The sequence below is a fragment of the Astatotilapia calliptera genome, chromosome 4, assembly GCF_964374335.1.
Source record: "Astatotilapia calliptera chromosome 4, fAstCal68.1, whole genome shotgun sequence".
NCBI classification, from domain to species: domain Eukaryota; kingdom Metazoa; phylum Chordata; class Actinopteri; order Cichliformes; family Cichlidae; genus Astatotilapia; species Astatotilapia calliptera.
The window spans coordinates 235,680-294,720 of NC_137425.1; the positions used below are offsets into that span (position 1 = coordinate 235,680).

At 43.5% G+C, this 59,041-nt stretch overlaps 3 protein-coding genes and 3 long non-coding RNA genes across 8 annotated transcripts; 3 read left to right on the forward strand and 3 right to left on the reverse strand.

Moving 5' to 3' along the window:
• Positions 1-4,221: 4,221 nt before the first annotated feature.
• Positions 4,222-17,884, forward strand: LOC145428197 (uncharacterized). Its single transcript, XR_013908423.1, has 4 exons — positions 4,222-4,636; positions 14,730-14,831; positions 14,916-15,038; positions 17,672-17,884. It is a non-coding gene; the product is annotated as an uncharacterized LOC145428197 (long non-coding RNA).
• On the forward strand, positions 6,688-8,551 carry LOC145428196 (uncharacterized). Its single transcript, XR_013908422.1, has 2 exons — positions 6,688-7,606; positions 7,870-8,551. It is a non-coding gene; the product is annotated as an uncharacterized LOC145428196 (long non-coding RNA).
• Positions 8,056-8,852, reverse strand: LOC145428200 (uncharacterized). The gene is made up of 2 exons (XR_013908426.1): positions 8,631-8,852; positions 8,056-8,550 (listed from the first exon to the last, which is right to left on the reverse strand). It is a non-coding gene; the product is annotated as an uncharacterized LOC145428200 (long non-coding RNA).
• Positions 17,885-18,855: 971 nt separating the features above from the next.
• syngr1a (synaptogyrin 1a) lies at positions 18,856-41,069 on the forward strand. 3 transcript variants are annotated; one of them, XM_026163784.2, is made up of 5 exons: positions 18,856-19,475; positions 22,546-22,783; positions 22,878-23,023; positions 34,608-34,749; positions 37,453-41,069. In XM_026163784.2, exons 1-4 carry the CDS (start codon positions 19,374-19,376, stop codon positions 34,728-34,730), a joined length of 609 nt encoding a protein of 202 aa, XP_026019569.2. In that variant the 5' UTR covers positions 18,856-19,373; the 3' UTR covers positions 34,731-34,749; positions 37,453-41,069. The 3 variants fall into 3 exon arrangements, with proteins under 3 accessions (XP_026019569.2, XP_026019570.2, XP_080156115.1); XM_026163785.2 differs by lacking the exons at positions 34,608-34,749; positions 37,453-41,069 and adding an exon at positions 23,249-23,580 and having other exon boundaries at positions 18,876-19,475; XM_080299989.1 differs by lacking the exons at positions 18,856-19,475; positions 22,546-22,783; positions 22,878-23,023 and having other exon boundaries at positions 34,741-34,948.
• LOC113020100 (E3 SUMO-protein ligase ZBED1-like) lies at positions 25,365-27,943 on the reverse strand. Its single transcript, XM_026163782.2, has 2 exons — positions 26,635-27,943; positions 25,365-26,471 (listed from the first exon to the last, which is right to left on the reverse strand). Exons 1-2 carry the CDS (start codon positions 27,699-27,701, stop codon positions 25,796-25,798), a joined length of 1,743 nt encoding a protein of 580 aa, XP_026019567.2. The 5' UTR covers positions 27,702-27,943; the 3' UTR covers positions 25,365-25,795.
• A 4,075-nt stretch (positions 41,070-45,144) lies between the features above and the next one.
• Positions 45,145-46,717, reverse strand: LOC145428194 (uncharacterized). Its single transcript, XM_080299996.1, has 5 exons — positions 46,325-46,717; positions 46,142-46,234; positions 45,894-46,055; positions 45,628-45,702; positions 45,145-45,428 (listed from the first exon to the last, which is right to left on the reverse strand). The coding sequence occupies exons 1-5, from the start codon at positions 46,460-46,462 to the stop codon at positions 45,321-45,323; spliced, it is 576 nt and encodes a 191-aa protein (XP_080156122.1). The 5' UTR covers positions 46,463-46,717; the 3' UTR covers positions 45,145-45,320.
• Positions 46,718-59,041: the final 12,324 nt, after the last annotated feature.

Consider the following 59,041-nt stretch of genomic DNA (forward strand, 5'->3'; position numbering starts at 1 on the left):
GACTGAGAACCTTCACAGACGTACTGTGCTTCAACATAATATTACTGTATTGTGTGTGTATAACCTCTTTTTAAGTTTTGTGGATATTATACATGGTTATGCTGAGGATATGTCGGCCAGTTTCTACTGGAAATGGCTTTTGGTTAAACTGTCAGCAAAGAATTTGCATTTGCACTGTTACATTTCTATATAACTTTAATGCACATAAAAAACAGCTGCTTGTTTAAGTGAAAATACAATGATGTTTTTGCACTAATAAAGTTGTGGAGTTGTAAAGTATTTTGTCTCGTGTCAGTTATATCGTCAGTTATATCGTTATTTCAAATTTTCAAATGCATATCGTGATAAATATTTTTGGTCATATCGCCCTGCTCCAATGTCTACAGAAGGAAGCTGGAGAACTGACCAATCAGCAGCTCATGTTGCTTCTAAATCTGCATGGGCTGCAGAGCTGCTGTGATGTTAGGGTTTTATTTTGTAGGTCCTCTGACTCTTCTTCCTGCTGCTGGTGAGTTCTGCTCTTTTTCTACTCAAGTGTCACCTCTGATTATGCTCACCTGCAGAAAATAACACCCACCCTCACTGTTTATTAATCTTAACGAGCAGCTCAGTCAGCTCAGAGATTAGCCTCGAGCTAACAAGCAGATCGGTTGTCAGAAGTCATTACAGCTGAAAGAGGTCGCTGCCGCACTTTCAGCTGAACATCCTGTCAGCAGGGCCTGCTGTAACTGTGAGGCGGAGGCTCACCTGTCATCTCCGTGAGTCTGCTGTGGCTCTCTGTGCAGCAAGAAAACACAGCCGGAGGCTCGGACAGAGCTGAGTCACTAAAGAAATACCTGTCAGAGTTAGGAAATAAACCCAGCCGGCGCACAGTAAATAGACTGAGCCGGTGAGTCACTGCTGATGAGTAAACGGAGCGCTGCTGGGACAGCAGGCAATGTGTTTGGATCGTCTCGGGAAACAAAACTTCATTGTTCATTTGGCCGACCAGGGACACATGAAACACCTGCTGAGCCACCACACCTGAGCTCAGGTAAGGTTGACCTCCAGCTGACCTGTGCAGAGGGCTGCTTCTCCCTGATCCTGGATCTGCTGGAGGCCTTTTCCTGCTGCCACCAAGCGCTGCTCAGTGGATTGTTGGGGTTTCCTTCCCCGTACTGCCCCCCCCCCCCCCCCCCCCTTAAAACCACACTCATGTTCCAGTGCATTCTGGGTAAACTGATCCAAAGCACACTGAGGCATCACCCACCCTCCTGTGTGAGTGTGTGTATCTGTGTGTGTGTGTGTGCTTTGAGAGGATGTGGGCTGATTTAATAAGCTTTAATAAGGATACAATACACACACACACAGTCGGGTTGTGCTGGTTCTGCAGTGATAAGTCTGCATTTCAGCTGCAGGGAACACACAGTCTCTCTGTCAGATTAATGTTAGCTTCATGAATCCGTCCCATTACTCTGACGTGCTTCTTCCTCCTCGTCTTCTCGCTGTCGGCACTGCTTACAGCGGGCTCGGCCAGCAGGACGTTCACACGTGTGTGACGTCATCACTGATGGATCTGATGAAGGACGCAGGAGGAGGCGAGGGATGAGGCGATGGACCACAGGCGTGAGCTCTTCGGCTCCATGTGGAGGCCACGCCTATTTCATGGACACATCCATGCAGATTGCATGCGTGTCACCTGTGCATGCGTCCCAGGTAGCAGAATGCAGAGCAGCATGACAGCAAAGATATGTTGACCTCAGACTTCCACCTGCTAAGACGTACGAGCTGGATTCAGCTGGGCTGCAGCTCGTCAGCAGCTAACAGCCCCGTGACTGAAGCTGCGATGACGAAGGTCCAAAAGTCTCTCACAGCACGGCGACGTTAACAGGAGACAAACTCAAAAATATAGATGATTGTGTCAGTGTTCATGGACGTTATTGGCTCATTCCTTCTTATTGGCTGAAATGTTTTATGGTCCATAAAAGTTTGACAGCTTAAGGCAGACTGACTCAGGTGATGGAAATACAAAGATGTGCTCATATTAACAAAATGATTTTGTCAGGAATAATTACAGCTCCACATTTCTGTTGGGTTACATTTGTGTTTTTGCCGCGTTTACTCGAACAAGTGTGAGAGTTAAAAGTTCCAGAGTGCTTTGGTCCGTCACTGTTACCACTTAGATATTGTCACTGCTCAGATTTAGGACATATTTGGATGTGTGTGTCCCAAATGATTCATTCTGAGGGTGAGAACGACCAGTGAAAGCTTCAGGCTTCTTTCTTTGATGGTTTCTGACACATTCATGGTTAAACATTGCCTCAGAGCGTGTTTCAAAAAAGGAATATTATTGAGTAATACTGAATTATGAATCTCCCAGCTCCCATCGTGTCACACTTCCTCTGTTTAGCAATCGAAGGTCGTCTCACTGCAACAGTTTAGCTCATGGCTAAAGCCAAAATCGATGTTAAGACTCATCATCTAAGATATGGAACTAACAAAGATCCCGTTTTTATCCTTCTGTAAACAGATCTCCTCTCTGTCGTTCTGGACTCCTTTTCCAGGTCTTGTTCTTATTATTATTGCTATTATTATTATTATTAGAGGCTTTCATCCTTATGTTTACTGTTAATTTGTGTTTTTTCTATTTAATGCGCAAATAAACAAAATCATTGTGACAACCAGTCAGACGGCATCTGTGGCAGGAAGGGCCTTCATGAGTACACACACACACACACACACACACACACACACACACACACACACACACACACACACACACACACACACACACACACACACACAGAGTGTGATTGATTATTGATCAGAAGAGCAGATGGTTTCTCTCCTGCTGCTTCAACACCAACTGAAGGCTGGCGAAGTGCCTCTGCTGCCCTCTGTTGGACGGATACTGAGCTACAGCAGGTAACCATCAGTGTGTCTCCATCAGCAGGGGTCTGTTCTTCGTACCTCGCTAAGTAAGTCGGCTGGATTTGATTGTTGACGTTTTCGCGTGATCTTGGATCGTTCGGTTCTCCGAAGCTCATCCGGGACTTGCTGTCATAGCAACAGAGCCGTAAGCGTAAACCTGCTCGGGAGCAGGCTTACTTTATGTAAACAGGATTAGATCGCGGCCACGCAGGTATGTCCGCTTCATGTATACGAAAGCAACAGCGATATTTTACCACTGTTTTACCATAAATACATATTGTCAATGTAACTGAAGATAATGCAGTATTTGATTCTTTTATTGATTTCACACAGATACATACAGGTCATTTCCTAAAAAAAGGGAAATGTACTATTAATCATTCTATTCCATGTATTTGATTATTTCAGATGTAATTCATATTTTAGAGTAGTAATAGTAAATTACTTCGTGTAATCAAGATGAGAGACCACGGCTATAAAAGCGAAGGTGGATTTGGGAAGCCTGTCGCAGCCATGTCCTGTCCGTATACGCGAGCCACCCATTGCAGAAGGTGCAAGATTGATAAGGAGAGTCCTCAGAATCCAGCGTATATTGCGGGATAGACAGGATCCTTTAGCTCAGCGCGACAGTGTGCTCATAGAGAGATATCGATATTCCCGTGAGGGTATTATTTACTTAACCAACTTGTTGACGAGGGGGTGCAGGACCACCACCTGTCTTTTTTTGCTCTGCCCTTTTCTTGGTTGCTGTTATGAACAAACAAACAGAGTATTTCAGGGTCTCTTTCCAAGAGACTAAAAGCAATATAAGTGATAAATATTACCATTCTGTAGAATATTCTTATATTTCACTTTTACTTGTTCCCATGTTCTAGTGGGTCCTGTTGTGGCTCTAATGTGAAAGGGGATATAATGTAATATAATATAATATGATATAATGTAATATAATATAATAGATTTACCCTACCGCCTACTGGTGTTGGCCAGAGGGGCCGATGGCAGCCTCGCTTCTGTCAGTCTGCCCCAGGGCAGCTGTGACTACAACCGTAGCTGCCTCCACCAGTGTGTGAATGTGGGAGTGAATGAATAGTGGCATTGTAAAGCGCTTTGGGTGCCTTGAAAAGCGCTATATAAATCCACTCCATTATTATTGTTATTATTAAATCACTTACGAGTTTAATTTGTCAGCAACTTCCTGCCAGCCCTCTCTCCTTGCTTTTGCAGCCTTTGCAGTGTTCCCTTGCGTTTTAATTAAACTCTGAAACTCCTGAAATCCCTCAATCAAGAGTTCTTGCTCTGCTGCCGAAAAATACCGAGCCGAGCGCGCTCCTTCGACATTTTCGCCAACCAATCAGAGGGTTGCCGATCAATGTTTCTACTATCGATGCGTAGCCCCTGTTAAGCCATCCAGTGATCTCACATTACTTCATCCAGCTGTACTAATCGTCAACAACAGGTATGTTCGAAGAACCGGAATAGCGAGCTCAAAGTTAGCGCGATGATTTGATCTTGGATGTAGTAAGCGAGGTACGAAGAACGGACCCCAGAGGAGATGGAAGCCTGAGACCTGGGACCGCTCGCAGTCAGCTGATTTGTTTGGTGGTTATGATCGGGATTCACTGTTAAACATTTCAGTCGGGAGCGGCTGGGACAGCTGCAAAAAAACTTCTTCCTCCTTATCTGAGTGCACAACCTTCGGGATTCCCACCCCCAAGAGACGGAAAAGGTGAGCGAGGGCCGGTGGTGTCCAGGTGAAACCAAGAAAGCTCCCCCGCTCTTTGTTTTTCTGGCGATGGCTATGTCTGTTCTTTGATCGGGGTTTCTCTGGCTGTGGAGTCCCTGCCCTGCCCGGCAGGTCCACAGGGCCCTATTTCAGGAAGCCGGTTTAGTGCAAACTCTGAGTAAGTATACCCTGAGTTAACGAAAACTCTGGGTTTTCGGTTTCACACAGCGATTAATTCTGAGTGAGTCACTATGACGACACACTCCGTGAAGCTAACCTGCCCCCTAGCAGGTTTACTTCAACTAACCCTGACCTTCTCCGCCTCTTTGTCAGAAACCTGACTGTAGGAAGTGTCAGACATGGCGTGCCCCTTCCTTGAAGAGCCAGTAGATGTTGAAGCCCAAATTCTCCGCAGAGCTCTCCACCGGGAGAGAGTGATTAGAGCGCGTTTGGACATTTTATCATTTCCTGATGATTTCCTGTGTGAACGTTACCGTTTCTCAGCACAATCTATAATTTATTTGAATAACATCCTCAGGCCTAATATTGCTCATGTGACACATCGCGGACATGCTCTCAGTTCTGTACATATTATTTGTATCGCACTTCGGTTTCTTGCAAACGGGAGCTTTCTGTACAATATTGGTGACGCTGAGCACGTTTCCAAGGCTACCGTCTGTCGGGCAGTCAGGAATGTTACAGTTGCACTGAAACGTCTCCTGTACTGGTTTGTGGTGTTCCCCGGTCATAGACCCACAAGATTTATCAAAGAGGGATGCCACAAAATTGCAGGTATCAGGATGAACGAAACTTAATTCATGATGTGGTGATACTTGGACTACTACTTAAATTTTACATTTATTCTCACGGTTCCCAGGCGTGATTGGCTGTATAGATGGCACTCACATTCCAATCATTGCTCCTTCAGTAAATGAAGGAGACTATGTGAACAGGAAGTCTTTCCACAGCATTAATGTACAGGTACATAGTTCCCTGTAGCATTTCAAACTAACAAATTATTTCATTATAGTAATGGATGCTAATTTGTGTTCTCTGCACTGTGAAGATCATATGTGATGCTGCCAACATTATCACAAATGTGGAAGCCAACTGCTCAGCCTCTGTGAGTGGTGGTGGTGGTGGAGGACCCCCACCTGTTTTTCGGGCCTCCGCTTTTTTTCTGTTGGCTATAACGGGCCACATTTGAGCATACAGAGTAAGCAAATATGTACTTGTAATGTGCTCAGATAATTTCAATAAGTGCTTACAGACAGAAAATTAATGTAGCCTCTAACTGCAATTGATTTACATGGGACAAACAGACCAAGCACTATGGCTCATACTACAATTACACCTTACCTGTTTGGACTATATTTTTATATTTCATTTTTACTTGCTGCCAGGAACGTTTGGGGCCTGTTGGGTTGCACCTGCGCTCACATCACAGCACAAAATAAAATGTATGAAATAAAAAATAACATATGATAAAATAACGTGTTAAATGGGTGGAAATCCCTCGATCAATGTTTAAATTAACACTCACGCATTGACTCTGTCGGCTATGTTTTGCCATGCATGCTCCCTTTCTTTTGCAGCTGAGCCTGTGTTACTTTTTCCCCGCGGAATTTGCATGTTATCGGCATATGCTGCCATCAGAATTTCGGCCTCAAGCGCTGTGAAATACATTGACCGCGCCTTCTTTCCCTCCGTCTCCATGGTGACTCGCTTAATCTGTGCTCCACTAATCAGGGCTTTATGTATCCTCGTGCGCGCGCTTAACTTGGGGTTAATAATAATAATAATAATAATAATAATAATAATAATGGATTGCATTTATATAGCGCTTTTCGAGAACCTCAAAGCACTTTACAATTCCACTATTCATTCACTCTCACATTCACACACTGGTGGAGGCAGCTACAGTTGTAGCCACAGCTGCCCTGGGGCAGACTGACAGAAGCGAGGCTGCCATATCGCGCCATCGGCCCCTCTGGCCAACACCAGTAGGCAAGTAGGGTAAAGTGTCTTGCCCAAGGACACAACGACCCGGGCCCTATTTCAGGAAGCCGGTTTAGAAAACTCAGAGTTAAAAACGATACTCAGGGTTGAGTAACCCCGAACTGTCCAACTCGGAATATTCGGTTTCAGAAAGGCTGATAACAATTAGTTCAGTCAACGCGGAGTTGCTTTAACCCCAAGTGAAGCGCGCGGACGAGGATACATAAAGCCCTGATAAGCGGAGCACAGATTAAGCGAGTCACCATGGAGACGGAGGGAAAGAAGGCGCGGTCAATGTATTTCACAGCGCTTGAGGCCGAAATTCTGATGGCAGCATATGCCGATAACATGCAAATTCCGCGGAAAAAAGTAACACAGGCTCAGCTGCAAAAGAAAGGGAGCATGCATGGCAAAACATAGCCGACAGAGTCAATGCGTGAGTGTTAATATAAACATTGATCTAGGGATTTCCACCCATTTAACACGTTATTTTATCATATGTTATTTTATTTGTTATTTTATACATTTTATTTTGTGCTGTGATGTGAGCGCAGGTGCAACCCAACAGGCCCCAAACGTGCCTGGCAGCAAGTAAAAATGAAATATAAAAATATAGTCCAAACAGGTAAGGTGTAATTGTATTATGAGCCATAGTGCTTGGTCATGTTTGTCCCATGTAAATCAATTGCAGTTAGAGGCTACATTAATTTTCTTTCTGTAAGCACTTATTGAAATTATCTGAGCACATTACAAGTACATATTTGCTTACTCTGTATGCTCAAATGTGGCCCGTTATAGCCAACAGAAAAAAAGCGGAGGCCCGAAAAACAGGTGGGGGTCCTCCACCACCACCACTCACAGAGGCTGAGCAGTTGGCCCTCAGCCAAAACAGTGGGCGCCCTGTGGCCGAAGGCATCTCTGCGGGGACATCCTCTGAGTCAATAACCCCGCAAGACACAAGTGCCTACATAAGGGGTAAATTCAAAATAATACATGATGTGCATACATCCTTTCTTCACAGTCACCTTTGCAGTGCTACTCATTCATTTGATAAACTCTTTACCATAATGGATTATTTTGTAGTGAAGTTATTTTCCTACTGATTTTGCCTTCCCTCAGTCTTGGTTGTCTTTGAGAGCATAATGATAATGAAGTGTAAGGTGCTTGGTATGTTTGTTAATTGCCATTTGGTCCCTTGTAAGTTATAAGTGACCTGTATAAACCTCATATTCTATCAGTTGATGGTGGTGGTGTACTGCATCTGGTGCAGCCTCCTGTTGAGCCAGACCAACATGCAGTTGTGAGTAATACTCCACAGATTATATGAGTTTACAGTAGAACAGCAATGTTGTTTATTTCTTTACTACAGGAAAATAATGAAGAAACATTGACAGCTGTTACAGAGGAGGAAGCAACAGAGACACTTTATGAGGTTTACATCTTTTAATACTTTGTGTACAGGAAACACAGGCGACCAATAAAGCCAGTTGAACAAAAAATCAGTTTATTCTTCTTTCAACATGTTGAGGTGATGGGTCAAAGGAAATGATTGTGACATATGGTGTCTCTGACTGCTCTTCCATCTTGTATGTCCGTGGGAGGGTCAGGATGTTCATGGTTTGGATCACTGCTGATGTTTGGTTCAGAAGGACAGTGTTCTCCTCTAATTGTGGCAATGTTGTGAAGAATCACACATGCCACAATAATGTCACATGCCCTTTCTGGGGTGACCCTGAGTCTTTGCAGGCACTGGAACCGGGCCTTAAGCATTCCGATAGTCATTTCAATTCTGGCTCTTGTCCTGCAATTAGCCAGATTATATCGCTGCTGTGGGCCCGGTTCAGGGTCAGGGTAAGGGGTAAGCAAATAGGGTAAACATGGATACCCCCTATCACCAAGCAAGTAGCCAGTGAACTCTCCTAAGAAAGAAGGATACACTTCAGTTCAAATGTCCCTGAAGCAATTGGTCTTTATATATTTTAAAGTATTCTCAACTCACCATGTCCAAATTTTGTGCTCAGTGTACATTCACGGAATATTTGTGAGTCATGGACAGAGCCTGGCCACTTGGCTTCCACATTTGTGATAATGTTGGCAGCATCACATATGATCTTCACAGTGCAGAGAACACAAATTAGCATCCATTACTATAATGAAATAATTTGTTAGTTTGAAATGCTACAGGGAACTATGTACCTGTACATTAATGCTGTGGAAAGACTTCCTGTTCACATAGTCTCCTTCATTTACTGAAGGAGCAATGATTGGAATGTGAGTGCCATCTATACAGCCAATCACGCCTGGGAACCGTGAGAAGAAATGTAAAATTTAAGTAGTAGTCCAAGTATCACCACATCATGAATTAAGTTTTGTTCATCCTGATACCTGCAATTTTGTGGCATCCCTCTTTGATAAATCTTGTGGGTCTATGACCGGGGAACACCACAAACCAGTACAGGAGACGTTTCAGTGCAACTGTAACATTCCTGACTGCCCGACAGACGGTAGCCTTGGAAACGTGCTCAGCGTCACCAATATTGTACAGAAAGCTCCCGTTTGCAAAAAACCGAAGTGCAATACAAATAATATGCAATGAACTGAGAGCATGTCCGCGATGTGTCACATGCGTAATATATGGCCTGAGGATGTTATCCAAATAACTTAGAGATTGTGCTGAGAAACGGTAACGTTCACACAGAAAATCATCAGGAAACCGAATATTCCGAGTTGGACAGTTCGGGGTTACTCAACCCTGAGTATCGTTTTTCACTCTGAGTTTTCTAAACCGGCTTCCTGAAATAGGGCCCAGATCGGCGGCAAAAAAAACAGGGTTTGTCATGTGAATACGTTGAAACTAGTGATGTGTGGTTCACGAACGAAATGGCTCTTAGAGCCGGCTCTTTGGCGTGAATGACGCGAGCCGGCTCCTTATCGCGAGCCGTGGGGGTTTTTTTTTTTTCTTTCTCGCTCTCTCTCGCACTTTTTTCACACTTCACTCCGCACACGAGCCTTGTGCTTTATGCTGGGCAGAGGGGGGGTAGCACAGGAACAGACCAGGAGGGAGAGAGAGAGCCGGGACAACAATGTCACATTAGAAAGGTATAGTAATCATACACAACTATTTTCAGTTGCAGGTGATAAAGGATTCAGAAAGTTTATTCATGCAGGTCCATATGACAGAGAATATGCATCTTCGTTTTGTTTTCATATTTTAATTTGTATTTAATTGTGTTGTGGTTTGCAGAGTTTTGTGTTGTTTCACTTTAAATTTGTGTAACCGAGGACAAGGGATGAGTAAACGGGGCAAAGAAATAATTAATCATTTATTTATTACATGAGTTAAACATACAAATTCCCAGTCGTTTCCAGACAGGACTTACAACACATCCTGCTGATATCCCAGCTGCACATGAGACTTACCACACAAACTGTGCGAAATAACACTACAACCCGTCACACCCCGCTTAGCGACACTGCAATCGTGGCACACACTGCAAACAATTCGGGTCTCAGCGCAGCTGGGAATCAGTGCTATGTATGGCCTGTGATCTGAGAGATAAAGGGAAGTGGCACAAACAATTAAAATAAAAAAAAAACAAAAGAGAGGTTAGTCCGCCCTTACAAAACTTACTCTCAATCAATAACCGCCTCTACGGCTGGACGGACTAACCAAAACAAAATTACAAATCAATCAAAAGAAAAAAAAAAAAGGACAAAAAAAAAGGACAGCAGAGACAGCACAGAATATTGATCAGTTTCCCTGCGCGCAGTCGATCTAGGGCTTGATCAATTCTTCTATTAAAATTCGTGGTCACACGACAGTATACCCACTCGCACCTGAGTGAATTAATTGCCTCTGGTTTTTTCCACAGAAGAGCGCTAACTTCACCCCACACACCCACTACCTTTTCACAGCTCTTCAGCCAATCACCTGGCAGAGAGCAACAAACTGCCAGGTGACACTTGTTACATTTGTAAAAGGAAAAAGCTGAAAATGTAAATAGTTAAAAGTTGAAATGTGAATAGTTGATTTTTGTATTATATGATTTATTTATTACATTTTATGTGGAGTGAATAAATAAAAGTATATTTACGGTGGCTCCTAGAGACAAAGCACGTACAAACTTCAAATCACGTACGAACCCTGAAGCACATACAAACTCCAAAACACGTAAAAACACGTACAAACTCCAAAACACGTAAAAACTCAGAAGCACATATAAACTCAAAACACGTACAAAAGACAACAGAAGTGCGTGTTTGTGTTTTGGAGTTTGTACGTGCTTTGTCTCTGGGGGCCACCGCTTATATTTATATATAAATATATATATAAATAAAACCACTTTTTTTTTTTACATTAGTAATTTCTTTTTGCATAATTTTATATTATTGTTAATAATAAATTAATTAAAGCAACAAAACAACCTGAAGAGCCGGTTTGGAGCCGAAAGAGTCGCCTCTTTTTAGTGAGCTGAGCCGAAAGAGCCGGTTCTCTAAAAAGAGCCGGAAATCCCATCACTAGTTGAAACTGTTCTATCCCTGTAAACAAAATACAGCAGCGCCCCCGGTGTGCGCTGTTGCCATCCTCCCCGCTTACAAACTGTCGGATGACGGATTATCTGGGAGGGATGATGCATTAGGTAGTGGGCTGAAAAATTCAGTAATTTTAAATGATCTTGAATCATTGCCGATTTACCTGAAACTGCTCAAACTGACATCATTACTCTGATAAAAAATAATTTGTCACTTTTATCTGATCACCCGCGCCAAGCGACTGTCTTATGTCATGACATTGATGTGGAGGGGCATAAGCCAATTAAACAACATGCGTACCGGGTGAATCCAGTGAAAAGGGAAATAATGCAGAGAGAAGTCAATTATCTCCTAGAGCATGGCTTAGCTGTTCCAAGTGCTAGCGCATGGAGCTCTCCATGTGTGTTTGTGCCCGAGTCTGACAACACTCCTCGATTCTGCACGGATTATCGAAAGGTGAATGCGGCCACTAAAGCAGACTCTTTCCCATTACCTAGGATGGATGACTGTGTTGATCGGGTGGGATCCGCTACTTGTGTGATCAAATTGGATTTATTAAAGGGATATTGGCAGGTTCCTTTAACCGCAAGAGCGTCTGCATTCGTTACCCCCGATCACTTCCTTCAGTATACCGTGATGCCCTTTGGCTTGCGTAATGCGCCAGCGACATTTCAGCGCCTGATGGCTAAGGTTTTGGCCGGGGTCCCTAACTGTGATGCCTACTTAGATGATGTGGTCATTTATTCTGCTTCCTGGAGCAGTCATCTCCAAACCCTCTTAACTATTTTCAAGCGTTTCGAGGAAGCATCGCTCACTGTAAATCTGACCAAATGTGAGTTCGGAAAAGCCACCATCACCTAGCTCGGAAAGCAGGTGGGTCATGGCCGAGTGTGCCCCGTAACCGCAAAGGTGGAGGCTATTATTGAGTTTCCGATTCCACAAACAAGGAGGGCGTTACGCCACTTCTTGGGAATGTGTGGTTACTACCGCAGTTTCTGTAAAACCTTTGCCTCTGTAGTCACTCCCCTGACTGACCTGTTCAGCCCGACCAAACCCTTCACATGGACTGCGGCGTGCCAAACTGCTTTTGAGTCAGTGAAAACTTTACTGTGCAGTGCCCCAGTTTTAGTAGCACCTAACTTCGTGTCTCCTTTTAAGTTGGAGGTGGACGCCAGCGCAACTGTAGCGGGTGCGGTCCTGCTGCAAGTAGATCAACACGGTGTGGACTGTCCAATCTGCTATTTCTTGAAGAAATTCAATAAACACCAAATGAACTATAGCACCATCGAAAAGGAAGCACTTGCATTGTTGCTAGCCTTACAACACTTCGAGGTCTACATTGGGTCTAGCTTCGTGCCCGTTCAAGTTTTCACAGATCATAATCCACTTGTGTTTCTTTCGCGAATGCAAAACTCCAATCAGCGACTCATGCGCTGTCAGGGTTCCTGGATCATTGACCCAGTGTCTTTTTTCACATGTATGTTTCCTGTTTTATTGTGTCGGTCATCTGTCTGTGTGCTGTATGGTTACTTCTACTTCCTGTGTCGTTAGTCAGGCTTGGTTAAGCGGTGTTGTCACCTGTTTCTATTCTTCATCTTTATCCGATGTATTCAAGCCCTCTGTTTCCCTCCGTTGCTTTGTCATCGGCAATTCTGCATTTTCAGATCAGTCATTCAGTTTAGTAACAGCATCTTTACAGGTCTACCTAAAAAATCAGTCAGACAACTACAGCTCATTCAGAACTCTGCTGCTCGAGTCCTCACTAAGACCAAAAAAGTGGACCACATCAGTCCAGCTCTGAGGTCTTTACACTGGCTGCCTGTCCGTCAGAGGATAGACTTTAAAGTTCTGATGCTGGCCTACAAAGCTCTGAATGATTTAGGACCAAAATACATCAATGACCTCCTGACCCAGTATGAACCTTCCAGATCCCTCAGGTCATCTGGATCCGGTCTTTTATCAGTTCCCAGAGTCAAAATTCAAATTCAAATTTTATTTGTCACGTACACAGTCATACACAGTACGATATGTAGTGAAATGCTTGGACAACTGCTCGTGACCTAAAGAAAACAAAAAAGGAAAAGGCTATGAATAAGAACCAGAACCAGACACGGAGAAGCTGCATTCAGCTTTTATGCTCCTTATATCTGGAACAAACTCCCAGAAAGCCTCAGATCAGCTGAAACACTCAGTTTATTTAAATCCAGGTTGAAGACTCACCTGTTCTCAGCTGCATTTGAATAAAGCACCAAATCCACACTTTTAAGCTTAAATTTCAAAACTTACATTTAACTACTGATTTTATCTACTGTTCTGATTTTATCTGTTTTGATTTTATATACTGTTTTGTTTGTTTGTTAACTAGTTAGTTTGTTTGCTTGTTTTAATAAATTTTAAATCATGCTTTTTATTTGTTTTTGTTTCTAATGTCTCTGTAAAGCACTTTGAATCACCTTGTTGTTGAATTGTGCTATACAAATAAACTTGCCTTGCCTTGCCTTTCATATTCTGCTCATCTTGTCTTCATGATAAACACCGTGCACATATACTCTAAAATTCACACACTGAACGTGACATGGCGATGCACATTCTAAGTGGATGGACGGTGTTAAAGGCAGTACTACACAGGTGAGAGTGAACACACTGCAGCAGGTAGATAACATCATCATCCACCTGCATGAGAGGCTGAGGCAAACTGAAGACAGTCGAGAGCATATTTCACCTGCAAGCACCGGTGTTAGGTTCACCTTTGTGACATGTGACATCAAGGCAACTGCTCTGAAGTCGCCAGAAGGGGATGCTTTCTTTGGTACCAGCACTAAGCATGATGTTGATGTCCTGGCGTCTCTGTTGGCCTGAGCAGTGAAGGAAACGGGTCCAGGTGCTGAGGTCCGGTGCAGCCTGATATGACCTCTAGTTTCTAACCAGTGCACAGCTCGTCTATCGTTTCCTGTTTATATTTCCTTCAATGCTGTATTTGGTTTGCAGCATTAAGACCTTTCACTGGTCTTGGAAACTTTATTGAAACAAGTCACTGCATCAAATCCAAAATAAGAAAAGTTTTCTCTGAAAACTTTAAAAATTCCCAATTTTGATATTCAGTGTTGTAGTTGGACTCTGTATTTTAAACAGTTTATTTGATGCCTCTTTCTCCCGCCACACGCCTGCAGCTGGCTGGAAACTCCTCGGGTGTGTCTGCAGTTTCTCCATCAGTCCAGCAGGCGGAGCCAAACTCACACAGACTGTTCATGTGGTGAAGAAACTTTATTACTGATCTCACAAATACAGGCCATTTACCATCTCACAACATCCATAACAATAACATTACCTTATCAACTCAACATCACTAATCAATCATCGATTGATCATGTTTATGTGTGTAGAACTGCAGCGGTGGCGAGGCAGGCTGTGTCAGGTTTGTGTGATGTCACAGACTTTGGGCGGGGTTTCAGTGCGGTTATCCGAATCTCAGCCCGACTGTGGACAAATACACTTATAGAGGTATGCGCGTGCGCGCGCACACACACACGTGTAGGTGGTGATGTTATTGCATTTCTCCTTACAGACTCCTTATCAGAACTATGAGCTTGTTTCCTTTGCATCTTATGACGTCATCAACACATCATCAAAGGTCCAACCGCTACTGCCGGACAGTGGACACACACAGGTACTACACACACACACACACACACACACACACAACAGTTCCGTAGTTGAGGTGCTAATTTGGTAACTTTGTGTGTGTGTGCAGACTCAGCTCAGAGTATTGTGGCGTCCTCCAGACGGTGAGAAAAGTGTTCCCATTGGCTACATCATTCTGTCAGTCATCTGTGCGCTCCTCCTCCTCTGCATTCCCTGTTTCATCTTCTGGAAGGTATCAATCAATCAATCAATCAACCACTACTCAGCCAGTCATGTACAGACTAGAGATGGCACAATACCACTTTTTTATGTCCGATACCGATATCATAAATTTGGATATCGGCCGATACCGATATGAATCCGATATAGTGTGTTTTTAATCAATAACACAGTTTTTTAATATCTTGCTGCATTTTGTATAAGTTCATACTCAAGTTTAAATAAACAACAACACTAATGCTATTCTGTTATACCTGTATGTAAAAAATACACTGCACCCAAAATATTTCATAGTTCAGCAATACTGATCAATCTAATAAACTTAAACCTGCTCAATCCTCCCTATTCTGGTATTTTAAAGAGTACTTAGCATAAATATTAAGCAACCTAACTAATAGGGTTGCAAACTCCCAGCAAAATAAAAATAAGGAACCACCCCTCACGCGCCACCTCATGATGCTTAATCGACGTAATCAACCTTAATTTGATGCAGTGTGAAAAAAAAATGCACAGAAATCAATTATTTTTCAAGAAATATTAAATAGATTCAACATCTTTCTTCAGTAAAATTGCAGACTGCACAGATGGTACCTTCCCAAAGGAAAAAGTACTATAGCTTACTAGGGTATATTAGACTTAACAGTTACTATATACAATAATGGACTTCTATACATTTTACATCAGATTAAAACTTTGGGTGTAAGATTCAGATAATTATTTATTAAAAGCTAGACATTTTAAATGAGAATAAGAAAGAAAAGTATGTCTTTGTGCCCCCTTTTCCCTGTTAATGCCCTATCGGCCCCCCTGGCTAAACTTTGTTAGATCCGCCCCTGCACAGTTACCAGCCGTCAGCTACATAGAAAAAGATCCTGGTGTAGAAAGTAATAATAAATAAATTCTAACAACAGCTGATCAAGCTTAAACGTGCTGCTGTTGTTCAGCCGCTGGTTTCCTCTTTCTGGTGCAAAGTGGGCCAAAAACAAACAAGAGACACTGACTTGCGACAGAAAAGCCGATCAGCTGATCATTAAGCAGTTTCATGATTGAAGTAGCAGCCGGAGAGAGAGACGCAGTCGCTTGTTAAGCTTAACGCAGGAATGCTTTACAAACATTCAGAGATGGACTTACACACTTGCTTTACTTCTCTCGGGGTAACTTTGTCAGAGATGAAATGCCGGGTTGCTAGCGAAGCTCCACATGCTATCCAGACCACCGACAGGTCCCGCATGCCACAGCCGCTCTATCACGTGATGCATACTGCTCCGACTGCTAACGTTCTGAGGTGAGTTACGGCGCGTTGCAAGTTTTGTGAGGTGCTTTCCTGATATTTAATGGATCGGATTACATTTTTTATTTTTCTCCGATATCCGATCCAGTAATTTAGGTCAGTATCGGACCGATACCGATACGTAATATCGGATCGGTCCATCTCTAATAAAAATAAGTATCAGGTAAAATAATCCGATTGGATACCACGTAAGAACAATAAATATATCACTTTCTGTTGTAACCCTCAAACTGAAAGGTAATGTAACGACACTCATTTTCACTTTTTCACAAAACTAAAACATCACTACTCCCACGTCTAATGTCTGTAATGGAGTCGGAGTGAACTGGATCCGCACTCTGTGCTAATGCTCGCTAGGCAGGGGAACACATTTTGTCGGTACCTTGGTGCAACACAGATCCTGCCACAGTTTGTTCCCCTGGTTCAAATCACGGACAAACAGTATCCCACAGGTGTTTCTGTTTTTAAACTAGTGCTGCCAATATTAACGCGTTAATACGCCGTTAACACAGCTAAATGTGTTAGCGCGATCATCACGATTAACACGATTAAAATTGTTAATGTGCTTAACGCGTCTGGAGCGCAGAATGAACAAACTTCGGACAAACTGCCTCCAGTGATTTTGAGTCTCCTGCGTTATAGACCAGTTAAATGTTAATCGCGTTAGTTGTGATGACGGCGTTAACGCGCTTAAGCTGCATTAATGCGTTAACGCCGAGTAACCCTCACACAGACTAAACTGCGTAAACTTGTTAACGGGGATTTGACCATTTTGATGCGCTAACACGGGTCAGGTGCATTAACGCGTTAGCGCTGACAGCACTATATTAAACCCATTTTGCACAGAGAGACATTATTTAAAAATGTGTTGATAGCACTGTTGAATATTCTTACACAGTAAAAAAACAACAACAAAAACAACTATATGTAAAATAATTACACCATAAAGATGGTTTGTTTTTCTGTGGCTTGTTTAATAGCAATCTGTAACGTATTGCAGTGACTTTTATTGGCTGAACTGTTTTCAAAAGGTTTGAGGTGTGAAATAAACTGCAACAGAGTTTGAAAACAAAATATGTGTGTGTGAGTGTGGTTTGGGGGGTTCTTGTAAAACATAGGGGTCGTAGCAAAAAAAGTTTGGGAACCACTGATTTGGAGGATGTTTATGATTAATTAGCGGTTCGTGTCACATTCCGTTTGTCAGCTCCACAGTAATGTGATGATTACTGAACTAAATTCAGTTTGTACCTGTGCAGGTATCCTCAGTCACCGTGACGACCACGCTGAAGTCGCCTCAGCTAGTTTTCGTCTTTGTTTTGTGTTCACATGTAAAATGTGTGTGTGTGTGTGTGCAGCTTGGTTTCTTCAGGCGAACTCTCCCCAAAGATGAAGACGATGATGAGGATGAGCAGTGTTTGTCTGAAGGTCTTATGACTGAATAACACCGAGTGTCACATGATCACTGATGAAGCGGGAGGTGCTCTAATTATTGATCGACATCTTAATAAATGTCTGCACTGCAACATGTTTATCAATAAAGTTCACTTTCAGTAAAACTCAACAACAAACGTCTCCATCTGTAAACAAACAAACAGGAAATAAGAATGAGATGACACACGAAGCTCCCACTGATCTCACACACACACACACACACACACACACACTTGTTCTCCTCCGTTGTGAGGACACTCAGTCACCCTGAACTGAAACTTCACCCAGGCTTTCTTTGGTCAAGGTCAAGGTCAAGGTCTGACCTTGACCTTGTGCTGTCTTTGTGCTGTCTGACCAAGCCTAAAGCCTGTTTCAGGGGTTAACAGGGGTCACCGTGGTGAGCATGCTCACATCAAACAAGGCAACATCATCAGAGGAACAGCTGATACAGACCAAGGCAGAAAAAAGTTCTTGTGATGCTTACAGCCACTCTGACAGCGTCCCCCATCAGAGCGCTCAGACTTTAAAGTGGAACTCGCTGCAGTATGTCGCAGATCAGAGTGAATGAATGTGATTGGTTGAACAGATACTCAGGTGTGTGTTTGCAGCAGATCAGAACCATGGTCTGGATCAGCGCACTATCACATGGATGTTCAGTCTGAGCAGCTGGAGCTTCATTTCCTGCTTTCAGGAACAAGCTGCACATGAACGAATGAGAGGAAACTCTGAGTCTTTATTCTCTCAGCTGCAGCATCGCTGCTAGTTCAGGGTCAAAGAGTAAAGATCAAAACAATCATTAAATATAAAAAACTTGTAGCTGTTCAGGCCACAGCTCTGATTGAACTGAGGAGACCAGCTTCTGCAGGTTGAAATCAGATGTTTTTGTGGTTTTTGGGTTCTGTGAAGCTCCAGATGTTTCAGTGGGTGATGGTCTGGGGCTGGGCTGTACTCAGGTCAGGAATGGAGCTCAGTGAGGTGTTAGGGTTAGGAGCAGATGTTGCTCTGCAGATGTACTTTTAATTAATGAGGCCTTCACAGGGGTCACAGCTACCCCCCACCCCTCAACCACACCATCAGGGACAATCAAGCTGATGGTTGATCTCCAGACTGGACAATGAAGATGGGAGGTCTTCCTCAGAGCCGCCGCCATGATATCCCGGTCTGTGAGTTCATCACTGCAAACCTCTAATCACTGGGATTTACAAAGCTACTGGGAAGGAAGGAAGGAAGGAAAGAGGAGACAGACATGAGTAGTTTTCCACCCTGAGTTCTGCCTCACAGGCAGCTCCTCCTCTCAGGCAGAGTAACGCCTCCTTCACTATGGTTGGATAGCTGTGGCCGCTTCCTCTGATTGGTGCAGCAGTGGCCACCCTGTGAGTCGGTGCGGGGGGGGCTAAAGGCTGTTGTGCAGTGAGGGAGGATGAAGAGGATTACTACAGATTACAGAGTAGTTTATAACAGCAGAGAAGAAGAAGAGAGAGGCACACCCAAACCAACTGAGCCTACTGGCCTGACTGGGCCTGTCCTGATGCAGTGAACTGGAACCAGTCTGTTTGCGACTAACTGGACTTGGCTGGGTTCTGGAGGGTTGGGGTGGACTGCAGTGGTCTGAGGAAGAGGAAGTGGATGGATGGTTTCCAGGCGTACGGGGCGGGGAAGGCCGGCGGAGCGTTCGACCCTGCGACCTTCATCAGGCAGCCGCAGACTGTCGTTAGGATCCTGTGCTGGGTAAGTCCTGTGATGTCATAATTATGTCATAGATGGGTCTCTAAACAAACCAATCATTAGTGTTATGGACAAACCTGAGAGGTCTCACGGTGCCATCCAATCAGATCCAAGAAGCTGTGGTGTCATGTGACAGGCTCACCTGTTTTATCTTAGAGCGTTCAGGTGAGTTCACGTTCTCTCAGAGTCTCATCTGCTGAACGCACAGTCTCACATCCGCGCTGGTGCCTGGCCCCCTCCCTGAATGCCTTCCTCTCAAAACATGCCCCACATGTTCCCCAACACGTGTTTTAAGCTCCCTCCAGCAGGGGGATGAATGTCTGACAGGTTAGAGTAAATCCAGCAAAGTGAGGCAGAAAAAATTTAAATGGAGTCCCGAATTGTCCGAATTCTGAATGAAGTCTGAGGTTTGACAGAACCTCTTAGATCTGTCGTTCTGATCCAGTTCAGGTGAGTCTGGGTCCATCTGGTCTGCTGATGTCCATCCTCCTCTGATGTGCCTCTGACCTGAGAGATGATGGAAGTAAAACTTCAGGAGATCAGCATCTTCACAAATGTCTGCCTGTTCTGATGTTTAAGTGATCAGCCTTTGTGTTAATGTGTGACTGAGGGGCTCTGGTTCTGGTCGGTTCTCTCTCTGTTTGGGGTCAGCTGTCACTTTACTGGCTGCTGGGTCCTGAGAGTCCTTTGTGATTCAGTCATGAGATTGGTGTTAAAATTCCTGGGGCTCAACACAAGACTGCTCAAACAAAACCTCACTGTTTGACTCTGCAGCCACTCTGATTGGACAGCTCAGGAGAGAGACTGCCATGATTGGATAGAAACATGCAGTCCTCCACGCCTCCATAGCACAGGATGGAAGAGGTAATTGTGGAGCTGGGAGGTGTATGCTGCAGGGTAACAGCTGCTTGCTGGTTAAAGGTCACATGGAGCTCTGTTAGGTCCAGCTGTACATGATTGATTGTTTAAAAGCTGAAAACCTTCCTTTATTACAGATCTACAGACGCTATTCAAGGACCACAAATAAAACACTCTCCAAAACTGTGATTGTCTTTGTATAAATGTATTAAAGTGTGACAGGAGCCGTGTATCCACTCGAGCTGCGCTGTGTTGATAGCATTTTTAATGACTGCAGTGCTTTCTTTGAGGAAGTCATCAGACTGCATGTGATCATGCCCACTCTGCTTCCAGAATCCAGCCATGGCACAAAAACATCAAACCTTGATGCCAAGGACATACCGTCCTGTTGCTAAGTTAACTTTCATTTTACAACAGCAGTCGGGTCCCAGCTCAGGCGAGAAACAGGAACTGTTTCAGTCGGGCCTCAGAGCCATTCATAGCACCGAAACTGTTAACAGTGACCTGCTACTCACATAATAGTCAGGTTAAAATAGAAAGCTGATTCTGACTGATACCACGGATGATAAAGTGTTCTCAGCTCACCTCAAACACTGTCAAATCAAATCAAAGCAGCTCAACAAACATCAGCAAACACACAAACTGTGTGCGTGTAGTTTGTCCCACAGTGTGTTGCAGCTAACGTCCAGCTGCTTATTTGTCAGGGACAGAAAAGACAGAGAGCTACGTTCACTCAGAGATGGAGACAGATAAGAAAGGAGGAGAGGAAGCAGAGAGCTTAGAGTCACAGGAAGGATGCTCATTTAAAGCTCACATGGAAGTGTTGTTAAATCTGTACTTTAAACCTAAACTTTTACTTGAGTAAAAAAGTTGCTTCAGTACTTAAACTTTTACTGGAGTATTTTTTAACACAGGTTCAAAATACTCCAGCAGCTCGAGTAGAAGTACAGCAGCTCCAGCAATGGTGCTGCCGTACTTCTACTTAAATAAAGAATGTTCCTACTTTGCTATCTCTGATGAAAGCAAATTCACACCAAGGAGTCCTGCTCTCAAAAACTGACATAGATAACCCTGCTGGATCTAAAAAATAAGTGCTTAACATTTTTAAACCGTGATTAGTGCCATCTTGTGTTACAGCACAGTGTGACATCACTGGGTTGGTTGGTTGCTGCTAATAGATTTGGGTTTTTTTATGTTCCAGTTTTTTTTTTTTTTTCATTGTCTCACCAAACTCCTCCCACACCCGAGATTTTGCTTGGGAGAGACCCCAGTCCACAGAATCTTCACCTCCGTCTTCCAGTAAAGCTTTGACAGCATTCCAAGGCAGACTGAGGACATTGAGTCCAAATGGACCATGTTCAGCACATTGCTGGAGCTGCTGCACTGAGCTGCATCCACAAGGTGGTGGAGTCCATCATGCAGAAGGAGCTGTATGGAGCTCGGTTAGCCTGTGGGACTTCGAAAGCAGTCGATAGGTACCGACAGGCCTAGCAGAAAGCGGCTTGGGCAGTGGCCGACGCAAAAACTCCTGTGTGGGAGGAGTTCGGAGAGGCCATGGAAAAAGACATTCTGTGTGCCTCAAAGAATCCACCATTTCTCTCTTTGAGCCACTGATCTCCCATTGGCTGTTCCCGCTGAAACTCTGTCTGCCCCCTGCTGTCCTCTGTTGATGGCCTGGTAATGGTTCCGTGTCTGAGTTTGCTTTTTCATGTAATATGTAATTTCATGCATGTTTATAGGTTGTTGGGTTTATTTTTGAGAGAGAAGACAAATATGCTCAAAGTGCATTTATAAAAAAGAATATTAAGCAGATAAAGGTTCAAGATAAAAATGGCTGCTGTGTCTCTTTGGTCACTCAGGAGACCCAAAAGAAAGAAAGAGCCCCACACCCAGCCAGTAAACAGTGTTACTGCGGGTCACAGAAACAGAACGTTAACGTGATTGGTCAAAACTGTTGAGCGTGGCCTTGACATCTGACGTCAGCTCATGTTTCTTCCTCTGCGCCTTTCTAGACATCTCCTTATGTGGAGATGACACTCTCGTTACCATACCAAATCCTGTTCATGTGGATGTAGTGTTTTCAGAGGCAAAACGAACAAATTATGAGATATATAGCCTTAAATATAAAATTACATTCTAACAAGGTCAGTACACTTTGATCAGTAAAAGCTGTGTTTAAACTTGCTCATTAATAAACTTTACTTCCTCGCTCCAGCTCTTCTCCATCGTCATCCTCGGCTGCGTTGCTAACGAGGGCTATGTCAACAGGCCAGAGGAGGTGGAGCCGTATTGCATCTTCAACCGCAACCAGAACGCCTGCAACTATGGCATCACCATGGGAACATTGGGGTTCCTATGCAGCGCTGCTTTCCTAGCACTGGATGTTTACTTCCCCCAGATCAGCGGCGTGAAGGACAGGAAGAAGGCCGTCATGGCTGACATTGTAGTGTCAGGTGAGTGTCCATCTCCTGTGCTTTGTAGTCGGTGGGATTAGGCACGTGTGTTTTGTGCATTTTGTTAAATGTGGTTCCTCCGTGCTGTGTGCAGCTCTATGGGCCTTCATCTGGTTTGTGGGCTTCTGTTTTCTGGCCAATCAGTGGCAGGTCTCTAAAAAAGAGGACAATCCTCTGAACGAAGGAGCCGACGCAGCCAGAGCAACCATTGTTTTCTCCTTCTTTTCCATCTTCACCTGGGTAAGTATGTGAAGGCTTCCACTGCTGCCACCTGCTGGTCAGACTACTGCACAAACACGTTTATTTAGAAATATTTAAACCCTTGCACATGTATAAGATATGTTGTGTACATGTAACAAACAACTCATATGATTCTGTTTCCTTCTGTCTGTGTTGTCGTATGTGTGTTGTGTCCCATGTCATGTGATGTGCCTTATGTCATGTGATGTGACGTGTTGTATGTAGGGCGGTCTCACTCTGCTGTCTCTGGAGCGTCTGAAGAGAGTCTCCTTTGAGGAAGAATACAACAAACTGTTCAGCTCTCCTCTTGCCTGAAACTCAAACCTTACTTGACTTGTCTCTTTTAGCTAATCAGGGGCGAGCCTTCATGTGCTTTCTGTTTCCTCCTCATAGCTCAGTCTGAACTCTTATTCTAAGTGCCTTACTGTCGCTGCGGTAACTGAGTCATTCATGAACTATGTTGTGCGTTTTCTTTTTTCAGTGATGTCGTTGTGTGTGATGTGATATCACCATGTACTTTGGTGTATGAAGATCTAATAAAGTGACATTAAGATTAACATATTAAAAGTAGAAGCATGGTCCATGGAGAGACAATGGACTGCTCCCTGCTGCTGGCTGTCACCTGGTCGGGTTTATGTGCAACACTAAAGAACAAACTTACTGTACTAAGCAAAACTCTTGAGTCATTCTTAGGATAGCTAAGAATAGATGCGGTGATTTATTGAAACCTGTGCAAACGTATGTGGAATACAGTAAATGAGTTTGAATGATTCTAACGAGCTTGAAAGTGAATAGTTGGTGTGAGCAGCTTCATCCTTCAGCTCCATCTGAACGCTCTAAGCAACTCTCTCATCTCTACGAGGATCTTCAGAAATAGCTCTCCAGGCTTCCAGAAGGACATTCAAAGCTCCTGTTTGGATGTTTCTGCCTTTTGTCCTCTGTCAGGGTGATTCCACGCTGCTTCAGTAATGGAATCAGAATATCTTTATTGTCCTTATAACATGTGCAATGAACAGAACAATGGTAAATGGCCTGTATTTATATAGCGCTTTACTAGTCCCTAAGGACCCCAAAGCGCTTTACACATCCAGTCATCCACACATTCACACACTGGTGATGGCAGCTACATTGTAGCCACAGCCACCCTGGGGCGCACTGACAGAGGTGAGGCTGCCGGACACTGGCACCACCGGGCCCTCTGACCACCACCAGTTGGCAACAGGTGAAGTGTCTTGCCCAAGGACACAACGGCCGAGACTCTCCAAGCCGGGACTCGAACCGGCAACCTTCCGATTACAAGGCGAACTCCCAACTCTTGAGCCACGATCGCCCGATGAACAAGAATAAATATTAAAAAAAAGGAAAAAGAATACAGTCAGACAAATCACAGTTTGATATTTTTTCGATAGAAAAAAAAAGGTTCATGCCTTTTTAATTTCTCATTTATTAAAATTATAAATATATATTTTAACTCAAAAGTACAGTTTTTAAATTTAATGTTGCTGAAATAACAGAGTAATAAAAAAATAAATCTATCTGATGGAGAAATCACTCATCTTTGGAAAAGAGAGTTTATTACAGAGAAATGGCTCTTTCAAAATAAAAGCTATACTATACGCTTCTTCTGGGCAATATTCTCAGCAGCATATTAAACATATCAGGTCCCCATAAGGAGAATCATGTGCTAACGGCTGTCTAAATGACTCGGGTAAAGTTTGTAGCATGCTGCTTGTTGTTTTTGTCTTTGCACTAGGATGATGTCGGAGTAAATGTGCAGTCATATTCGTTGTGTTCCCACTAGTGCTATCAGCGTTAATCTGAAATGACGTTAACGCGACAACACGGCAAATCTCCGTTAACGAGCTACCGCGGATCGCCCCGTGCATGGGGGTTGGACGGCCAACACGTTAACGAGCTAACTGCACTAACGCACTAGTTCCCACCAATATAATTGAGCATTGCATGGCACATCCAACATACTGTTTTACTTTTGTCCATGACGCGCTTACCTTCAGGGTCATACGTCACATGAAAACCAAAATAATTCCAAACGCCAGATCTGAATGAGGGTGAGGGAGGTTCAATTTGCCATGTTGCAAGCAGAGCTTAACTTCTGTCTCGCTAGCTTGCCCTGCGCTCAGTGAATCTGCGTTCGACTACTCCGCCTAGGCTGCACTGTCGAGCGCAGATCCACTGAGCGCTCAACACAGACAGCATCGTCAGAAGGAAAGTTGATAAAATAAATTAAAAATTTTGTATTGTTCGATACATATGCGTACCGAACCGAAAGCACTGTATCGAACGGTTCAATATCGATACGAGTATTGTTGCACCCCTAATAAATATATATATATATTAGTGCTGTCAATAGATTAAAAAAAATTAACTAACTAATCTTACAATTTTCTGTTATTAATTGCGATTAATCTCAATTACTTTATTAATAGCCTGGCTCCAATTACATTTTTTTTATTCTTTATATTTTAAGATTGTAACAGACATTTATGCAACACAATGAAGTAAATGCAGAATAAACACAAAGAATGTATGCTGAAATTCAAAGAGAATTTTAATAGTTTTCATCAATCTTTAACACAGTGAAAACTTACAAAAAACCTTTAAGGCCATCAACAGTGACTGAACCCAGGCCTACAGGTTAAAGTGAATATCATAACAATAAAGGGTGCACAAAACTCAGTATTTAAAACACAAAAAGACACAGCTGAAAACCCAGAATGTTGAACATTTTTCACTTCAAAGGAGCAATCTGGATTAGTCCTTCTTTGCACTCAGCCAGTTACTGAGGCAGACTATTCTGTTTACATTGTCTGATGACAAAGAAGCACGCTTCTTTTGAATGATGTGACCTGAGAGTGAGAATAATCTCTCACAAGGCACTGTGGTTGCAGGGGTTGACAGGTACTTGCGTGCAATAGGTGCCAGCCTGGCATGTGCTCCTTCTCTCTTTAACCACCACTGTAGTGGACACTCTCCTATGTCAATTTTGGGCTCTGCTTTGTACAGATTCAGACAGCAGTCTATAGCATCTTCCTCTTCCTCTTTATCTGAATCAGGAGAACCCAGCAAGCAGATGGACATCTTGCTCTTCTTTGGTGAGGGTTCCTCTGTTGTCTGAGCAGATGGTTGGTGTGCATCCGTCTCTGACATCAGAAGGTCATGTACTGATGCCCACACCTCTCTTCTTTCATCTTTGGAAAGGCATTTAAGATCTTTAAACCTGGGATCAAGGGCAGTAGCGATCTTCAGCCATGTGAGATTGTTGCTGTCCCTCGGCTGAGCTAGGTCTGTGGTAAAAATCTTCTTAAACCTCAAAACGTAGACTGGGTCATCATCTGAGGGCTCCATAATCCTGAACAAATGACACAAGGCTGGCAACACCATGGAACAAGAGACATACCGCTCTCCTCCCAGCAGTTCGGTAACATATCTGCAATAGAAAGATCAAGTCTGTATTTTTCTATTAATCACACAGAGACAAACATAAAAACTACATATGAAAATACACAGAGAGGTGGAGGTGGAGAACATACTTGAAAACAAAGCTAGAATGCAAAGATAGACACACAATCATGAGAAACAAAATGATTTACCTGCAAGGTTCCAGTAGTTCCTCCAGCTTTTGCAGTCTGTCAAGCTCCTGGTCAGTCAACATAGTCACCTTGCTGTTTTGTTGAGTCAGGATGGTGGTCAGCCCAAATTTGTTTCTCTGGATCCGCTTGATCATCTCTAGGGTGGAGTTCCATCTTGTTGGAACGTCCTGAACAAGCGGTTCTGTTTGATGTCCATGTGCAGCTTGCTGTGCCTTTAATTCCTGAGCGTTTGCTGGACTATGCTTAAAATGTCCAACAATCTTGCGACATTTGGCCAGAGCCCTTTCAAATGCGCTGTCATTAAGAGAAACTGTGACCGTTCTTTGCAGAATGTGGGCCATGCAGGGCATGTGTTCAAATGGAAGTAGTCTGGCGGCTGCAACCATGTTACGAGCACTGTCGGTGCCAAGCGTGGTTACCTTGTCCTTGATTTTCCATTCGTTTGCAACATTCAGAAAATGGTCAGCACACGCCTCAGCATAGTGTCTCTCTTCAGTTTTACTCACTGTTAGTGCAAACGATTGCATAGTCCAGTCGTTATCAATAAAATGCGCCATGACCCCCAAGTAATTATCGTTGTTCACCGAAGTCCAGTGGTCTCCGGTGAGAGCGACATTCCTTACTTGCACAAGCTTGCTGGACTGCTGAGCCCTCTGGTCCCCATACAAAGTGTGCAGTCTCGACACAATGGTTCCTCTCGAGGGCAGATTGTAACACTCATCTCCTGATGCAGCACGAATGACTTCTCTCAGTCCATCATCTTCTACTATGCTAACTGGTCGGCAGTTTTTAGCTATCCAAACAACCAAGGAATTGGTTACCTTTTCTCTCACATTTTTTGTTATTCGTCCACAAGCACCATACTCCTGAAGCGTAGACTGGCGAGGTCCCGTAGAGGTGGATTCAGTTGGGTGTTTTGCTCTCAGGTGATACGCCAGTGATGAACTGCTTCTGTGGTACTTGAATTCAGCTTTGCAAATTGTGCATCTTACTCTCGTTTTGTCCAACAAGCCATCAGGCAACTTCTTAAAGAGAAACTTTCCACCCAAAAGTCCGCCCTCGTCCATGCTTGCGTGTGTTAGCTAGTGTTAGCTAGATAGTAGCATGGTGTCACTTCTTCTTCTTCTTCTAATCATTTCTGTCAGGCCAAACGCCAGCATAGCACACTGTTGCCCCCTCCTCCAGAGGTGCTCATGAATTTAAAGGTCTTAGATTACAGGAAATTAATAAAAAAACAAAATCAGCGTAAAATTTTTTTAATGCATTAAACATTTCGCGTTGATCTTAACAATTAACGCAATAATTTTGACAGCACTAATATATATATATATATATATATATATATATATATATATATATATATATATATATATATATATATATATATATATATAAACACCCAGCACGCCCCTGCGGGTGGTTTATCCTTCAGGCTCGGGTCCTCTACCAGAGGCCTGGGAGCTTGAGGGTCCTGCACAGTATCTTAGCTGTTCCCAGGACTGCGCTCTTCTGGACAGAGATCTCCGATGTTGTTCCCGGGATCTGCTGGAGCCACTCGCCTAGCTTGGGAGTCACCGCACCTAGTGCTCCGATTACCACGGGGACCACCGTTACCTTCACCCTCCACATCCTCTCGAGCTCTTCTCTGAGCCCTTGGTATTTCTCCAGCTTCTCGTGTTCCTTCTTCCTGATATTGCTGTCATTTGAACCGCTACATCGATCACTACGGCCGTCTTCTTCTGTTTGTCTACCACCACTATGTCCGGTTGGTTAGCCACCACCATTTTGTCGGTCTGTATCTGGAAGTCCCACAGGATCTTAGCTCGGTCATTCTCCACCACCCTTGGGGGCATCTCCCATTTTGACCTCGGGACTTCCAGGTTATACTCGGCACAGATGTTCCTGTACACTATGCCGGCCACTTGGTTATGGCGTTCCATGTATGCCTTGCCTGCTAGCATCTTGCACCCTGCTGTTATGTGCTGGATTGTCTCTGGGGCATCTTTACACAGCCTGCACCTGGGGTCTTGGTGTGATAGACCCCAGCCTCTATGGATCTTGTGCTCCTCTGTAATATTCTAGATATTTATAATTGAGTTATTTGTATATTTGAGCTATTTCTTTTAATTTTTAAACTTTGTAATATATTGCAGTATTTAGTTCAGTCTGTTACTTGTATTGTCTTGGAGCAACTGTAACCACATAATTCCCTTGTCCAGCCACTGGTAGGATTCTGGATGTCAGCCACCTGCCGGTGGTACATTCCGTGCAGTGGGCTGTCCTTCCATGATGGCCCCTCCTATTACCCCTTGCTTCTTTTCTTTCTCCTGTTTCTTTCTTCGGTATTCACTGAACAGATGGTCAGTTGTGGCCATCTTCCTGATGTACTCATGGAGTATAGTTGGATAGTATCGAAGAGAGGAAAGGGCAATCAGAAATGAGCGGACATGGAGGATACCTACAAGTACCTGAGAATCCCACAGGCAAACGGGCAATCACTGCCTGCAGAGGGTCAGGCAAGTCCTGAAGAGTCAGCTGAACGGTAACAACAAGATCTGGGCAATCAACACCTATTCCCTGCCACTGATCCTGCTGGGATATTAAGCTGGCCAAAGGAGGAAATGGAAGCCACTGACATCAAGACCAGGAAGCTCCTGACCACGCATGGAGGGTTTCACCCCAAGTCCAGCAGCCTGAGGCTGTACGCTAAGCAGAAGGAAGGAGGCCGGGGACTGGTGAGTGTCAGCACCACGGTCCAGGATGACACAACAAACATCCATAAGTACATCAGGAAGATGGCCCCAACCAATTGTGTGCTCAGTGAATACCTCAGGCAGCAGAAACCCAAGAAAGAGGAGGAGCCATCGTGGAAGGACAGGCCACTATATGGCATGTACCAGACAGAAGACAGATAGAGGACCTCCAGAAATCCTACCAGTGGCTGGACAAAGCTGGACTGAAAGACAGCACAGAGGCACTAATTATGGCAGCACGGGAAGCAGCTCTGAGCACAAGATCCATAGAGGCTATCACACCAGGCAAGACCCCAGGTGCAGGCTGTGTAAAGATGCCCCAGAGACAATCCAGCACATAACAGCAGGGTGCAAGATGCTAGCAGGCAGGGCATACATGGAACGCCATAACCAAGTGGCCGGCATAGTGTACAGGAACATCTGTGCCGAGTATAACCTGGAAGTCCCGAGGTCAAAATGGGAGATGCCCCCAAGGGTGGTGGAGAATGACGAGCTAATATCCTGTGGGACTTCGAGATACAGACAGACAAAATGGTGGTGGCTAACCAACCGGACATAGTGGTGGTAGACAAACATCAGAAGACGGCTGTAGTGATCGATGTAGCGGTTCCGAATGACAGCAACATCAGAAAGAAGGAACACGAGAAGCAGGAGAAATACCAAGGGCTCAGAGAAGAGCTGGACGAGATGTGGAGGGAGAAGGTAACAGTGGAACATGCTTTATCCAAAGCTCACTCTCTGTGCATTCACTCGCTAATTTACATTCACAGTATTCACTCTCTGCCTCTTTTGAGTTTTACTAGCTTAGCTTAGCTCATAGCGAAGTCGCTAGCAGCATGGCCTATTCACCTGTCCCTCCTGAACTTTCCTGCTCATTGTGTCAGATGTTTAGTTACTCCTCTGCCTCCTTTAGCAGTAAGGATACTTGTAACAAATGTAGCATATTTGCAGCTCTGGAGGCTAAGATCACTGAATTGGAGACTCGGCTTTGCACCCTTGATACACCTGTAGCTAGCCAGGCCCCTGCAGGCGGTGCACCCAAAGACAGCGTAGGTCCTGCTAGCTGTTCCTCGGCAGACCCCAAGCAGCTGGGGAAAGAGGGCGGCTGGGTGACGGTGAGGAAGAAGCATAGTCTTAAACAGAAGCTCCAGGTACACCACCAACCTGTTCATGTATGTAGCAGTTTTTCCCCACTTGGTGACACACCCACCGGGGGTCAAACTCTGGTAATTGGCGATTCTGTTCTCAGACATGTGAAGCTAGAGACACCGGCAACCATAGTCAATTGTCTTCCAGGGGCCAGAGCAGGTGACATTGGCGGAAATGTAAAACTGCTGGCTAAGGGTAAACGTAAATTCAGTAAAATCATAATTCACGTCGGCCGATTGACGGAACACCTGGTTATGTCAATTGGAGGTCACTAAAATCAATATTGAATCCATGTGTAACTTTGCCAAAACAATGTCGGACTCTGTAGTTTTCCCTGGTCCCCTCCCCAATCAGACCAGGAGTGACATGTTTAGCCGCATGTTCTCCTTAATGTAAGGAGCTTGGAAAGAAAAGCGTCTGGACTTCTTTGAGTTGCTTGAAGATGTTTCACCTCTCATCCGAGAAGCTTCTTCAGTTCTAAGGTCAAATGGTGGAGAGTCCCAGATTTAAACACAGTGGGAGTTTCCCCCCAAAGAGGAACAATGGACCCCCCTGATGATCCTCTACCTAATCACATGATCCAAGGTGTGAAAACGGGTGTGGGTCACAATCAGCCAGGGTTTCGGGTGGACTCATCCTGAAACCTGGCCCCACTCTATTATGTGATTTCCTGAGGTCAGATGGCCCAGGATGTGAGTGGGCATTAAGGCGTCTGGGGAGGTCTGGGCATTCCTTGCTGCACTGTACAGCATACACCACATTGTTAAGTTTGTGTTTAGGAGTTTTGTGTTTGGGATGAAACAGTTTCTGTCTGAGTGTGTTGCTGGGTCTGAAATCTGGGTCTGATTTCCTTTATATGTAAAAGAAACACTTAAAACATGTGGTTATCCTAATTGGGCATTTATAAAGTCAGCAAAGAGGCACAGAAAAGAAGACCAGACACCAGCGAGGGAGGATAAGAAGGACAGACGCAACAACACTGTCATCCCCTATGTAGCCGGTGTATCAGAGAAACTCAGGAGAGTTTTCTCCAAGCACGACATCCCAGTGTATTTCAGACCCAGCAACACACTCAGACAAAAACTGGCTCACCCGAAAGACAAAACTCCTAAACACAAACTTAACAATGTGGTGTATGCTGTACAGTGCAGCGAGGAATGCCCAGACCTCTACATTGGAGAGACCAAACAGACACTTCACAAGTGCATGGCACAACACAGAAGAGCCACCTCCACAGGACAAGACTTTGAACAGAGGCGGGGCTTACGACACCAACTGTCTGCCATCTATAATCCAGTTTTGAGATCCTTCCCAGACGCCTTAACGCCTACTCACATCCTGGGCCTTCTGACCTCAGGAAATCACATGATAGGGTGGGGCCAGGTTTCACAATGAGCTCACCCGAAACCCTGGCTGAATGTGACCCACACCCGTTTTTACACCTTGGCTCATGTGATTAGAGGATCATCAGGGGGTCCTTTGTCCCTCTTTGGGGGGAAACTCCCACTGGGTTTAAATCTGGCACTCTCCACCATTTGACCTTAGAACTGAAGAAGCTTCTCGGATGAGAGGTGAAACGTTTTCAAGCAACTCAAAGAAGTCCAGACGCTTTTCTTTCCAAGCTCCTGTCATGGCTCGTAGGATGAGCTGTGTGGAATTGTTAAAGTACCCAAAATGCAGGCACTTCTGATGTGGGGAAGCTTTATTAAAGGAGGTGGAAAGTATACAAGGCAAGGGTGGCGAAAAACAGAACTGGGTAAACCTAAACTGGGAAAACTAAAGAGCAAACCATGAAATGATAACCAAACGTGGAAAAGGACAGAGAGATGCAGACAGACGCAGGGAAACCACTAAGGATGACGGAGGAGATTAACGCAGACGAGCCAGCAACAGGCAGGAGAACACACAGGGCTTAAATACACGCAGCAGTAATCAAGGGATGGGAGACAGGACAGGAACACACCTCGGAGAAATCACAGCTGACATGGCAAGGGAACTGTAAACTGAACACACTCACATAAGACAAGGACCTTCAGAATAAAACAGGAAACTTACAGACACAGAGGACCAGACAAGACACTGAACTTAACAGACAGACTCACGAGCAGACACAGTGACACCATGGACAGACAGAGGGAACATAGGCAGACATAAAACAAAACTCTTAACACATAGCAAACCTAAACAAGACATAACAGAATAAACAAGAACATAAAATAATATAAAGAAACACAAAACACTCAGTCCCCAGACTCAGGACCATGACAGCTACTTAGACTACGATGGCCTGGATGACTGAGAACCTTCACAGACATGTTCTCCTTAAATTGCTGGCTGTCTGAGTGGTGTCCCAGAAATGATGTGGGCTTCATAGATAATTGGCAAACCTGGAGGAAACCTGGTCTTGTTAGGAGAGATGGCATCCATCCCACTTTGGATGGAGCAGCTCTCATTTCTAGAAATATGGACAAATTTATTTAACCCCCCAAAATATGACTATCCAGAGTTGGGACCAGGAAGCAGAGTTGCAGTCTTACACGCCTCTCTGCAGCTTCTCTCCTCCTGCTATCCCCCCCCCCCAAAAAAACCCATCTCCATAGAGACTGTGTCAGCTCCCAAACAGACAAAGTAACTAAAAACCAGCAACAAACAACTTAAACATAAACAATCACAAAGAAAGAACAATACAGTATCCACATCTGAACCAAAGAGTAAAACAGTGAAATGTGGATTATTAAATATTAGGTCTCTCTCCTCCAAGTCTCTGTTAGTACATGACTTAATAATTGATCAACAAATCGATTTACTCTGCCTTACAGAAACCTGCTTGCAGCAGGATGATTATGTTAGTTTAAATGAATCAACACCCCCGAGTCATTCTAACTACCAGAAACCTCGAAGCACAGGCCGAGGGGGAGGTGTGGCAGCAATTTTTCACACCAGCCTATTAACCCTTTAGAGCCGGTCGGAGTGAACACGCTCTGTTTTGCGTAACTATTTTAAAATCCCGGTAGCAGTGCAACCACGTAAGCTAGCGCAATAATTTTTTTTGCATATAAAACCGGAGGAGTTGTACTTACATCTTATGCCATCAGCTTGTCCTCGGTCACAGTTTCCTTCCACATATAGCTTTGCAAAAACTGCATAAAAAGCACTTGCAGCAACAAAAACATAATATTCCAGAAACACGCTTTGCCGATCCGATCAGCTGTTTGTAACACTTCCTACGTCCATCAGCGTGAACTATCGCATGTCCGGCATGACCTGCCCGAAACCGGAAGTGACGTCATTTTGAGGAAATGTAGTTTTTTTTTACCATCGTGGCCTTATGAGCCTATACTTGTGTTTTTAAAAGTTATGTTTGACTTTATGACTTTCTGTGTCGTTTCTGGGATGCTTAGGACTCATATTGCACTGGTGGAAATATTTTATTTTGATGCATATGCTGTTATTTTGCAAATTTGCACTATAATATATTTTTTCGTTTTTCCTGCAGTATATGAAAATTGGTGTATCTCAAAAATAAAACTATGAAGACACTTAAAATAAATTTCCTTTGGTGGGAAACTAGTTTGTGCAACTTTTTTGTATTTACAGTTTTGAGGGATAAGCCTCTTAAATTTCTCTAACTAGAAATATATGTTAAAAAAACAAAAACGATTTTAAATTTTTTTGTAGTTTATTGCACTTTTTTGCAACTTATGTAATTACTATGCACTTAATGCAGACATATTATTAAAATGTGGGCTATAATGGTTGTATTGATGTATAGCAACTTGAAATGCTCCAAAAAATGGCTCCACAGCATGTAAAAATATAATATAAGCTCTGGCGGACTTGGTTCTATGGTAGGTCTTAAAGGGTTAATCAACCAAATACCCAGACAGACTTTTAATTCATTTGAAAGCCTGATGCTTAGCCTCGTCCACCCCAGCTGTAAAACTCAGAAACCAGTCTTACTTGTTATCATCTATCGTCCACCTGGGCCTTACACAGAGATTTCTCTTAATTTTTATCTGATTATTGTGGTTGCTTTTAACAACCCCTAACATGCATGCTGTGTGTCTGCAGGTGCTGCAGAGCCTGCTTGCCATCCACAGGTTCAAATTGGGAGCCGACACCGTCATGTTCAACCAAGACTACGTGGATCCTAATCCACACGAACCCATGGAGGCCGCACCCAGGACTGAATAAATCCCTTCAGATGTGCTGGGTAGTTTTTGTTCGATGGATTTTTGTTCTTATGGTGCATTCAGGGACTCAACATAGGCACTTTCATTGAAAATGAGTTCCTCTGAATCAGCAGCCAATCACAGTCCAGAACATGAACAGAAACAACATGGCCAGAAATGATCTAAATCCTCCACTTCCTGCTGAAAAATCACTACCATTGTTGTACAAGCAGCTTCATGGTAAAAGGCTGATCACAGTTACTACACTTTTCAGAGACTTTTCTGCCCATTTTTAGCTTCAACCTCCTAAGACCCGAACTCTTCCACGGCATGCATTTTTAATTTCTCTTTGATATTTGGGCATATTGGGGCCCGATGAATGTAAAAACAAAGAATTACCAGATTTTTTTTTTACCTTATTTTTGTTTTTAAGAAAAATAAGAGCCGCATACGAGGATATTCGTTTAAAATTTTGATAGAACAGTAGCAGTATAATGTCCTCGTAAGTGAATATCAGGCCCTTGTAGAGCAAAATTGAGTAGTTTGGTCTAAATAACCCAAAATGTGATGTCCACATATGTGGACACAGGTCCTAGGAGGTTAAAACAGTCACAGCACCCCATGCTGCTGCACCAAGCTAAGCACTAGTGATGTGTTGGTTGCGAACGAAATGGATCTTAGAGCCGACCCTTTGAAGTGAACGACGCGAGCCGGCTCCTTATTGGGAGCCGTGTTTTTTTTCTTTCTCTCACCCTCCCTCTCTCTGTCGCATTTTTTCCCGCTTCACTCCGCACGCGAGCCTTGTGCTTTGCGCTGAGCGGAGGGGGGAGGGCCGGTAGTTACACTCGCAGTAGCACAGGAACAGAGCGGGAGGGAGAGAGAGAGAAAGAGAGCAGGGACAACAACGTCACATTAGAAAGGTATAGTAATCATCCACAACTATTTTCAGTTGCGGATGATAAAGGATTCAGAAAGTTTATTCATGCACTGAATCCTATGTATACAGTTCCAAGCAGGAAAACATTCTCCCAAAAATCATGCCAGGCCTGTATGACAGAGAATGTGCATCTTCTTTTTGTTTTGCACATTTTAATTTATATTTTACTGTGTTGTGGTTTGCAGTGTTTTGTGTTGTTTCACTCTAAATTTGTTTAAAAGAAAAAGCTGAAAATTTAAATAGTTAAAAGTTGAAATCTAAATAGTTGCTTTTTGTATTTTATAATTGTTTTATTGCATTTTATGTGGCGTGAATAAATAAAAATAGATTTACGGTGGCCCCTAGAGACAAAGCACGTACAAACACCAAAACACGTACAATCGCTTTCAAGCCCCGCTGCAGGTACATCCACCGTGGGTTCCAGCGAAACCTCAATACCAATGACACTAACTCAATAGTGTCCATCTGGTCCAAAACTTGTCATCCTCCCTGCAAAACCGATCGGGGTGTTGTCCACAACATGCTGGTCCACCTTGTTAGGGCAGCTAAGCCTACTGTCACACATGGTAATTCCAGCATCAACTGCAGTCTATTAATCATCCACTCTCTTACTGGTAAGGGGCATCTCGTCCAGGATCTCCTCTCGGACCGTAAGTTGGATTTTTCTTTTGCCTGACTGAAACGAGGCAACAGCCTAATGATTTTGTTTCACTTAATTACTCCACTCCATCTGAGTTTGTTTATATCTAATACCTCGCAACTCCGGGAAGGGCAGCGGCCTCGCGATAATTCACCGCAAGCGCTGGAAAGTTCTCACCTGTCTCTGCCCCTGTCCATGAAGCCAGATAACACACACCAATGAGTTAAACTGCAGGAATGTCTTAAAGACATAAAGACCTGGATGGCCGCTAACTTTCTGCTTCTTAATTCAGATCAAACTGAGGTTATTGTACTCGGCCCTGAAAATCTTAGAAATATGGTATCTAAGCAGATTCTTACTCTGGATGGCATTACCTTGGCCTCCAGTAACACTGTGAGGAACCTTGGAGTCATTTTTGACCAGGACATGTCCTTCAACGCACATATTAAACACATATGTAAGACTGCGTTCTTCCATTTGTGCAACATCTCTAAAATTAGAAATATCCTGTCTCAGAGTGACGCTGAAAAACTAGTTCATGCATTTATTACTTCCAGGCTGGACGACTGTAATTCATTATTATCAGGAAGTCCTAAAAACTCGCTGAAAAGCCTTCAGCTGATCCAAAATGCTGCAGCAAGAGTCCTGACAGGGACTAGAAAGAGAGAGCAGATTTCTCCTGTTTTGGCTTCCTGTTAAATCCAGAATTCAAAATCCTGCTCCTCACATACAAGGTCTTAAATAATCAGGCCCCATCTTATCTTAATGACCTTGTAGTACCATATCACCCTATTAGAGCACTTCGCTCTCGCTCTGCAGGCCTACTTGTTGTTCCTAGAGTATTTAAAAGTAGAATGGGAGGCAGAGCCTTCAGTTTTCAGGCCCCTCTTCTGTGGAACCAGCTTCCAGTTTGGATTCAGGAGACAGACACTATCTCTACTTTCAAGATTAGGCTTCAAACTTTCCTTTTTGCTAAAGCATATAGTTAGGGCTGGACCAGGTGACCCTGAATCCTCCCTTAGTTATGCTGCAATAGGCGTAGGCTGCCGGGGATTCCCATGATGCACTGGGTGTTTCCTTTCCAGTCACCTTTCTCACTCACTATGTGTTAATAGACCTCTCTGCATTGAATCATATCTGTTATTAACCTCTGTCTCTCTTCCACAGCATGTCTTTATCCTGTCTTCCTTCTCTCACACCAACCGGTCGCAGCAGATGGCCCCGCCCCTCCCTGAGCCTGGTTCTGCCGGAGGTTTCTTCCTGTTAAAAGGGAGTTTTTCCTTCCCACTGTCGCCAAAGTGCTTGCTCATAGGGGGTCATATGATTGTTGGGTTTTTCTCTGTATCTATGAAGCGCCTTGAGGCGACTTTTGTTGTGATTTGGCGCTATATAAATAAAATTGAATTGAATTGAATTGTATTCTAAGGTACCACAAACACAGCTGACAGGCACCTTCAGACAGCCTACTTTAACCCCCCGAGTATAAACTCTAGATGAACATCTAGAATTTATACTCGGGGGGGCAAAGAAAGTGATTAAACGTGTATATTTTTTGTTTTCCTGGCCCTGAGCAGTCTGATAATTCAGGTTAAGTTTAAAATGTATTGAGAGGTACTGAAGTGCAGCGATGCAGCATTTTCACACAGCAAAGTCAATGTGTTGAGAGTTGTCCCACCTGTTTCCACCTGCCGGGTGCTGCCGGGCAGACAGAGGATGGACGCCTGATGGAGCTCTGTGACTCAGAGTCGGAGTCATCGCTGCGTCTGAGCTGACTGTGAGACGAACGTCTCTGACACTGTTGTACCTTCCATCGCTGCAGACCACGCCGGAGTGTTTATCCTGGATTCTGCTCCTGGCTCTGCCTTCCTGTCATCACCTGCTCTGACGTGACTGCGGTGAAAATTACACCTGCTGCTATTTTTAGCAGCACTGCTTCTGAAACACGCTGCGGTGCGTCTGGTGGGATCACAAGCACCGACCTGAGTCAGCGGCTATAATTACTGACACCCCACACACATACATCCACGCTCCTGTCATTGTATAGAGCTTTAAATTATCATGTCACATGTGACCTCTGACCTCTTCATCAAGGTCAGATAAGGTCAAACTTTCATGAAATGTCTTTTATCTTTGAAGCTGCTTAAAATTTGCTGTCTGTGTTTTTCATGACTGAGCAGCTGAGGTGTTGTGTCGTGGACCCAAAAGCAGACACGGCAGAGAAAACAAAGTATAAAAAAAGCGAGCCGTTTATTAAGGCTGATGTCAAACAGACAACAAGGCGAGCTGGGGAAAAACTAAACTAAAACCTAAACTGGGATAAACTAAAACTAACTATGACATGGTACATGAACAGGAATCAGAACATGTGCATGCAAAAACTGTGATAAGAAACATGAACCTGAAGCACAGCATGAACGTAATCATGATGACCTGATACAAACAGTCGACCCGACCCCGAACAGAGGGAGACAGAGGACTTAAAAACACAGAAGAGTAATGAGAGAAGTGGAAACACCTGGGAAACACAGTCGACACAAATGAACATGAACGCCACAGGGGAAGCAAAAATAAACACACTGAACACGGAAACACTGGACCCTTCAAAATAAAAAAGGAAACGTAATGGGACGTAGACATGACAACACACAGACATGAAACACATGACAGACTGGGGAGACACGCGAGAGACACGTAGATAAAGCAGACGAAAGCACGGACATAACTAAAGGTGAAACACAGAGGACAGGAAAAGAAACCAGGAGATGGACCAGCTCACAATAATAACACTAGAACATTCTCTCAGTATAAAAATGCTGGGTCACAGGCAATGTTCCCTCTAATGTTTCATGTGTCTGAGCGAACGCACAAACTCCCTGAGCGGACACTTGGACCACTGTGAGCGACAGCAGGCGTGGTCATTGTGGTCACGCCAGCATCGAATCCATCCAAGTTACATGGTTATTAAAATAATCAAATTACAGCATTTACATTTATGTTAGACGACTTTTAATTAACTGCTTTAGCCCACTTACAATGACAATTTCTTTAAAAAATTGTTAATGACCTGTGCAGCATGTTAACACTATTGGAAGTAAAAATAACTTGAACTTCAATTTTGAAAACACAACTTTCTTTCTTTTATAAAGCTCTGACTTGTATTATGAGTCTGTGGTCTGGGAGAGAGTCTGTAACTCTGTCTGCAAAATACAGGATATAATGACCAATGTTGGGCAATTAATTATATAGTTACTTCTTAAAAAAAGTAACTGAGTTATACAAACAACTAAGTTTTTTGCAGCTGTTTACCTAAAAATGCAGCCAAGGCGTTTTCCTTATAAAAATATATATAAATATAAACAACGACAGTATTCAGGAAGAAAACCAAACATTGCAGATATTTTTATCATAACTCTGGTTTTACGTGTCCGATCAACACAATTTAAAAACTGGTACAGGGAGTGCAGAATTATTAGGCAAATGAGTATTTTGTCCACATCATCCTCTTCATGCATGTTGTCTCACTCCAAGCTGTTTAGGCTCGAAAGCCTACTACCAATGAAGCATATTAGGTGATGTGCATCTCTGTAATGAGAAGGGGTGTGGTCTAATGACATCAACACCCTATATCAGGTGTGCATAATTATTAGGCAACGTCCTTTCCTTTGGCAAAATGGGTCAAAAGAAGGACTTGACAGGCTCAGAAAAGTCAAAAATAGTGAGATATCTTGCAGAGGGATGCAGCAGTCTCAAAATTGCAAAGCTTCTGAAGCGTGATCATCGAACAATCAAGCGTTTCATTCAAAATAGTCAACAGGGTCGCAAGAAGCGTGTGGAAAAACCAAGGCGCAAAATAACTGCCCATGAACTGAGAAAAGTCAAGCGTGCAGCTGCCAAGATGCCACTTGCCACCAGTTTGGCCATATTTCAGAGCTGCAACATCACTGGAGTGCCCAAAAGCACAAGGTGTGCAATACTCAGAGACATGGCCAAGGTAAGAAAGGCTGAAAGACGACCACCACTGAACAAGACACACAAGCTGAAACGTCAAGACTGGGCCAAGAAATATCTCAAGACTGGTTTTTCTAAGGTTTTATGGACTGATGAAATGAGAGTGAGTCTTGATGGGCCAGATGGATGGGCCCGTGGCTGGATTGGTAAAGGGCAGAGAGCTCCAGTCCCACTCAGACGCCAGCAAGGTGGAGGTGGAGTACTGGTTTGGGCTGGTATCATCAAAGATGAGCTTGTGGGACCTTTTCGGGTTGAGGATGGAGTCAAGCTCAACTCCCAGTCCTACTGCCAGTTTCTGGAAGACACCTTCTTCAAGCAGTGGTACAGGAAGAAGTCTGCATCCTTCAAGAAAAACATGATTTTCATGCAGGACAATGCTCCATCACACGCGTCCAAGTACTCCACAGCGTGGCTGGCAAGAAAGGGTATAAAAGAAGAAAAACTAATGACATGGCCTCCTTGTTCACCTGATCTGAACCCCATTGAGAACCTGTGGTCCATCATCAAATGTGAGATTTACAAGGAGGGAAAACAGTACACCTCTCTGAACAGTGTCTGGGAGGCTGTGGTTGCTGCTGCACGCAATGTTGATGGTGAACAGATCAAAACACTGACAGAATCCATGGATGGCAGGCTTTTGAGTGTCCTTGCAAAGAAAGGTGGCTATATTGGTCGCTGATTTGTTTTTGTTTTGTTTTTGAATGTCAGAAATGTATATTTGTGAATGTGGAGATGTTATATTGGTGTCACTGGTAAAAATAAATCATTGAAATGGGTATATATTTGTTTTTTGTTAAGTTGCCTAATAATTATGCACAGCAATAGTCACCTGCACACACAGATATCCCCCTAAAATAGCTAAAACTAAAAACAAACTAAAAACTACTTCCAAAAACATTCAGCTTTGATATTAATGAGTTTTTTGGGTTCATTGAGAACATGGTTGTTGTTCAATAATAACATTATTCCTCAAAAATACAACTTGCCTAATAATTCTGCACTCCCTGTATAAAGTCCACACTTTGTCTGTCAGTTGTTCCGTCTGTCCTGCAGATTTTCTGTATGCAGAGACCGCGCCAGCAGTGCGCAATTGCACATGTGCGCAGCTTAGAGGGAACATTGGTCACAGGCCCAGCCCCCTGACAGTGTTGGCATTATTTATAAAATGATAATGCTATATGGTGATTCCAAATGTCTCATAGTGATGTCACATTTGACCTGGGTGGGCGATTCTTCTTAAAAGGGGCCACATGACAAACCTGAGTTGCGTTGAAAGTGAAGTTTGCAGTATATTAACAGGGATTACTGATTTCTAGTTCATTTTAACTGTTCCAGTCTGTCTCAGGCGTGAACAAGGGCTCTAAAATCTGGTTGAAGGTCCCACCCGATGGTTGCTGGCATAGAATCCAGCCCCTTCTTTAAGGTTTTCAAAGACATTTCATCCAGGAAGCTTGTTCAGTTCAAAACTAAAAGGTGGAGAGTCCCAGGCCCAGACTTCAGTCCCAGACTGAAGAAGTATCTGTCTTCAACAAATGAAAGAAGTCCAGTCGCGTCCTTTCCAAGCTCCATACATTCACACTGTCATCTTTGCCCTCAGCAAACAGACAAAGTTGTCACGTCTGCATTGTGTGCTGTGAATAAATAAAGCTTTGGACATACTAACCATGAACATCATTACAGCCACACACAGAGACAGCACACTCATAGAGAAAAGCAGCCATCTTTGAATGCAAACAGGTGAGTCTGCAGATGGATGAGAGAAAAAGATGACTGAAGAAGAAAATGCATCATGGGAATCCCCGGCAGCCTACACCTACTGCAGCATGACCAAGGATTCAGGGTCACCTGGTCCAGCCCTAACTATATGCTTTAGCAAAAAGGAAAGTTTGAAGCCTAATCTTGAAAGTAGAGATAGTGTCTGTCTCAGCTGTAGATCAATATCAGAAGAACGTGAAGCTCCAACTTCATGGTTCTGAGCTAAGCTGAAAAAGTGCTCAGTAACCAAGATTAGAAAACTGACCTCAGACCCTGTCTCAGCAGGATCTGGACCCGAGGTAGAGACCGTTTGTGTGTCAGCCTGGGTGTTCTTTTAGCCTGATCTTTGGACACAAACCGCTTGGAAGCCTCTGACCTGAAGTCAGCTGAAGGTTTGTGGTGGCATGTCTGGATGTGAACGCTCGTGCCTCAGGTAAGAGCTCGGTATAATAAGAAAACCACAACCTGTCAGCAGACGATTACCTGATGAGACTGTAATCACAGCCAACGCGCTGACTCAGCAGCGCTTCATTCATTCATCAGGAATGTTTGTGATGATGCTTCAGATGTTCATAAACTAAAATAGATACAAGGTCATTGTTGCAGAGCCAAAACCTGCTGTCACTGATTGTGACCTGGAGCCAGTTCATCACACAGGGTTCAGTCCCAGAGAAGCTCAGCGAGGCCGTGAAATCCATAGACGTTCAATTCATCTCTCGAAATAAGACACACAACTACAACATGGGAAAAGACCCAGGGAAACCCTGAAAGCCATAAATTTCACACCCGAGCCTCAACTCTGATGTCAGAGGAGGCTGAGGGATGATGTGACTGAGTAGGTGGAGATACTGTGTCACTTTGCCCTCTGCATATCCTCCTTCACTACATCCATCAACCTCCTCTGAGGTCTTCCTCCTGTCCTCCTGTCTGGCAGCCCCATCTTCATCCTTTTTCCAGTAAATCCACTCTCCCTCGTCTGCACATGTGCAAACCATGTCAGCCTTTCTAACTTTGTCTCCAAGCCATCCATCACAGCGGGTCACACCTCTGTCTTTAAACCTTCCTCTCACTCTAGTCACAAAAGGTTAAAAATCAGCTTGCTCACCATCAGCTTCACCTGAAAGCTCCAGTCAAAGCTCACAACAGTTTCACTGGAAACATCTCAGATGATACTTCTGCTTCTGATGTCATTACTGTTACTACTACCAAAATTACTTCTGCTCATAATCAGTAAAGTGATCCTGATCTTTGGATATGAGCCGATCAGTGTGATGGCAGTTACAGTGGGGCAAAAAAGTATTTAGTCAGCCACCGATTGTGCAAGTTCCCCCACCTAAAATGATGACAGAGGTCAGTAATTTGCACCAGGAACTCATCATCTGTATAAAAGACACCTGTCCACAGCCTCAAACAGTCAGACTCCAAACTCCGCCTTGGCCAAGACCAAAGAGCTTTCGAAGGACACCAGGAAAAGTATTGTAGACCTGCACCAGACTGGGAAGAGTGAATCTACAATAGGCAAGCAGCTTGGTGTGAAAAAATCAACTGTGGGAGCAATCATCAGAAAATGGAAGACATACAAGACCACTGATAATCTCCCTCGATCTGGGGCTCCACGCAAGATCTCATCCCGTGGGGTCAAAATGATCATGAGAACGGTGAGCAAAGATCCCAGAACCACACGGGGGGACCTGGTGAATGACCTGCAGAGAGCTGGGACCAAAGTAACAAAGGTCACCATCAGTAACACACTACAACGGCAGGGAATCAAATCCCGCAGTGCCAGACGTGTTCCGCTGCTGAAGCCAGTGCATGTCCAGGCCCGTCTGAAGTTTGCCAGAGAGCACATGGATGATACAGCAGAGGATTGGGAGAATGTCATGTGGTCAGATGAAACCAAAGTAGAACTTTTTGGTGTAAACTCAACTCGTCGTGTTTGGAGGAAGAAGAATACTGAGTTGCATCCCAAGAACACCATACCTACTGTGAAGCATGGGGGTGGAAACATCATGCTATGGGGCTGTTTTTCTGCCAAGGGGACAGGACGACTGATCCGTGTTAAGGACAGAATGAATGGGGCCATGTATCGTGAGATTTTGAGCCAAAACCTCCTTCCATCAGTGAGAACTTTGAAGATGAAACGAGGCTGGGTCTTCCAACATGACAATGATCCAAAACACACCGCCCGGGCAACAAAGAAGTGGCTCCGTAAGAAGCATTTGAAAGTCCTGGAGTGGCCTAGCCAGTCTCCAGACCTCAACCCCATAGAAAATCTGTGGCGGGAGTTGAAAGTCCGTGTTGCTCGGCGACAGCCCCAAAACATCACTGCTCTCGAGAAGATCTGCATGGAGGAATGGGCCAAAATACCAGCTACTGTGTGTGCAAACCTGGTAAAGACCTATAGTAAACGTTTGACCTCTGTTATTGCCAACAAAGGTTATGTTACAAAGTATTGAGTTGTATTTTTGTTATTGACCAAATACTTATTTTCCACCCTGATTTACGAATAAATTCTTTACAAATCCTACCATGTGGATTCATGGATTTTTTTTTCACATTCTGTCTCTCACAGTTGAAGTGTACCTCTGGTGCAAATTACTGACCTCTGTCATCATTTTAGGTGGGGGAACTTGCACAATCGGTGGCTGACTAAATACTTTTTTGCCCCACTGTAGTTCACTTTCACTGTTTTTCATGTGCTGCTGGTGATGCTTCCAGTGACCACACGGAGGCTCGCTCAGAAATACCAAAATAATGACATCACACCGGCGCTCACAGCCTCAGCACATCCTTTCTACTCCTCCCTGTGATGCGTTCGTGGTGCAGACGTAGAGCTGAGGTCGCTGTACTTCAGCTTCATATGAAAAGCATAGACTGTTTTAAAATCAGGCACACAACTCATGCTGAGCGTGTTCCAGTCAGCCATAAAGAGCATCAGAGCGGCAGCGCAGGTCAGCTGATCAGAGCCTCACGTTCATTCATTTCAAAGTTCTTGTTTTACCCTCGCTGCACTCCTACATCTGATATTACAGACCCTGCCAAACCCCGGTTTAACCCAGACTTATAAAAATAATAATAATAATGAAAAGAAGAGAGTGCATTTTTTGATGCTTTATTCTGATGAAATGAAACATTTGAACAATAAAAAATAAGAAAAAATGAAATCAGAAAAAGTACAAAAACAATAAATAATAAATACATATAAATAAATAAAGGTATAAATAAAATATATGATTATCAGTACTCCTTGGTGGGCGTGGCAAAGGATTTTTTCATTGGGCGTGGCTCCAGTTGAAGCAGGACCTGTGTATCTGCTGGGTGGACTTTAGGACCCAGATCACATCTCTCCTCAGAGCCTCCCAACCACACGCTGCACTGTCCTGTGAGACACGACAATATACGCACACTCAGCTCTCATTGGTCCACACACAGTGACTCAAACATGTCATTTATTAAGACGAAGCTTTAATAAAATCTTTAATAATTTTATATCGTTCATTTGATGTTGAATTGATTTAATAAAAATATATTTATTACTCGTGACGTTTTATGAATCAGACTGCAGAGATCAATTTTTACCTGCTGCTCAATGACTGCTGTGACGTTACTGAAGTACGACGACAGCAGACCTGATGCTTCCTCGTCCGAGGGCAGCTGCGGAGACACGGACCGTCAAATCACAGCAACAGGAGGCTGGTTCTACAGGGACAAGTTCTACACAGGCTGATTCTACATAGGCTGGTTTTACAGAGACCATCAGACCTTAGACCAGTTCTACAGAAACTACAGATTACAGAGACCACAATGACTGAGGCGGTTCTACTGAGATGGGCTCTGGTACTCACACAGCGACCCTCATCCTGCAGACGGTCCTGCAGGGTGAAGAATTCTTCGAGTTTCTTCTCGTCCCAGTTGACTCCGCCATCTCCCACAGGTAGCTCGTGTTCCTCGTACGTCAGCCACATGCCTTCGAGTAACTTGTAGACGACCCACAGTACTCGGGGACACTGAGGTGGGCCAATGAGAAATCAGGTCATATCCAGACATAGAAAACAAAGCTCTATGAGAGCCGACAGGCCACGGTGAAGTTTACCTGAGATCGATTGGCTGCAGTGGTGGGGAGGGTGGAGTCTGGAAAGGAGATATTGGCGTTGACTGGCCGGCAGTGGAGAGGAAATTTCGGTCCCTACAGGACAAACAGGAATCACTAAATTTTTATGGACAGATGACCGACTAACAGCAGCTGATGTTAAGGTCTGAGGGTTTCCGTTCCTACCGTGGCGTTGAGTAGATGGTGGGCTCCCGTAACCACTCTTCCTGTCAGAGGACGGCACCGCGGCGTTGGCTTGGCAACCAGCATCATCTGGAGACCAAAGAGCGGCAAGAGAATGAGGAGGACGGTGGAGGGCGCCATGAGAGCCGAGCGGGTCCTTGTCTGGTCTGAGGTGTGTGCTGTGTGAGCCGGCAGGTAACCTGGAACAGAGAGAAGCAGATGGGCTGGATGTCAGCACATCAGCCAATGAGAGGACATCTACCTGTGTGACTCACTCACAAACCACTAAGAATCTGATTGAAAGCACAACCTGGACCCTCTACTGCCAGGTGAGTCACTAGAGGAGTGGTGTAAAGCTCATTAACAGGTATTTATGAAAAAAACAACAACATCGGTGAGTAGTTAGACGTGTCCGCATATTTATGGTCATATCTTTGGTTTCAGATACGTAAAACATCCCAAACAGTTTCCCTGACGCTTACTACCCATCTAAATGCCTGAAACGGGATGTGACATCACAGCTCTGAGAGAAGTAAAGGTAGCTACAGTCACCAAAGCTGAACTCTGACCTGTTAGCGATCGGCCGGACTGATACCGGGCGCTTTGAGCGAATGGTATTTGTAGTGTGCCGAGGTGACGTGTCGCTCGCTCAGCTCCTATCAGACATAAAAACACAACACTCTTTCCAGTCAGCAGGTTTTCCCGCCGCGCCTCGGAGCGTTGGTGGAATTATTCGTCAGAGCTACGAGACCCGATCGGGCGCCAACCGTCAGCTGACGTTCTCGTCTCGCATCATGAGTGGAAAATTCACGTTCTGACTCTAATGAAGAAGAAAAGTCCTGAAAGTCAATGAGTCACTTATCTGAAGCTTTGGCCCTGAAATGAAACTTAAAGCGCCTTCGTTAGCGCCTTACTGCTAATCATCAGGGGCTTTTAATCACCGGCACAGAGGGACCCGAAGCCAAATTGTTCAAAATGCAACTTCATTCAACAGCACAGAGCTCGCAGGCAGCCAGGGCATAACGCTAAAAAGTCTTCAAACTTTATTAAAACCCTCAAAACCTCTTTTAAATCTTCTAACTAATTAGGAACAAAATCATTATAAATTTGAGTTTTACTTGGTATTTTTTGAAGGATCGGGGGTTTTTTTTGGCACTGATGATGTAGAGCTCTGAAACCCTGTGACACAAAAATGTTTCATATTTGCCACATTTCTGTTTCACAAGGTTAAAAACCAGCTGATGTTTATCCAAACTGCAGACTTCATTCATCAAATTACAAATAAAGCTGTCGCAGACATAAATGATCAAAGATTTTAGGAAACAGTAACTGAAAGTTCAACAGCTGACTGAGCAATAGAAAATCAATAATGGCATCAGGTTTCAAGCTGTTGTTCTAATGAAATATGTTTAATCCAGAAGTCTGAGGATTAATCTGAGGATATCAATAAAGCCCACAGCTGATCTAAAACTGCTTCAGTGCTTTGATATCTGAGTCGAGACACTCACCGTTGGCAGGGGTGCTGCAGGGTTGGAGGTGTTGGAGGTGTCGGAGGTCTGCGCTGATCTGGTTCTTCCTCTGGTGGTTGTTGTGGTTCTGATGAGAGTCTGTGTTATGTTGTGGTTTAAATAAAGCTTCATCCTGGAAAGCAGTAAATGAAACTCTGATGCATTCAACAAAAATTAAACATTTCTAAGAACTTCTGGAAATTTCCCAACCTCAGGCCCCACTGCATCCTGGCCACCCCCTCAGGGTGCGAGGTGGCGCGCGAGCCTTCGCTTTGCAACTGCTGACTCAACATGGTAAGAAATCCAGCAACAGCAGAGATGCACAAAACATATGGAAACATTGACGGTCAAAAGTTTATGGACAGCTGACGTCAGCTACATGTGTCGTCAGCTGGAGGCCCCAGACACTTTAATGAAGTGCTCCGTGTCTCAAAGAGCACTTTCAAAAAGTAATCACATTACTGCAGTAACACTTCAGTGTGCAGTGTCAAAGCAAAAAGTTTTCAAATGGGCAGAAGAATCAAAAGCTCTGATGTGATGTTAGCTCCACAAGATCATTACTGTTCACTCAAACTAAGACTTGATGTGAACATGTTTTTAACTACACTAAAATAACATTAAAAGTTTTAAAAACAATGAAACTCAATGAAACGATTTTATAAACTTGGAAAACTATATCAATAAAATCTACACAAAGGAGAAACAGAAGCAAACTCACAAACTGTAAATATGTCAGCTGCTTCATTAGTTTATTTGATTTTGAAACAAACTGTGACAGAAGTGTGCAGCTGGTTAAAGTGCAACAATAATTATGTTCAAGTCTTATAAAAACTAGAACTACTTCAGTTGAAACTTAAATGAAAAACTACAAAATAAACAAAACTACAGAATTAAATACACTTTTAAAATAATGATGTAAATGAACGAGGTAACAAGTCAAACAAGTCAAAAATAAAAGTACTAATCTGTAGCCTGATGTCATCAAAGCAGATACATATTAGACAAACACAGACCTTTGTAATTACTTATTGTTCATTTTCTCTTATATGTTGTTTTTGCTGGTGAAATACTTAAAAAACTGACCAAGTATTGAGAATCAGCTCATTATTGCCCCAAAAAACTCAGTTTGGTTTAAACTGCGAGCTATCGAACCTGCCAGGAAAAATCTGTAGTTAATTTACTGTTACACAGTCAACCAGCTGGTGTTAGGACTATTCTGTATCCTGCAGTTTTTCTCCTCACTTTTCTGTCCTTGTGTGTGTGTGTCCTGTAAAACTCCTCCAGTGGTCAGTCAGTTATAAACTCAAAAATAAAGTGCACTGTCATCGCCTGATTCTGATTGGATGATTGGAATGCTGACTCCTCATTAAACACAAAAGTTTGTGAACATCTGAGTTTTGCCGAAAGTCAAAAGTAAGGAGATAAAATACAGATCAAAGGTTGGATGATCGATGGATGGATGGTCGATGGGTGGATGGTCGATGGATGGATGGTCGATGGGTGGATGGTTGTTTTATTTTGGTGGTTTCACTTTGGTTTTGTTGATGCTTTGTGCTGAATTTGAATCGGAGACGCAGTTCAGAGATGTGCTGTTTGAAGCGATTGCTCTGTAATGATCCATGTTTCTCATTCAGAAAATAAAGGATTAATATGCAGTTTGTAGTTTTTCATGAAACAAACAAACACTTTGATTTCCTGCTGCTTGTTCCCTTTGAGTCACATGGAAACAATGATGTCTCTTGTAGTTTCTCAGTAAGTGTTCATGGACAGAACTGTCCTCGTCCTTGTGTTTGCGTCTATGAATCAAAGTAAAACCTGTGAGTTTCGTCACAGGAAGCGGTTTAACGCTTCAGTTTATGTTTACAGAGAAGAAGAGAGAGCAGCAGAGAGGCAGGAAGTGCAGCTTCAGTCACATTTAGACAGAAAAGAAAGAAGGAAGGAAGTGTGGAGCTCCTCTGTGGAGAAATGAGATCTCGGCGAGTGTTTCGTTTTCCACTTCAGCTTCGACGAGTCGCTCAGTGTCACCAAGCGCGGGGCGAGTGACGCTGAAACTGAAGCGAGCTGCAGAGTCAGAGCGACACTGAGCCGAGGCCGAGGCAGCTTTTACCCTAAAGTACTCGAATGACTGATTCTGCTTCCAGCCGCAGGAAGTTTGCGCTTCATCGGAAAGCTCCCATCACATGTTACCGATGATCAGCAGTGTGTTTAAACATGAAACACGATGTGCTGTTTCTGATAGAATAGAATTGAATAGCCCTTTCATGTCTTTAATGAGTTGTGGGTCCTCCACACTAACTGTGCAGGGATAAGACATAAACGTAGACAGATGATGCACACACATCTGAGTCCTCTCTGCACCTAAAGATGATCTACTGACAGTAGAATCAGTTTTCACCTGTTTGATGCCTGACGAATTATTAAAGTGATTAAAAATTAACCTTTAAGACTGAAAAAACTGACCTGAAACACACAGGTCACCATCCCTGACCCCTGACCCCTGAGGGTGACCCCACTGCTCTGATGCCAAACTAACTGCAGCTGCCTTTGAGCGGCTCATCTGCGAGCCATTCTCAGACTAACATGAACTCTGTGCAACATTAATCTGTTCCTCATTAAATATGCTGCCTCCCAGTCCCTCCCACATGTGAGCAATAATTAAAGACTTTTTCATTTTAACGCAATAAAAATAATGCAACATTCGGGTCGTTCTGCCTGCAAAACTCAATACACTGACATAACACCAGAGATGGGCAGTAACGGATTACATTACTGTAATCTGATTACTTTATTCAAGTAACGTATCGAGTGCAGCGAGAGGATGAGCGTGCAGCGTTTAAAGCGTGGAAGTACTGACCTTACTTTGAGTTTGATTCCATAAAAAGTGACAAAAACATTAGTGTATTATTATTATTAACCTTTATTTAACCAGGAAAAGTCCCATTGAGATTAAAAACCTCTTTTGCAAGGGAGTCCTGGCCAAGAGGCGACAACACGTTGAAATTACAAAGTTACATACATATTATAAATAACAATTACATTTTAAAAACATTTTTCTCTGGCTCTCTCAATCTGGACTTAAAAGCATTTAATGTGTCCGCTGTGCGTGGGAAGAAAACTTCTTTTTACAGTGAAAAAACCCCTAAACTTACAAACAAGCACCGAGTAGCTACGACGTAATGGGAAACTCACAGAGAAACTCGTGGATTCTTCCACTGACCGCGGCACACCTGCACCAGGGTAACCCTCCGCCTACCCTGCTCCTGCTTTACAGGTGAAAATAGAGCAACAGGACCGCTGAGTCTTTGACTTTATTTATTTTCTGCTGTGTTTTACTTGCATCTATTTGAAAGACTGAGTGTAAACACACAAAATATTTTATTTTATGTGCTGGAATGTGCAGAAAATAGGTTTAAATGTTAAACTAATTTCTTCCAGTCAGAGAATGTTGCAGATAATTAAATCTTTGCTTGATGCATAAAGTTAAAAGATTAAAACTAATAAAACAAGTTTTAAAAAGACACTTTTCCATTTGATTACATTTTGTATGATGGATTATGTAGAAAAAGTAGAATTGGGCTGAAAGATCTATCACTTTATCACCTCTTGTTAAAGAAAATGTTCTAAAACACTTCTTCAGTAAAGACTCAGAGAAGAGAAACACACAGAACTTCTTGCTAGCAAGGGCAGCCTCCAGACTGAGACTCGCCCTGAGCACTGCCCCTGGTTTTTATTTTATACTCCATTGAACGTGTGTGTGTGTGTGTGTGTGTCCTGCTGATCAAAGGGTCATAAAAGGTACATCCTTGGTCAGGAGAAGGGTGAGGAAGTCCAGCAGTTAAAGCACTTAGACTAAAACAAACGTAACTACGTTAATCCTGCCATAAAACAATAAAACAAGGTACGATCTCTCCCATGCTCCCAGGATGTGGGGGTGCATTCCTGGGGTGCACGCCAAGCCTGCAGCCTGCTAGAGATCACACACAATTGATTATATGCCTCTAAGGATACATGGTTGAATATTTCCTAATACAAATCACTACATGCAGTATTCTACCATATGCAAACTTATATCACTAAAAAGATTATACTGACTACTAAACACAATTTCCTCTTGACACCTCTTCAGGTTGTAAATCGTGTTTTTAAAAGTAACTAAGTAACTAAGTAATTAATTACTTTTGAAAATAAGTAATCAGTAAAGTAACTGGATTACTTTTTTGGGGAAGTAATCAGTAATTAGTTACTGAAGTAACTTGACCAACACTGCATAACACGCAGACCTTCAAAGTAAAACAGGAAACACGCTGACTGAACTCAAGATACGTAAACTTAACACAGAACACACGGAAGTCAACAACAAAAGCTAAGAACTAGAACTCTGGAAATATTACAGAACTAAGCAGCTAGAAATACAAGGACAGAAACCAAAACACCAACAGCAACAACCATGAACAACAAATAACCAAGAAACACAAAGCACGTGGTCACCGACCCAGGACCGTGACAGAAAACACACAGACCCACAACACTGAACAACAGGAGGTGAAAAAGGTTTCCTGATGGTCGGGTGAGAGTTTGGAAGCACGTTCCATCCTGCCTGTATCAGCACCCAGGCTGCTGGTTTGATGGCGTGGGCTTAGACCACGGTTAGACCACGGTTAGACCACGGTTAGACCACGTCTGTCCCGTTATGATCCTTCTGAGATTTGGTCATAAAGCTCCACGTCTCAAAGCTCAGATCATCTCAGACCGAGTTCCTGAACGTGCCGCTGCACTCGGATGGCCTCCACCGTCACAGATCTCAGTCCAACACAGCAGCTTTGGGAAGTGGAGGGTCGTGATGATGTCACGATGATGTCATGTCAACATGGCTCATAATCTCTGAGAAAGGTCGCCAACAGCTTGAAGAATCTGAGTCGTGAAGCGGCTCTGATGAAAAAAAAGTCCAGCTCGGTAGACTAAGAAGCGTAGATGAGCCGCAGGGAGGCAAAGACTGAGACACACAGTTTCACAGTTGTCTATCAGGTATTTCCGTAATCTACTGATTAATCATTATCTGATAAAGTAACACGATAAGGGGGTTTAGCTCAGTGCGTCGAGCTGTCTCCCTTCTCTCTCTGCCCTGCTCTCCTGTCCTCTCTTCATCAAATAAAGCTGACAAAGGCCAAATAAAGTATTTTTTAAAAGTAACCAGATAAGAAAGACTTCTGTCTTATTCACGAGAAGTGAGAAAACGTGGGAGTTTTAAAATGAACTCTCTTTGGTTCCACCTCGTATGTCTGTTTCTTAATAGTTTAACTGCAGATAAAACTTCACCTTTATGGGCCATTTTAAAATCGTATTCTTGTTGTTCCCTAACTGGACGTATGGGATGAAACAAACGTTGAGAGCCGTCTCGAGTGCCCTGAGCACATTTCGATGTTGGGGGTTAAGGGTGAGACTTGGGTGGTCCGCTGTTACCAAGCATGACATGGGACCCCAGATCTTTAGAAGTAAGTTAGGGGAGAGACTCACCCACTTGGGATGCTATTGGTCCATTCAGTGGGCGTTATTAGCAGCAATGTTACCGATAACACCCGAAGTGGGTGGAAAATGTTACAGGGCAGGATGCAGTGAGGAGGGGGACCTTACAGTTTTACACACCCTGTTTCTCTACACAGTTTGTGATTCCAGTAAAATATCCCAGTTTATACTATTACGCTCTGTTTTTTATTGTTTTTTATTATATAGGATCAAATTTTGATGCCACTCTTGTGCACAAGCAGGATTTTAATGTCTGGATTGTCTTTTGTTTAGACCTGCGAACGACAATGGATGGATTTAATGTATGACCTTTGGCCCTTTTCACAGATTGTTTTGTATGTCTTGCATAATTTTATACAACATTGTTGAGGTTTATTGTTTTCTTGTGTACAGACATCTGTCTTTTTAACCTTTGGCGCCCTCTAGGGGTTCAAAGAGTCAGGTGTTGGCTGATGGTGAGCCTGCCTATCAAACCCTGATGAAGACGGTTCCCTCTAAACTGAGCGCGGGAGCAATCGCGAATCAGCGAAATAAAATAAATACACGTATTTACTTTAATTCCATTTCGGGCTGGATTTTTTTTTGTGTGCGCAGCGCAGATTTTCTGTGTGGGGAGACCATGTCAGCAGTGTGCGATTGCTCACGCGCTCAGTTTAGAGGGAACATACCTTGAAGGCAATGTTCCCTCTAATGTTTCATGTGTCTGAGCAATCGCGCAAACTCCCTGAGCGGACACTTGGACCACTGTGAGCAACAGCAGGCGTGGTCATTGTGGTCACGCCAGCACCGAATCCATCCAAGTTGCATGTTTCTTAAAATAATGAAATTACAGCATTTACATTTATGTTAGACGACTTTTAATTAACTGCTTTATCCCACTTACAATGAAATTTTTTTAAACAATTGTTCATGACCTGTGCAGCATGTTAACACTATTGGAAGGAAAAATAACTTGAACTCCAATTTTGAAAACACAACTTTCCTTTTTTTTAAAATAAAGCTCTGACTTGTATTATGAGTCTGTGGTCTGGGAGAGAGTCTGTAACTCTGTCTGCAACATACAGTAAATAATGACCAATGTTGGGCAATTAATTATATAGTTACTTCTTCAAAAAAAGTAACTGAATTATGCAAACCACAAAGTTTTTTGCAGCTGTTTACCTAAAAATGCAGCCAAGGCGATTTTTAAATAAACATTTCAAACTATTTACAGAACAATCAGCTGTTCTGCATCAAATCTGATGCCACACAAATTATTTGTGCCGCTCCAAAAAATAATTTCTGTCCACTATGAGATGAAGGAGAACAACAGCCTGATACCTGCAGGCCTGACAGCAGCAGATGTGTCACTGCTGTAACACCTGTAACACTCAGCAGTCGCCTCATTGTTCTGACACACAACAAAACTATTGACTACACTACACACTGACTACACAAGATTTGCACTAAACGTCGCAAATTTTTCACATCTCAAAACACCGCCGTCACTCCTACCCCCCTCCCCAGGCGGAGAGTGCTTTCGCCTTTCGAGCGTTTTCCTTATAAAACGCCGTTTTTACCGTTTCTTCCCGCAGTAAATATAAACAACGACAGTATTCAGGAAGAAAAACAAACATTACAGATATTTTATCATAGCTCTGGTTTTACGTCCGATCAACACAATTTAAAAACTGGTATAAAGTCCACACTTTGTCCGTCAGTTGTTCCGTCTGTCCTGCTCACATCTCCAATGGTTGTACACGTTGTCATTAACGTGGCTTCACTCCACATCAGCTTTGCTCGCTAAAACACCGGTGTCGGCACATAAGGACGCTGTCAGAGCCTGTCAACCGCGTTGATTAGCTGCGTATATACGAATGTGAATCGCATCATTGGCTGGACTATGGGATAAGGTGGCATCGTTCTAATCCCATACAGGAGCAGCCAGTCTCTTACTGACTAACACTGCAGAACAGAATTGTTAACGTTTTAATTTTAACTTCAATTCAGGCTCGATTTTTATGTGCACAGCGCAGATTTTCTGTGCGCAGAGACCGTGCCAGCAGTGCGCAATTTCACACGCGTGCAGCTTAGAGGGAACATTGCTTGGAGGGTGTTTGGTCTGTTGCTGAACTGTTCCATGACTAAACTTGCTGGATGATCTTAAACAGATCTGACCGATGAGCAGCTGCTGGTTCAGCCTTTAGAGCCTGGCAGCGTTTTCTGATGGGCTGTGTGAGTGTGTACACAGACTCCATGTTAAACGATGGCAGCAGCATCGTCACTGCTTGTGGCATACCCACCAAATGTCACCATATTACCAGCCGACAAGGGGAGGTCCACTGTTGTCCTGAACTCAACTGTATGCAGGACTTCCAAAAATCCATAAAGGAGTCGCACTCTCCCTCTTCACGTGCACACTGTTAGAGCTCTGCCTTGTTTCAAATACAACGAGGGTTTCTACAGACACAAACATGGCTGTGCCATGGGTCCCTGGTGTCTCCTATTGTAGCCAACCTTTACATGGAGGAAGTGGGAAGAAAGGCTCTTGGCTCCGGGACAGCGCCGAGCTACTGGTACAGATGTGCTGATAACACCTGGGTCAAAAGTAGAATCCTTCACTGCTCACATTAACTCTGTGGATGGAAACAAAGTTCACCAGGAAGACACAAAGATAACTGTTTGCTGTTTCTGGACTGCGATGTGTGCACTGAGGAGAATGGAAACCTCAACATTAAGTTTACTGGTTTACGTTTCCTCTGTGCCAAAAGGGAAAGAAAAAGGAACACACACGTAGAGAAAGCTCTTCATACATATACAAATAAAGACCATTTACCATAAAACCAATCACAGCAGGAAATCTTTCCTTCCTGTGGATATCTCTGTACAGCGCCTTTATCCAAAGCACAGAGGAAGGGTGCAATAGCTGAAAAAATTGTAATCGTGATAGCTGTAACTAGCTGAGATGGCTGGGTCAAGAGATGGCTTTTTAAGTCATGGTGTAAGTTGAAGGCCTGTGGTGTGCAGCTCATTAGTAGAGAATGGTAGGGCCGCTTAAAGACTGAAATATTAAGTGCTTTGCTAGACTCCAGCAGCTGATGCAGAGCGTGCTGATCTGCTGAAACACTTCAAGAAAAGCTTTTAGAAGGACGGCAGCTCGAGCTGACCACACACTGTATTTGAGGAGGCTGACAGTTCACTGAAAATATAGCTGTTGACTTTAGATATATTTTGTGGTTTTATTGTTTTTATTGTAAAGACATAGTTTTAGAACTACTAACCTGGGTAACCAGGGTGCCTGCTGCCTCTTTGGCCTGTCAGAGCTTTCTCAGAACACATGGGCTTCTCCTGCTCTTTGTAAAGACTGGTTTTAAAACTAGACAAGGCTGAAGTCTCTTTGCTGCAGTCAGTCTGAAGTAAATTCAGATGATAAATACAAAGTTTATAATGTTTAGTTTGCATATAAAAAACAAAAGCCCCTTACCTTGCGAGTCTTGATGAGACTCACAAGTTTGATTCTATTCATCTGGATGTTTTCGTCATCATCAGGTGACTTCTTCAGTCTCAGCTGACTGCAGGTTTCACCAGGATTATAAACAGGACATTTACACAGTGACTGACACTAGCACCACTGAATGAACAATGAGGAGCAGTGAGGTGCTCATTAATATGCAAATTGTCATGACCACAGATTAGTGATCATGAGATGGGGCTTATCTTGTGAGGAACATCATAAAGAAACAGAAGTTCAAGTTCAAATTTTATGAGCCACATGCAGTGGCAGGTTGAAGGGGAAGGGGGATCAGTGAGTGCTTATCAGTGCAAGTGTATGTGCGTGTCCATAGTTCAGCTGAGACAGTGTCCTTCGCCCTGCCAGGCTAAGTAAACAGTCTTCCAGCCAACCCAGGTGGCCTTGCATGGAGTGGGAAGAACAGTCAACACACAGTTGTTATCAGGGAGTTTTGTTCGGCTCCAGCCTTGAGCCCACAGCTGGCGCCGAAGGGACAGCCGCATTATGATGTTGATTATTCTTTTATGCGAACAACTCATGAGAATTTCAAAGCTGCTCTTTAACACTCCAACACTGGTGTCTCCATCTCCCGGTGGAGAGACCAGCTTCTCCATGATGGTATCAAACTTGCGCTCCGTGGTCTTGTCATTCTTGTGCTCAGAGAGCCGATTCTGAGAACTCACGACTGCAGTCAGCTGCTCCACGATGTGATCCAACTTTCGCTCACAGATGTTATTCTGAGTGAACTTCTCCTTGATGTAATCAAATTTACGCTCAGAGGTGTTATTCTGAGTGTAACTGTCCCTGAGACAGTTAAAATAAAGTTGGTTATTTTGTGTTTCTGTGATAGATTCATGCTTAATTTAGTTCATTTATTTATAAGAGTAAGATGATAAACGTGTAACATTAATTTAAAAAAAACATGTCTAAAATATGTGATTACAAAATATGGGTTTGTTAAATATGTAAAGTGCTGTAAAGTTTGTATGAGGTAAAGTTTGTAATTGTCACATGACCAGAGTTTGGTTGAGAGCACAATCACGGCATTGTGGAGCTAGCATGGATACATGGCTACAGATGCATCTACAGCCTCAGCGTTAATGTTATTCTGCATGTGGTCCAAGAGGCGCACACGGTATGGTTTCATGTATATTGTTTGTATAATGTTGCATACGTGTTCTACACTGGTAATGAGAGGACATTTTTGTGATATCCATTATTGTGCATTTTTCTGTTCTGCTTGTACAAGACTGTTTATGGACACTGATATGAGAGACTGATAAGCTCAAAACATTTATGTTGTGTACTTTGTGTTTCTTCAGTTTTCACGGTGTCTGAAGACAATAAGAGTGAGAGAGAGAGAGAAATAAATTTCCGAAGACATCAGTATGATGCGTGGCCATTCTTTGTTGGACCCCTGTAGTTACAGTGAAAACGTACCGCCAACGTGGCTGGAAGTTCGACGTTAGAAGCAATGCATGTTCCAGAATAAGAAAGGAAGAAACCTTCTTGACAGCGCAGTGTGTGTGGTTCGAGAACACAGCGGAAAAGAGGCTTGCAAACTTAAAAAGAGGAAACACCATTATTGGCGCTTTGGACGGCAACGACCACGACTTCACCAATAGAGGGCGACATTGACCATCATAAACTACAGCTCTGCCGCTGCACATAGCAAGAACTGTAAAATCCCTGGCGGTCTTCAAGGAAAAGATAACGGCTCTTCAGTCAGCGCCAGGTTGGGCTGTGATATATCCACAACTTCATGGAGAGGTTTGGAGTTTGGAGAGGTCTATTAAAATAATAATTTATTTTGTTTAAGAAAGGTACTGAGTTAAAGGTAACCAACCTGTTATTATAGCCAAAGTGTTCCCTTTTATATTACAAGTGGTGTTGTTTAAAGTGTTCTAAAAATGTTTAAGAGTTCAACTTAAAAGTAGAATAACAAGGGGTGTAGTTAAGCAAATTGTTGCAAGAATCAGATTGTACTGAGAATTGTATATTTGCCAGGATCGCATGTACATATAGCAACAACTTGTTTATGCAGCAGGTTTGCTGAAACATGTACAATGTCAGTAAACACAGAAAAATCACATATTGAAGAATGCAGAGAACAAATTGATTCCCTTAAGGAAGAGCTAAGTAGATTGAATGAACAATTGAAATTACACACTGATGATGTCGAAAGAGAGAAATTGGAGT

Excerpts from the sequence above, each read along its gene's own strand:
- LOC113020100 (XM_026163782.2), bottom strand. The coding sequence starts at position 27,701 with ATGGACGAGGGCGGACTTTTGGGTGGAAAGTTTCTCTTTAAGAAGTTG. Across the intron at positions 26,472-26,634 it reads GAACTACTGGAACCTTGCAG|ATATGTTACCGAACTGCTGG; the intron begins GTAAATCATTTT and ends TTTCTATTGCAG.
- syngr1a (XM_080299989.1), top strand. The coding sequence starts at position 39,956 with ATGGGTCAAAAGAAGGACTTGACAGGCTCAGAAAAGTCAAAAATAGTG.
- LOC145428194 (XM_080299996.1), bottom strand. The coding sequence starts at position 46,462 with ATGGCGCCCTCCACCGTCCTCCTCATTCTCTTGCCGCTCTTTGGTCTC. Across the intron at positions 45,703-45,893 it reads TGCAGGATGAGGGTCGCTGT|CTGCCCTCGGACGAGGAAGC; the intron begins GTGAGTACCAGA and ends GTGTCTCCGCAG. Across the intron at positions 45,429-45,627 it reads CAGCAGTCATTGAGCAGCAG|GACAGTGCAGCGTGTGGTTG; the intron begins GTAAAAATTGAT and ends CGTGTCTCACAG.